The sequence below is a fragment of the Theobroma cacao genome, chromosome 9 (assembly GCF_000208745.1).
Source record: "Theobroma cacao cultivar B97-61/B2 chromosome 9, Criollo_cocoa_genome_V2, whole genome shotgun sequence".
NCBI classification, from domain to species: Eukaryota; Viridiplantae; Streptophyta; class Magnoliopsida; order Malvales; family Malvaceae; genus Theobroma; species Theobroma cacao.
In genome coordinates this window covers 29977234-30032508 of record NC_030858.1, presented here as the reverse complement: position 1 = coordinate 30032508, position 55275 = coordinate 29977234, and the positions used below count along the sequence as shown (strand labels likewise).

The 55275-nt window shown below is 33.4% G+C and overlaps 6 protein-coding genes across 7 annotated transcripts; 4 read left to right on the top strand and 2 right to left on the bottom strand.

Moving 5' to 3' along the window:
* Positions 11116–13350, top strand: LOC108663180. The gene is made up of 2 exons (XM_018126671.1): positions 11116–11122; positions 11836–13350. The coding sequence occupies exon 2, from the start codon at positions 11842–11844 to the stop codon at positions 13243–13245; it is 1404 nt and encodes a 467-aa protein (XP_017982160.1). The 5' UTR covers positions 11116–11122; positions 11836–11841; the 3' UTR covers positions 13246–13350.
* On the top strand, positions 16244–18478 carry LOC108663181. The gene is made up of 2 exons (XM_018126674.1): positions 16244–16250; positions 16964–18478. Exon 2 carries the CDS (start codon positions 16970–16972, stop codon positions 18371–18373), a length of 1404 nt encoding a protein of 467 aa, XP_017982163.1. The 5' UTR covers positions 16244–16250; positions 16964–16969; the 3' UTR covers positions 18374–18478.
* Positions 21372–23606, top strand: LOC108663182. Its single transcript, XM_018126681.1, has 2 exons — positions 21372–21378; positions 22092–23606. Exon 2 carries the CDS (start codon positions 22098–22100, stop codon positions 23499–23501), a length of 1404 nt encoding a protein of 467 aa, XP_017982170.1. The 5' UTR covers positions 21372–21378; positions 22092–22097; the 3' UTR covers positions 23502–23606.
* Positions 28617–33878, top strand: LOC18589888 (exosome complex component RRP45B). 2 transcript variants are annotated; one of them, XM_018126501.1, is made up of 8 exons: positions 28617–28818; positions 28947–29098; positions 29929–30138; positions 30519–30614; positions 30737–30851; positions 32252–32332; positions 32432–32620; positions 33389–33878. In XM_018126501.1, exons 2-8 carry the CDS (start codon positions 28962–28964, stop codon positions 33491–33493), a joined length of 933 nt encoding a protein of 310 aa, XP_017981990.1. In that variant the 5' UTR covers positions 28617–28818; positions 28947–28961; the 3' UTR covers positions 33494–33878. The 2 variants fall into 2 exon arrangements, with proteins under 2 accessions (XP_017981990.1, XP_017981991.1); XM_018126502.1 differs by lacking the exon at positions 28617–28818 and having other exon boundaries at positions 29036–29119.
* LOC18589886 (transcription initiation factor IIB) lies at positions 35766–39921 on the bottom strand. Its single transcript, XM_007015058.2, has 7 exons — positions 39466–39921; positions 38672–38696; positions 37250–37379; positions 37040–37170; positions 36812–36900; positions 36408–36484; positions 35766–36331 (listed from the first exon to the last, which is right to left on the bottom strand). The coding sequence occupies exons 1-7, from the start codon at positions 39816–39818 to the stop codon at positions 36198–36200; spliced, it is 939 nt and encodes a 312-aa protein (XP_007015120.2). The 5' UTR covers positions 39819–39921; the 3' UTR covers positions 35766–36197.
* On the bottom strand, positions 44973–46417 carry LOC18589885 (glucan endo-1,3-beta-glucosidase). The gene is made up of 2 exons (XM_007015057.2): positions 46334–46417; positions 44973–46080 (listed from the first exon to the last, which is right to left on the bottom strand). The coding sequence occupies exons 1-2, from the start codon at positions 46386–46388 to the stop codon at positions 45116–45118; spliced, it is 1020 nt and encodes a 339-aa protein (XP_007015119.2). The 5' UTR covers positions 46389–46417; the 3' UTR covers positions 44973–45115.

Genomic DNA, 55275 nt, shown 5'->3' with positions numbered 1-55275 from the left:
ATTATAACGTGTAATTTCATTATGGGTAATTTTATCCAACTTGATTAAAAATAGTTAAAATTATAAAGGGTTATTTTTGAAAACATCTTATCTTTAAGGGCTATTTTTAAAAATGCCCCTTTAAAAAGGTATTTTTTATGGGTTGAAAACTCAATTGGATACTAAAAACCAAATTTGAATTTTTTTTTTCGGTGATGTGTCACAGAAATAAGCATAAGTAGACCAACATGAAAACCAATTGGGTCCTAATAAATTAAAGGATGTGATATAAATTTTAAAAAAATAACTAAGGTTAAATTAAAATCAATTAAGTCGACAAAGAAGAAATAAAATTAAAAATGTAATAAATTTACCTTAAAAAATTAAATAGGATATCTAAGACAAATAAACTATCAATATAACATTTATATTTATATAAATTTTATTATATTTGATATTATTATTATTTTCGTTTGGTTATAATTATTTTTATAATTATAGATTTAAATTTAAATAATAAAACTATATTTAATTGTAAATATTTTATTTAATCATGTTAAACGTGTTAATCTTGTTAAATGTGTTATTAATCATGTCGTGTCGTATATTGACATGTTAGTAAACGTGCTAATCGTGTCGTGTCGTATATTAACACGTTTAATAAACGTGTTAATCGTGTCGTGTCGTGTTACATATTTATTAACTGTATATGTGTACATATTTTAAATTTAAGATATGAATATTAAACCTGTCGTGTTCATATTTAACCTTAACGTGTTTCGTGTCTAATCGTGTCTGACACGTTTACGACACGAAAACACGATTGTCAAGTCTATCTTTGACAGATATTGTTTTTAAAAGATTTTTGAATTATTAAAAAAGTTTTAATAATTTTTTATTTATATTTAATTAAATTGTTATATTTTTATTTTGAGTCAAATATAACTATATAATTAACATGTGATTTATTATTATTGGTTAAAACATCATTTGTCATTTTATACTCATTTGATGCTAACATGGAAGATGAAAAATATCGCGTGATCATGTTATCTTGTCCATCATCGTTTATTATGACATCATGTGATGCTAACATGAAGGGTGAAAAATATCATGTAGTCATGTTATCTTGTCCATCATCATTTATTATAATATGTTAGTACCATGTGGTATAAAAATAATAAGTGATAAGTAACGTTTTTGATTAACGACAATCAATCAAATAATTAGTTAAAAGAGCCAATTTAATCCAAATAAAAATACAAAAGTTTGATTGAATGTAACAAAATAATAAAAATTTATTTGAATTTTGACTCAATAATCAATGTATATATATTTCTGTTTAAAAACTTAAATTCGACTCTTAATTTTTTGTCTTGCAAAATTAAAAAAAATTAAAATTATTACTTTTTAATGTTTTTATTGAGGAGGGTTTTGTATTGTGGGTGGAGATATGGAGTTTGACAGGAAATTAAATTGTAAAGAAAAGAGCCCAAAAGAAAATGGCCTTGTAGAGGATCAACGTAGTAGAAAGAAATTGAATGGGAAAGAGACATCACATACCCCCCACTTACTTTATTGACCTTACTTTAATTAAAAAAACAAAACTACTTTTTGCTAGTCTTGACTTTATCGTGGCACATGACTTTTTAGCCGCACTAATTGTGGCACCATCTCAAATTTGAGTCCGACTCTTTGAGATGCTTACATTTCTCATTAAATTAAATATTTATACTTTTTTAAAAATGTTTTTAGTTTCATTTTTGAATTGTTGATGTGGAATTTGAGAGTGAAATTTACTTAACATTGTTGTTTTGCGTTTTGATAAAGTCAAATATATGTGTATGGTATGAAAGATCATATTCTTTATTAATATAACATGAATAGAAAATTGACTTAGACTTAAAGATTAATGTCTTTCTAAACCTAAGGTTTATAAGAGCCTACGTCTTGTTTTAGGGTAAAATAAGGGTGGCTATTAAATTTGATTTTTGGGTTTTGGCTGGTGTGGATTAGGGTTAGAGATTAGTTTACTAAAGGCTGACATAACAAGATGGAAGATATCAACAAAAAGTGGAAAAATTTTAAGTTATCTAAGGATGAAGCATGTTAATTTCGTATTAATAGAGAATCAAGTTCTAATCCATTGATAAAATGTAAGTGCCATTACCTGCTTGGTTCGGTATGGAAAAGACGAAAAATAAATAAGAATGTAATGATCAAAACCCTAAAAGGGTTATGGAAGACGAAAGGGAGATTAGAGACAATAATTTTTTGTTTAATTTTGATGATAAGGGAGATTATGAAAAAGTAAGAGATTGAAGGATGTGGTCGTTTGACAAAAATCTTATGGTTTTGAAAGAGTTTGATGCGGAGTTTATGGAGCTTGAAGAGGTTGATTTCGGAAAAGAGGAGATTTGGCTTCATGTGACGAGACTACCACTAAGGTTCATGGATAAAGAAATGGCTACCACAATTGGGTTATAAGGTTGATGGTGAAAATGGTGATCTAAGAGATAGTTTCATGAGAATTTGGGTACTACTAGACTTAAATTAACCCCTGCGGAGAGGAATGTTTCTTTCATTGGATGAAAACGAAGTTAAATGGATTACCTTTTAATATGAAAGACTTCCTAGATTTTGCTATAGATGTGGAGTTATGAGCCATAATGAAACTGAATGCATGAATCCCTGCAAAGCTGAAAATGGGGAAGAAGTTGCAAAGCAGTATGGGAATTTCTTAGTTACGCTGATGAGCAAAAAAGCAATAGAGATTGTGTTTAAGGGAGTATGCAGTGGAAAGATACAGGTAAAACTCGTACGGTTAACGATGGGAAAAATAAAAATGATAATAGTTGTGGTCTCAAGTTCACATAAAAAACTTGAGACGTGCAAGCATTTTGATAACATAATCAGTGCCTTGTATGCTTACTTGTTGTCAATACCTCTGATGTTAGGATAGTATAATGTTGCGTTGTTTTCATCTTAGTTGAACACCTGTTAAGCAGTTGTTACAGGTGTTATACACTTTAACATCTTGTAATATATATGATCATTGTGTGATCATCATGTACTGATATAAATACCATGTTTTGCTTATCAGTTCACTAGTTCTCTTCAAGCTTCTCTCTGTTTTAAGTTATAGTAATATATCATGACATCAACATCGTATCAAAGCAATTCCTGACTCTTGTAGGACTTTAGACAACCTTCTTTTAATACTCTTGAGTTCTTAGTGGTCTTCTTTTAACCTCTTGTTTCTAGACTAGTCCATTGTTATAATGACAACACTTAATATAACTCAACAACCTCCATCGGTCTTTGATGGCTTCAATTATGGTGTATGGGCTGTGAGAATGAAGACTTATTTGAAAGGTTATAATCTATGGAATGCTGTTGAACAAGATGTTGAGCTGCAAGTACCAAGGGATAATGCTCTGTTGCACAAGTCAAGCAATATGAAAAAGAGATTGCAAAGAAGTTCAGGGCTCTTTCATTCATTCAGTCTGCTATATCAAAGGACATTTTCAGCAAAATTATGGAGTGTGAAACAGCTAAAGCAGCTTGGATTAAGTTATAAGAAGAATATGTTAAGACATCTAGAACAAGACACATGCAGGCACAGAAGTTGAGAAGGCACTTTGATATGAAGCGAATGAAGGAGAGTTAGTCAGTGAAAGGATATATTGATCGGTTACTTAAGCTTGCTAACCAGATAAAATTGTTTGGTGAAGAGTTTAAAGAAGTTCGAGTAGCTGAAAGGATTCTCAATAGCGTACCAAGGAAGTTTGAAGCTACAATAGCATCCCTGTTACAATCAAAGGATCTGCCAAACATTTCAATTATAGAAATTGTTAGTGCTCTGCAAGCTGCTGAACTGAGAATATTAGCCAGAGATAAAGCTACAAAAGCTGAGGCATTTACCAAGAAGAATTATAGAGACAAAGATAAGAAGACTACTCAGATTGGTCAATATTCAAACAAGAAAAGTAAGTTCAAGTTGTGTTCCTATTGCAAGAAAAGAAATCATACAGATGACTTTTGCTGGTTTAAGCTAAATGCAAAATGCAAAATATGCAGTCAACTAGGACATACTGATAAAGTTTGTAAGAATAGAATAATTGAAGATAAACTTGCACAGTCTAATGAAAACTCAGAATTAGCAGAAAAAGTGTTGTTCATGGTTCACTCAGATTCATAAAGTCACATTAATAATAGTGAATGGCTTCTTGGTAGTGGCAGTTCTCGACATATTGCACCTTGTGAAACCGTGTTTATTGATCTTGATAAGAACCATCAATCAAGAGTGAAAATAGGTAATGGTGTCAACTAATAAAGTTAAGGAGATATGGGACCCATTTGATAAGACTTATAATAACTAGAACATGGCATGTAAATGTAAAAGGAAAAATTCATATTCTAAATCCAAGAAGATGGAGGTATTGAAGAAAATAAGGACTAGAGATGTTAGTTTGTTTGAAACGGTAGTGTAAAATAGTCTAAACGATCGACACTGCCTGAATAAATGAGAATCTTGTGTTGGAATTGCTGAGAGCTCAAGAACCCTTGGACAGTTCAATTGTTCCTCAAATATTTGAGAAGTCATAATCTCGATATTGTGTTCTTAATGGAAACTAAGAAGAACAAGAGTAAAATGGAAATGTTGAAATTGTTGTTTGGTATGGATTATTGTCTGACAAAAAATGTTGTGGGTAAATCAGGTGGTTTGGCGTTGCTTTTGTTGAGGGACATAGAATTGATTGTTAAGTCGTATTCAATTAACCATATTGATACGGAGATTGCTACTAGAAATTGTAGATGGAAGATTGCTAGTTTTTATGGCAGCTCGTGTGCTAAAGGCAAAAAGTTGAGTTGGAATCGTTTGAGTTCGTAATCACAACTCCCTTGGCTTTGCATGAGAGATATTAATGAGGTTTTTTATGCAGATGAGCAAGTTGGTGGTATTGGGTAGACCTAACAATTTTAAACACAACACGTTAACACGACACGGGGTTAAATATGTTTAAGTTTAGCTTTAACATACTTCGTGTCTAATCATGTCTGACATGAGTAACACATTTAAAATACGTTTAATTAATGATGTTAATCGTGTTATTGTATTTAAACGTATAAACGTGTTTAATCATGTTATCATATTTAAACGTGTATACATGACACGTTTATCAACTTGTTAAAAATTAATAGTCAAAGATTGTTTTAGCCTTACTTAAATAATTTTAAACAATTATTTTAATAAGATTTTTAAATTTTATAAAGATAATAATGTAATTATGTCATACCCAAACCCTAATTTTGAATTTTGTTTTGTTATATTTGATGTTATTGTTATTTTGTTTTGTTATAATTATTTTTATAATTATTGATTTTAAATTTAACTAATAAAATTATATTTAATTATAAATATTTTTATTTAATTGTGTTAAACATGTTATTAATCGTGCTGTGTCATATATTGACACGTTTAACAAATGTGTTAATCGTGTCATGTCGTGTCGTGTCATGTTACACGATTATTAAACGTATACGTGTACGTGTTTCAAATTCAAGACACGAATAGTATTCGTGTCGTGTTTGTGTTTAACCTTAATATGTTTTGTGTCTAATCATATTTGACACATTTAAGACATGAAAACATGAATTGCCAAGTCTAGTATTGGGCGGAATGAAACACATATGAGAGATTTTCGTGAGACTTGTATTAATTGTGGTTTGAAAGATTTGGAGTTTATAGGCCTTAAATATACATGGTGGAATTACAAAGACAAGGATGCTTTTATAGATGTAGGCTTGATAGGGTATTGCGTATGTTTAAATGGCGTGATATGTTTCCAAGAGCAATAGTTTTCAATGAGGTAATGGGAGTTTTAGATCACATCTTGCAACATCTTGAATTATATCATTATTGAAGTGTTAAATGGAGGAGGAGATTTCATTTTGAATGGGCATGGCTTGAAGACAAAGGATGTGAACAAATTATTGATAAGGATCGGGTGATCATAATGGCAGTTCTATCAACTTCATTAACAAGTTAGGTTCGGTTAGAGACAAGCTTAAGGCTACAAGACCGAATCCACTTATAATTCTTCAATCGAATATTATAAGAAAAAGGGATGAGCTGCAAATGGTGCATGAATGTGATACTCACTGTTGTATGGTGAAAAATATCCAAAGTGACTTACAGGAGCTGTTGGAAAAAGAAAAGTAGATGTAAAAACAACGTTTGAAAGTAGAATGGTTGAAGGTAGTTTTTTCATGGACAAGCTAAGGAATAAAGGTGGAAAAATACAATTTGGGCATTTAAAAAAAGTAATGGAGAGTGGACAGAATCATAGGATGATTTGTTGAATGAAGTCAACAATTTCTTCTTTCAGTTATTTACCTCATCAAGGCCAACAATGATTTGGGAGGTTTTTTCAAGCATACAAACACAAGTTACGGACGAGACGAATAATGGGCTATGTGATGCAATTTCTATTAATGAGGTTAGGATGGCTCTCTTTCAAATACACCTTACAAAAGCCTTGGGATCTGATGGGCTACCTACTGCTTTCGTTTAGAAATACTGGCATAAATTAGGTAAGAGTGTTCACCATTTTTTTACTTATTACTTGGAAGGTAATGTTGATTTCCTAGATATTAATAATACTCTTATTGTGCTTATTCTAAAGATTGAAAGGCCAGAACTGATAAGTCAATACAGACCTATAAGTTTATGTAATGTTCTTTATAAGATTGCATCAAAAGTACTGACAAATAGATTGAAAGTTATTTTACTTGATGTTATTTCTAAAAACCAAAGTGCTTCTGTTCCAAGCAGACTGATATATGACAATGTCATCATCGCCCTAGAAGTGCTTCACTATTTGTATAATAAAAAGTAGGGAATTAGTGGTAATTTCATAATTAATTAAACATGAGTAAAGCCTATAATAGAGTCGAATGGGTGTTTGTGTAGGCTATTATGGTTAAAATGGGTTTTTGTGATAGATTTTTGAATATGGTGATAAGGTGTTCAATATCAGTAACGAATTCTGTACTAGTAAATGGGAGTCTTGCTAAGAAGATTATTCCCACCAAAGGACTTCGTCAAGGTGATCCTTTTTCCTCATACTTATTTGTAATTATTTTTGAGGCTTTGTCTAGTTTACTGAACAAGGCTAAGGAACACAAAACAATTACCGAGAAATCAGTTTGTAGAGGAACACCAAATACATCTCATTTACTATTTACAGATGATAGCATGTTGTTCGAAAAGGCGAAAATGTTAGAGGCACAAGCTTTGAAAGATACATTGGTGTAGTATGAACAAGCGTTGGGGCAAAAAATTAACTGTGAGAAATCTTCTATTCTTTTTAGTCGAAACACTACAACTAAAGATAAAGAGGGGGTGTGTAGAATATTGAAAATCGAGGATGAACATTAAGGGGGATCATATCTTGGAATGCCTTTGATAATCGGGGGATCTAAGAAACAATTATTTAGGTATGTGAAAGAGAGAGTAACGAAAAGAACTTAAATTGGAAAAATACATTTTTATCCGATGTAGATAGAAAAATTCTCATAAAGGTAATGGCTTAAGCAGTATCTAATTATGTAATGAGTTGCTTTAAACTCCTAAAGTCAATTTGTAGCGAGATTGACGCGATTATAGCATGGTTTTGGTAAGGAGGTAATGACTTGGTAAAGAAAATTCATTGGCAGAACTAGGGATCAATGTGTGTGTCTAAATTTGATCGGGGTATGGGCTTTAGGGATACTAGATGTTTCAATCTTGTTAAATTTAACATTTCATTTAATTTTGAGTTTTGATTTGACAAATAAGTGATCAAAATTGTTTTTCAAATGTTCAAACAAGTCCAAATGGTTTTTAAAAAAGGTTTAATGAAAAAGTTAAGTACTTTAAATAGAAAATAAGCAAAAAGTCTCTTAAAATTTAAAAACTACTTTCAATTTATTGATAGATGACTCATCTATCGATAGATGAAAAAAATCTATTAATAGTTGGTTACTTTAGCACCAGGACATCAAAGATTATGAACAACTATTGATAGATACACAACAACTATTGATTGATAGTCAATCATGAATAATATAAAAAGACCCTGACTTGAATCTACTGATAGATATAGATAGATAGCCACTTGAGGATGCTTCAAAATGATCTTGAGTTGAGTCTATTGATAGATACTTACATCTATCGATAGATGGGCACGAATTTGAAAATTATTGAAGGTAATCTATTGATAGATCGGGAAAACTATCGATAGATGATGATCGTTGGAGCTTGAAATAGTGTGTTAAATGATTATTTTCGCATTTAATACACCCTTAACCACCTCTGAAACTTCAGCAACTATAAATTTAAGCTCCCATAACATTTATGAAGGTTGAAAGACTCTGAAACACAACATTAAAAAGAAGAATTCAGCTACAATCATTTAATGCTCTTGGTATTCTTCTTTTAGCATTTAAATCTTTTATTGTACCACTTATTGAGCTTTCATTGCTTTTTTTCTTCTTTACCAAACATTATACTTAACTTGTTATTTAACATTTAAGAGGAATTTTAGTTACACTTATATTTCTCTTATTATTTCCCTTTAGTGGTAATACCTTAACCAATTGAAAAGGTAGGTTTTGATTAGTTATACCTTAACTGTCAAACCCTGCTTTGTAAAATAATTATAATATCATTCACATGCTCGATAGAATGTTTGTATATTTAGGAAGTTCGAGAAATCGTTAAAAGACGATATTACCCCTAATGGTATCATTAAGTCGATTAAGCCTTGAACTAGTTCAAATAGGAATTTTAAGGTGAAATTAAGAGTTTCACAGTTCAGGGATGACTCAAAATGGTAATTAGGAGTTCGAGGATCAATTCGGAGTCAAATTGAAATTTTCACTATATAGGGGTAAAATTGTAATTTTTCCATCTGCGGACAAAATTTGAGATTTTGAGAGAATTTAGATCACATTTGACAAATTGGGGAATGATATGAGTATAAGGGATAAAAAATATGTCTATGGGCAATTTTTCAGTTTTTGGGGCAAAAATGTAATTTTTGATTTTTACGGGGGCAAAAGTGTAAATATCAAAAATTACTTCACCAAGACTTTGGATAAGTTTGAGAATTTTATCTAAGTTATGGATATTTTAAGGAATAATGTGTGGTGGAGATTTAAAGCTTAAAAGATAAGAATTTAAAAAATGGACCAATAATGTAGTGACATGTGGCAAGTTTAGATTATTATATTATTTAACTATAAAAATCAGCCCACACCACCATTTTCTCTTCATTATGGCCGGCCATAGCAAGAAAACAAAGGGGAAAAGAAAAACAAAAACCTAGGGGGAGAAATTCAAGGAAAAATTGGTGAAAATTCAAGGAAACAAGTGACCAAAGGTAAAATTTCTTGATTTTGACTTGTGCTTTACCTTTCCCATGCATTTCCCATCATTTTCCATGGTTGAATCATGTGATTTGAGGATGAATTCAATTCTGGAAAAATGGGTTAGGAGAGAGAAACTTGTTAGATTAATTTGATTTTAAGTTATGTTAGTGTTTTAAGTTAGTTTAGCATATTTAGGAACAAAACAACAAGAAAAGAATTTATTTTCCTCCATTACCATTATTGGCCGAATTTTCTAGGGGAATATTGGCTGATGATCTTGATGTTTATTTGAGGAATTATGATGAATAATGATGAATTATGAGTCTAGAAAAATAATGGAAATTTTCGGAGCAAAAATACGAATTTTTACCCATTAGGGGTATTTTCGTAATTTGCTATCGGGACTGATAATTTGCACCACACTGAGGGACATTAAGTCAATTTGGGTGCAATTGAGGTATAGAAACTGAAAAAAATTAATTTGAGATTAAATTGGACGCGTTAGTAATTTAATCGGGTAATAGGCCGAATTAGGTCAGCACCGCATTTAAGCGGTAGTCGGATAAGTTGCATGTCATATCATGCATATATACCGAGCCTGAATTGATTTTATAATGGTCAAGCATTGATGTGGTGAATTATGTATTGTACATTGTGGATAGGTGGTGAGCAAATTACACTGGTAAAAGTACAAAAATTGTGCTTGAAGACTGGGATTAGGAGTACATCGACTCCTAGAACTGTGAGTGGACAATTTATCGTCTTAAATATCTAGAGTAATTATACTTGTTTGATGCTTTTATTGAATGGTGAATTTAAATTATAAAATATTATGTTTTCCAATTAAAATGTTTTTTAATAAAAATGAGATTTATACTGGTTTTGAAATCAAATATTGTTTTGGGAAAATTGAGTATATGGAGACTGTGTTGAAATTTATGATTTTATATGTTATTGAAATTGGGGCTTATGACACTATGGTAGCATGATGGCTAAATTTTTGGGGTTGGCATGAAATATATGAACAATTTTGGATTGGTCTCGGTAGACTGGATTACATTTTATTCGCCATATTATGCTACTGGAATTTTTATGGGTCTGGTGGTATATTAAACGGTCACTGCAGTGGTGGGGGTTTCCGTGGACTGCCTATGAGAGGGGCACGGTAACTCAATTATATACTTACCTCCGGGGGGAGATGTTGGGTGAAGTATCTCCTGAGGTATGATTTGAGTGCACCTCACGTTCGGGCCACCACGTGAGAGTGAGACTCAGCCAACGCCAAGGAACGGCTGTGTGTCAGATGTGAAAACATGTTTATGGGTATGGGTCATTGAACAGCCTTGGCGGTCTCAGTGGGATACCTTGACGAAGGTACCCGCGAGAATGATATTGGCAGGGGCCAAGTTTAAAAAAATTCATAAGTCGGGGAAATTTTGATGAAAAGAAATTATTTGGTATAGATTGAAACGAATTTTGTGTTATGAACATTATTGAGATATAACGTTTTTATATTGTCTCCATCTACTCGGCTTTAGATGCTTTTGATGGTAATTGTTTACTCACTGGGATTATTTAATCTCACCCCTCTTCCTATCCATTTTTCAGGCTCAGGACAGTTTGTTGATAGTTGATTAAGACGAGAATTAATCTCGGAGTTGCATCATAGGAAGTAAGGGTTCGTAGCTCTACACCTTCTTGGTTAGTTGGGGGCCCACGTGTCACTGTAAACGAAATTTCATACTTTAATTATCTTTATTACTATATGAATAAATTTATTTTACTCTTACGCTACAAAAGTTATTTTAGGAAGACTTTGAAAATATTGTGTTTTAAGAAAATAGAATATTTTATTTAATGTTTTTATTATATTCAAATAGCTATAATTTTACTTTAAACGAATGTTTTAGACTTCAAAATTTAATTTAAATCATGAAATATGTGTTTCCACTTACATATTACATTTTTTCGGATTTCGAAATTTCAAAAAAAAAATGACGAAAATGCCCCAGTGAGCTAGAAAATAATATTTTTATTGTTTTGAGTTGGAAACAACTTATGATTTCTTGAAATGCGAGATTTAATAACTGTCGCTCACCGGGGAGATGCGGAAGTTGATGCTAAGCCTTGCGGGGTTTCGATCGGCATTCGGGGTAATGAGTGCTTATCGGGACGTCGCGGCGGTTGTCACGGGCCCGATGGGAGTTCCGGGTCGTGACAATTAGATTGGTATCAGAGCATGGTTTAAAGATCAAAGATTTTGATTTTAAAGCTTTGGATTTCAAAGTTTTTGATTTTAAAGTTGTTTTAAGAAATCCACACTGACACTGCGTGGCCCAAGTTAAGTTAAGTTAAGTAAGTCAAGTTAAGTTAGGTTATATCGAGTTAGTTGCATATAGAATTTAAAGTCATCTAAGTCTATTCCATTTCTTATTGTAGAGTACCATGCCTCCTCGACGTGGGCGTCCACCTCTCTATAGGTCAGTAGGGAGGGGAAGAGGCCGTGCTAGACTTAGTCAGCCAGATCCCGTGGAAAGGGAGTCTGCTGCACCTACTTTTCGAGCAGCACCTGCTGTTGAGCCTACTGAGATTCCTCCACCTCCTCCACCACCTACTGCTACTCCTGGTGTTCATGCCATGTCTCTTGAGGCAGTCCAGGCATTAGCAGCTTTTCTTAATGTCATTATGGGCCAAGCTCAAGCTGGTCGAGTCCCTCATACTGTTCCCCCAGCAGTATCTCCAGTGCCACCACCACCACCTCTTGTTCCACCACCAGTGCCAGATGTCTCCATTTCCAAAAAGCTTAAGGAAGCTAGGCAGCTGGGTTGCACTTCTTTTGTTGGTGATTTGGATGCAACCGCAGCTAAAGATTGGATTACTCAGGTAACGGAGACATTTGTGGATATGAAATTGGATGATGATATGAAGTTAATGGTGGCCACAAGATTACTAGAGAAGAGGGCTCGTACATGGTGGAGCTCGGTAAAATCACGTTCCATTACTTCGTTGACTTGGATAGACTTCCTACAAGAATTCGACGGTCAATACTACACCTACTTTCATCAAAAAGAGAAGAAGAGAGAATTCCTAAGTTTACAACAAGGGAATTTAACCATAGAAGAGTACGAGGCTCGTTTTAACGAGCTGATGTCATATGTGCCAGACCTGGTGAAGTCTGAGCAAGATCAAGCTAGTTATTTTGAAGAAGGGCTCCGTAACGAGATCAGAGAGAGGATGACTGTGACAGGCCGGGAGCCTCATAAAGAAGTTGTACAGATGGCTTTAAGGGCCGAAAAACTCACGAATGAAAATCGGAGAATGCGAGCTGAGTTTGCAAAGAGGAGAAACCCGAATGTATCCTCTAGTCAACTGCCCAAAAGAGGTAAGGACACATTTGCTTCTGAGAGTACTGTTTCTGTTCCGGTGATATCTCCTCGACCCCCACTTTCACAGTTACAGCAGAGACCTCCGAGATTTAACAGGTCTGGGATGAGTAGTACTTCCGAGAAGAGTTTTGGAGGTTTAAATAAATGCGAAAAATGTGGGAGATATCATGTTGGGGAGTGTTGGGGCATAAGATGCTTTCATTGTGACCAGCCGGGCCACATTAGGAGTGACTGCCCACAGTTAGGACGGGCTACAGTAGCTGCTCCATCCCCACTAACTCATACGGATATGCAGAGGAGAGATTCCTCTGGAGTACACCCGAGGCAGGGGGTAACTGTACGATCTGAAATGGGTAGCAACACCCCAGCACAACCACCTTTGAGGCCATTGACTCGTTCTTCAACAAGAGTTTTCGCTGTAACGGAAGATGAAGCACGAGTCCGATCTGGAGAAAGTGAGTGAAAAGTTAGACGAAGGTGTAAAATAGTGATAGGGGATGTAAATACCAAGTGATGGACGTGTAAATAAAGGTTTCAAGAATAATATAGTAAATGAGTTCATATGGAATATGGTTGTAAGAATTTCTTACTATATTGTGGAAATTAGAACTCAAAAATACTTGAGGTATACAAAGTTCAAATGAACTTAAATCTTAAGCAATAAATTGATGTCGAAATACAAGAAGGATACAAAGCAATATAGAGGCACGAAAGATGATTAAGGACAAAGGGATGACTCTGAGGAATTATGATACTGCATCGTATGCGATGATTAAATCAAGATAGATCTTGGATGCATAAATGGGATTATAAAGCATATACACATATGTGGGGTTGATATTGTGATTAACTAAAATAAAGAATGATTTTTAGTGAATTAAGATTCCCTATAAAGGAGATAACAGGAGAAGTTGAGCATCGAATAAAAGATAATACCCCGCCTTTTCTTTGAGTTGATAAGTGAAATTTTGAGGACAAAATTTTATTTTAAGGGGGGTAGTGTTGTCAAACCCTGCTTTGTAAAATAATTATAATGTCATTCACATGCTCGATAGAATGTTTGTATATTTAGGAAGTTCGAGAAATCGTTAAAAGACGATATTGCCCCTAATGGTATCATTAAGTCGATTAAGCCTCGAACTAGTTCAAATAGGAATTTTAAGGTGAAATTAAGAGTTTCACAGTTCAGGGATGACTCAAAATGGTAATTAGGAGTTCGAGGATCAATTCGGAGTCAAATTGAAATTTTCACTATATAGGGGTAAAATTGTAATTTTTCCATCTGCGGACAAAATTTGAGATTTTGAGAGAATTTAGATCACATTTGACAAATTGGGGAATGATATGAGTATAAGGGATAAAAAATATGTCTATGGGCAATTTTTCAGTTTTTGGGGCAAAAATGTAATTTTTGATTTTTACGGGGGCAAAAGTGTAAATATAAAAAATTACTTCACCAAGACTTTGGATAAGTTTGAGAATTTTATCTAAGTTATGGATATTTTAAGGAATAATGTGTGGTGGAGATTTAAAGCTTAAAAGATAAGAATTTAAAAAATGGACCAATAATGTAGTGACATGTGGCAAGTTTAGATTATTATATTATTTAACTATAAAAATCAGCCCACACCACCATTTTCTCTTCATTATGGCCGGCCATAGCAAGAAAACAAAGGGGAAAAGAAAAACAAAAACCTAGGGGGAGAAATTCAAGGAAAAATTGGTGAAAATTCAAGGAAACAAGTGACCAAAGGTAAAATTTCTTGATTTTGACTTGTGCTTTACCTTTCCCATGCATTTCCCATCATTTTCCATGGTTGAATCATGTGATTTGAGGATGAATTCAATTCTGGAAAAATGGGTTAGGAGAGAGAAACTTGTTAGATTAATTTGATTTTAAGTTATGTTAGTGTTTTAAGTTAGTTTAGCATATTTAGGAACAAAACAACAAGAAAAGAATTTATTTTCCTCCATTACCATTATTGGCTGAATTTTCTAGGGGAATATTGGCTGATGATCTTGATGTTTATTTGAGGAATTATGATGAATAATGATGAATTATGAGTCTAGAAAAATAATGGAAATTTTTGGAGCAAAAATATGAATTTTTACCCATTAGGGGTATTTTCGTAATTTGCTATCGGGACTGATAATTTGCACCACACTGAGGGACATTAAGTCAATTTGGGTGCAATTGAGGTATAGAAACTGAAAAAAATTAATTTGAGATTAAATTGGACGCGTTAGTAATTTAATCGGGTAATAGGCCGAATTAGGTCAGCACCGCATTTAAGCGGTAGTCGGATAAGTTGCATGTCATATCATGCATATATACCGAGCCTGAATTGATTTTATAATGGTCAAGCATTGATGTGGTGAATTATGTATTGTACATTGTGGATAGGTGGTGAGCAAATTACACTGGTAAAAGTACCAAAATTGTGCTTGAAGACTGGGATTAGGAGTACATCGACTCCTAGAACTGTGAGTGGACAATTTATCGTCTTAAATATCTAGAGTAATTATACTTGTTTGATGCTTTTATTGAATGGTGAATTTAAATTATAAAATATTATGTTTTCCAATTAAAATGTTTTTTAATAAAAATGAGATTTATACTGGTTTTGAAATCAAATATTGTTTTGGGAAAATTGAGTATATGGAGACTGTGTTGAAATTTATGATTTTATATGTTATTGAAATTGGGGCTTATGACACTATGGTAGCATGATGGCTAAATTTTTGGGGTTGGCATGAAATATATGAACAATTTTGGATTGGTCTCGGTAGACTGGATTACATTTTATTCGCCATATTATGCTACTGGAATTTTTATGGGTCTGGTGGTATATTAAACGGTCACTGCAGTGGTGGGGGTTTCCGTGGACTGCCTATGAGAGGGGCACGGTAACTCAATTATATACTTACCTCCGGGGGGAGATGTTGGGTGAAGTATCTCCTGAGGTATGATTTGAGTGCACCTCACGTTCGGGCCACCACGTGAGAGTGAGACTCAGCCAACGCCAAGGAACGGCTGTGTGTCAGATGTGAAAACATGTTTATGGGTATGGGTCATTGAACAGCCTTGGCGGTCTCAGTGGGATACCTTGACGAAGGTACCCGCGAGAATGATATTGGCAGGGGCCAAGTTTAAAAAAATTCATAAGTCGGGGAAATTTTGATGAAAAGAAATTATTTGGTATAGATTGAAACGAATTTTGTGTTATGAACATTATTGAGATATAACGTTTTTATATTGTCTCCATCTACTCGGCTTTAGATGCTTTTGATGGTAATTGTTTACTCACTGGGATTATTTAATCTCACCCCTCTTCCTATCCATTTTTCAGGCTCAGGACAGTTTGTTGATAGTTGATTAAGACGAGAATTAATCTCGGAGTTGCATCATAGGAAGTAAGGGTTCGTAGCTCTACACCTTCTTGGTTAGTTGGGGGCCCACGTGTCACTGTAAACGAAATTTCATACTTTAATTATCTTTATTACTATATGAATAAATTTATTTTACTCTTACGCTACAAAAGTTATTTTAGGAAGACTTTGAAAATATTGTGTTTTAAGAAAATAGAATATTTTATTTAATGTTTTTATTATATTCAAATAGCTATAATTTTACTTTAAACGAATGTTTTAGACTTCAAAATTTAATTTAAATCATGAAATATGTGTTTCCACTTACATATTACATTTTTTCGGATTTCGAAATTTCAAAAAAAAAATGACGAAAATGCCCCAGTGAGCTAGAAAATAATATTTTTATTGTTTTGAGTTGGAAACAACTTATGATTTCTTGAAATGCGAGATTTAATAACTGTCGCTCACCGGGGAGATGCGGAAGTTGATGCTAAGCCTTGCGGGGTTTCGATCGGCATTCGGGGTAATGAGTGCTTATCGGGACGTCGCGGCGGTTGTCACGGGCCCGATGGGAGTTCCGGGTCGTGACAATTAGATTGGTATCAGAGCATGGTTTAAAGATCAAAGATTTTGATTTTAAAGCTTTGGATTTCAAAGTTTTTGATTTTAAAGTTGTTTTAAGAAATCCACACTGACACTGCGTGGCCCAAGTTAAGTTAAGTTAAGTAAGTCAAGTTAAGTTAGGTTATATCGAGTTAGTTGCATATAGAATTTAAAGTCATCTAAGTCTATTCCATTTCTTATTGTAGAGTACCATGCCTCCTCGACGTGGGCGTCCACCTCTCTATAGGTCAGTAGGGAGGGGAAGAGGCCGTGCTAGACTTAGTCAGCCAGATCCCGTGGAAAGGGAGTCTGCTGCACCTACTTTTCGAGCAGCACCTGCTGTTGAGCCTACTGAGATTCCTCCACCTCCTCCACCACCTACTGCTACTCCTGGTGTTCATGCCATGTCTCTTGAGGCAGTCCAGGCATTAGCAGCTTTTCTTAATGTCATTATGGGCCAAGCTCAAGCTGGTCGAGTCCCTCATACTGTTCCCCCAGCAGTATCTCCAGTGCCACCACCACCACCTCTTGTTCCACCACCAGTGCCAGATGTCTCCATTTCCAAAAAGCTTAAGGAAGCTAGGCAGCTGGGTTGCACTTCTTTTGTTGGTGATTTGGATGCAACCGCAGCTAAAGATTGGATTACTCAGGTAACGGAGACATTTGTGGATATGAAATTGGATGATGATATGAAGTTAATGGTGGCCACAAGATTACTAGAGAAGAGGGCTCGTACATGGTGGAGCTCGGTAAAATCACGTTCCATTACTTCGTTGACTTGGATAGACTTCCTACAAGAATTCGACGGTCAATACTACACCTACTTTCATCAAAAAGAGAAGAAGAGAGAATTCCTAAGTTTACAACAAGGGAATTTAACCATAGAAGAGTACGAGGCTCGTTTTAACGAGCTGATGTCATATGTGCCAGACCTGGTGAAGTCTGAGCAAGATCAAGCTAGTTATTTTGAAGAAGGGCTCCGTAACGAGATCAGAGAGAGGATGACTGTGACAGGCCGGGAGCCTCATAAAGAAGTTGTACAGATGGCTTTAAGGGCCGAAAAACTCACGAATGAAAATCGGAGAATGCGAGCTGAGTTTGCAAAGAGGAGAAACCCGAATGTATCCTCTAGTCAACTGCCCAAAAGAGGTAAGGACACATTTGCTTCTGAGAGTACTGTTTCTGTTCCGGTGATATCTCCTCGACCCCCACTTTCACAGTTACAGCAGAGACCTCCGAGATTTAACAGGTCTGGGATGAGTAGTACTTCCGAGAAGAGTTTTGGAGGTTTAAATAAATGCGAAAAATGTGGGAGATATCATGTTGGGGAGTGTTGGGGCATAAGATGCTTTCATTGTGACCAGCCGGGCCACATTAGGAGTGACTGCCCACAGTTAGGACGGGCTACAGTAGCTGCTCCATCCCCACTAACTCATACGGATATGCAGAGGAGAGATTCCTCTGGAGTACACCCGAGGCAGGGGGTAACTGTACGATCTGAAATGGGTAGCAACACCCCAGCACAACCACCTTTGAGGCCATTGACTCGTTCTTCAACAAGAGTTTTCGCTGTAACGGAAGATGAAGCACGAGTCCGATCTGGAGAAAGTGAGTGAAAAGTTAGACGAAGGTGTAAAATAGTGATAGGGGATGTAAATACCAAGTGATGGACGTGTAAATAAAGGTTTCAAGAATAATATAGTAAATGAGTTCATATGGAATATGGTTGTAAGAATTTCTTACTATATTGTGGAAATTAGAACTCAAAAATACTTGAGGTATACAAAGTTCAAATGAACTTAAATCTTAAGCAATAAATTGATGTCGAAATACAAGAAGGATACAAAGCAATATAGAGGCACGAAAGATGATTAAGGACAAAGGGATGACTCTGAGGAATTATGATACTGCATCGTATGCGATGATTAAATCAAGATAGATCTTGGATGCATAAATGGGATTATAAAGCATATACACATATGTGGGGTTGATATTGTGATTAACTAAAATAAAGAATGATTTTTAGTGAATTAAGATTCCCTATAAAGGAGATAACAGGAGAAGTTGAGCATCGAATAAAAGATAATACCCCGCCTTTTCTTTGAGTTGATAAGTGAAATTTTGAGGACAAAATTTTATTTTAAGGGGGGTAGTGTTGTCAAACCCTGCTTTGTAAAATAATTATAATATCATTCACATGCTCGATAGAATGTTTGTATATTTAGGAAGTTCGAGAAATCGTTAAAAGACGATATTGCCCCTAATGGTATCATTAAGTCGATTAAGCCTCGAACTAGTTCAAATAGGAATTTTAAGGTGAAATTAAGAGTTTCACAGTTCAGGGATGACTCAAAATGGTAATTAGGAGTTCGAGGATCAATTCGGAGTCAAATTGAAATTTTCACTATATAGGGGTAAAATTGTAATTTTTCCATCTGCGGACAAAATTTGAGATTTTGAGAGAATTTAGATCACATTTGACAAATTGGGGAATGATATGAGTATAAGGGATAAAAAATATGTCTATGGGCAATTTTTCAGTTTTTGGGGCAAAAATGTAATTTTTGATTTTTACGGGGGCAAAAGTGTAAATATCAAAAATTACTTCACCAAGACTTTGGATAAGTTTGAGAATTTTATCTAAGTTATGGATATTTTAAGGAATAATGTGTGGTGGAGATTTAAAGCTTAAAAGATAAGAATTTAAAAAATGGACCAATAATGTAGTGACATGTGGCAAGTTTAGATTATTATATTATTTAACTATAAAAATCAGCCCACACCACCATTTTCTCTTCATTATGGCCGGCCATAGCAAGAAAACAAAGGGGAAAAGAAAAACAAAAACCTAGGGGGAGAAATTCAAGGAAAAATTGGTGAAAATTCAAGGAAACAAGTGACCAAAGGTAAAATTTCTTGATTTTGACTTGTGCTTTACCTTTCCCATGCATTTCCCATCATTTTCCATGGTTGAATCATGTGATTTGAGGATGAATTCAATTCTGGAAAAATGGGTTAGGAGAGAGAAACTTGTTAGATTAATTTGATTTTAAGTTATGTTAGTGTTTTAAGTTAGTTTAGCATATTTAGGAACAAAACAACAAGAAAAGAATTTATTTTCCTCCATTACCATTATTGGCTGAATTTTCTAGGGGAATATTGGCTGATGATCTTGATGTTTATTTGAGGAATTATGATGAATAATGATGAATTATGAGTCTAGAAAAATAATGGAAATTTTCGGAGCAAAAATATGAATTTTTACCCATTAGGGGTATTTTCGTAATTTGCTATCAGGACTGATAATTTGCACCACACCGAGGGACATTAAGTCAATTTGGGTGCAATTGAGGTATAGAAACTGAAAAAAATTAATTTGAGATTAAATTGGACGCGTTAGTAATTTAATCGGGTAATAGGCCGAATTAGGTCAGCACCGCATTTAAGCGGTAGTCGGATAAGTTGCATGTCATATCATGCATATATACCGAGCCTGAATTGATTTTATAATGGTCAAGCATTGATGTGGTGAATTATGTATTGTACATTGTGGATAGGTGGTGAGCAAATTACACTGGTAAAAGTACCAAAATTGTGCTTGAAGACTGGGATTAGGAGTACATCGACTCCTAGAACTGTGAGTGGACAATTTATCGTCTTAAATATCTAGAGTAATTATACTTGTTTGATGCTTTTATTGAATGGTGAATTTAAATTATAAAATATTATGTTTTCCAATTAAAATGTTTTTTAATAAAAATGAGATTTATACTGGTTTTGAAATCAAATATTGTTTTGGGAAAATTGAGTATATGGAGACTGTGTTGAAATTTATGATTTTATATGTTATTGAAATTGGGGCTTATGACACTATGGTAGCATGATGGCTAAATTTTTGGGGTTGGCATGAAATATATGAACAATTTTGGATTGGTCTCGGTAGACTGGATTACATTTTATTCGCCATATTATGCTACTGGAATTTTTATGGGTCTGGTGGTATATTAAACGGTCACTGCAGTGGTGGGGGTTTCCGTGGACTGCCTATGAGAGGGGCACGGTAACTCAATTATATACTTACCTCCGGGGGGAGATGTTGGGTGAAGTATCTCCTGAGGTATGATTTGAGTGCACCTCACGTTCGGGCCACCACGTGAGAGTGAGACTCAGCCAACGCCAAGGAACGGCTGTGTGTCAGATGTGAAAACATGTTTATGGGTATGGGTCATTGAACAGCCTTGGCGGTCTCAGTGGGATACCTTGACGAAGGTACCCGCGAGAATGATATTGGCAGGGGCCAAGTTTAAAAAAATTCATAAGTCGGGGAAATTTTGATGAAAAGAAATTATTTGGTATAGATTGAAACGAATTTTGTGTTATGAACATTATTGAGATATAACGTTTTTATATTGTCTCCATCTACTCGGCTTTAGATGCTTTTGATGGTAATTGTTTACTCACTGGGATTATTTAATCTCACCCCTCTTCCTATCCATTTTTCAGGCTCAGGACAGTTTGTTGATAGTTGATTAAGACGAGAATTAATCTCGGAGTTGCATCATAGGAAGTAAGGGTTCGTAGCTCTACACCTTCTTGGTTAGTTGGGGGCCCACGTGTCACTGTAAACGAAATTTCATACTTTAATTATCTTTATTACTATATGAATAAATTTATTTTACTCTTACGCTACAAAAGTTATTTTAGGAAGACTTTGAAAATATTGTGTTTTAAGAAAATAGAATATTTTATTTAATGTTTTTATTATATTCAAATAGCTATAATTTTACTTTAAACGAATGTTTTAGACTTCAAAATTTAATTTAAATCATGAAATATGTGTTTCCACTTACATATTACATTTTTTCGGATTTCGAAATTTCAAAAAAAAAATGACGAAAATGCCCCAGTGAGCTAGAAAATAATATTTTTATTGTTTTGAGTTGGAAACAACTTATGATTTCTTGAAATGCGAGATTTAATAACTGTCGCTCACCGGGGAGATGCGGAAGTTGATGCTAAGCCTTGCGGGGTTTCGATCGGCATTCGGGGTAATGAGTGCTTATCGGGACGTCGCGGCGGTTGTCACGGGCCCGATGGGAGTTCCGGGTCGTGACAATTAGATTGGTATCAGAGCATGGTTTAAAGATCAAAGATTTTGATTTTAAAGCTTTGGATTTCAAAGTTTTTGATTTTAAAGTTGTTTTAAGAAATCCACACTGACACTGCGTGGCCCAAGTTAAGTTAAGTTAAGTAAGTCAAGTTAAGTTAGGTTATATCGAGTTAGTTGCATATAGAATTTAAAGTCATCTAAGTCTATTCCATTTCTTATTGTAGAGTACCATGCCTCCTCGACGTGGGCGTCCACCTCTCTATAGGTCAGTAGGGAGGGGAAGAGGCCGTGCTAGACTTAGTCAGCCAGATCCCGTGGAAAGGGAGTCTGCTGCACCTACTTTTCGAGCAGCACCTGCTGTTGAGCCTACTGAGATTCCTCCACCTCCTCCACCACCTACTGCTACTCCTGGTGTTCATGCCATGTCTCTTGAGGCAGTCCAGGCATTAGCAGCTTTTCTTAATGTCATTATGGGCCAAGCTCAAGCTGGTCGAGTCCCTCATACTGTTCCCCCAGCAGTATCTCCAGTGCCACCACCACCACCTCTTGTTCCACCACCAGTGCCAGATGTCTCCATTTCCAAAAAGCTTAAGGAAGCTAGGCAGCTGGGTTGCACTTCTTTTGTTGGTGATTTGGATGCAACCGCAGCTAAAGATTGGATTACTCAGGTAACGGAGACATTTGTGGATATGAAATTGGATGATGATATGAAGTTAATGGTGGCCACAAGATTACTAGAGAAGAGGGCTCGTACATGGTGGAGCTCGGTAAAATCACGTTCCATTACTTCGTTGACTTGGATAGACTTCCTACAAGAATTCGACGGTCAATACTACACCTACTTTCATCAAAAAGAGAAGAAGAGAGAATTCCTAAGTTTACAACAAGGGAATTTAACCATAGAAGAGTACGAGGCTCGTTTTAACGAGCTGATGTCATATGTGCCAGACCTGGTGAAGTCTGAGCAAGATCAAGCTAGTTATTTTGAAGAAGGGCTCCGTAACGAGATCAGAGAGAGGATGACTGTGACAGGCCGGGAGCCTCATAAAGAAGTTGTACAGATGGCTTTAAGGGCCGAAAAACTCACGAATGAAAATCGGAGAATGCGAGCTGAGTTTGCAAAGAGGAGAAACCCGAATGTATCCTCTAGTCAACTGCCCAAAAGAGGTAAGGACACATTTGCTTCTGAGAGTACTGTTTCTGTTCCGGTGATATCTCCTCGACCCCCACTTTCACAGTTACAGCAGAGACCTCCGAGATTTAACAGGTCTGGGATGAGTAGTACTTCCGAGAAGAGTTTTGGAGGTTTAAATAAATGCGAAAAATGTGGGAGATATCATGTTGGGGAGTGTTGGGGCATAAGATGCTTTCATTGTGACCAGCCGGGCCACATTAGGAGTGACTGCCCACAGTTAGGACGGGCTACAGTAGCTGCTCCATCCCCACTAACTCATACGGATATGCAGAGGAGAGATTCCTCTGGAGTACACCCGAGGCAGGGGGTAACTGTACGATCTGAAATGGGTAGCAACACCCCAGCACAACCACCTTTGAGGCCATTGACTCGTTCTTCAACAAGAGTTTTCGCTGTAACGGAAGATGAAGCACGAGTCCGATCTGGAGAAAGTGAGTGAAAAGTTAGACGAAGGTGTAACATAGTGACAGGGGATGTAAATACCAAGTGATGGACGTGTAAATAAAGGTTTCAAGAATAATATAGTAAATGAGTTCATATGGAATATGGTTGTAAGAATTTCTTACTATATTGTGGAAATTAGAACTCAAAAATACTTGAGGTATACAAAGTTCAAATGAACTTAAATCTTAAGCAATAAATTGATGTCGAAATACAAGAAGGATACAAAGCAATATAGAGGCACGAAAGATGATTAAGGACAAAGGGATGACTCTGAGGAATTATGATACTGCATCGTATGCGATGATTAAATCAAGATAGATCTTGGATGCATAAATGGGATTATAAAGCATATACACATATGTGGGGTTGATATTGTGATTAACTAAAATAAAGAATGATTTTTAGTGAATTAAGATTCCCTATAAAGGAGATAACAGGAGAAGTTGAGCATCGAATAAAAGATAATACCCCGCCTTTTCTTTGAGTTGATAAGTGAAATTTTGAGGACAAAATTTTATTTTAAGGGGGGTAGTGTTGTCAAACCCTGCTTTGTAAAATAATTATAATATCATTCACATGCTCGATAGAATGTTTGTATATTTAGGAAGTTCGAGAAATCGTTAAAAGACGATATTGCCCCTAATGGTATCATTAAGTCGATTAAGCCTCGAACTAGTTCAAATAGGAATTTTAAGGTGAAATTAAGAGTTTCACAGTTCAGGGATGACTCAAAATGGTAATTAGGAGTTCGAGGATCAATTCGGAGTCAAATTGAAATTTTCACTATATAGGGGTAAAATTGTAATTTTTCCATCTGCGGACAAAATTTGAGATTTTGAGAGAATTTAGATCACATTTGACAAATTGGGGAATGATATGAGTATAAGGGATAAAAAATATGTCTATGGGCAATTTTTCAGTTTTTGGGGCAAAAATGTAATTTTTGATTTTTACGGGGGCAAAAGTGTAAATATCAAAAATTACTTCACCAAGACTTTGGATAAGTTTGAGAATTTTATCTAAGTTATGGATATTTTAAGGAATAATGTGTGGTGGAGATTTAAAGCTTAAAAGATAAGAATTTAAAAAATGGACCAATAATGTAGTGACATGTGGCAAGTTTAGATTATTATATTATTTAACTATAAAAATCAGCCCACACCACCATTTTCTCTTCATTATGGCCGGCCATAGCAAGAAAACAAAGGGGAAAAGAAAAACAAAAACCTAGGGGGAGAAATTCAAGGAAAAATTGGTGAAAATTCAAGGAAACAAGTGACCAAAGGTAAAATTTCTTGATTTTGACTTGTGCTTTACCTTTCCCATGCATTTCCCATCATTTTCCATGGTTGAATCATGTGATTTGAGGATGAATTCAATTCTGGAAAAATGGGTTAGGAGAGAGAAACTTGTTAGATTAATTTGATTTTAAGTTATGTTAGTGTTTTAAGTTAGTTTAGCATATTTAGGAACAAAACAACAAGAAAAGAATTTATTTTCCTCCATTACCATTATTGGCTGAATTTTCTAGGGGAATATTGGCTGATGATCTTGATGTTTATTTGAGGAATTATGATGAATAATGATGAATTATGAGTCTAGAAAAATAATGGAAATTTTCGGAGCAAAAATATGAATTTTTACCCATTAGGGGTATTTTCGTAATTTGCTATCAGGACTGATAATTTGCACCACACCGAGGGACATTAAGTCAATTTGGGTGCAATTGAGGTATAGAAACTGAAAAAAATTAATTTGAGATTAAATTGGACGCGTTAGTAATTTAATCGGGTAATAGGCCGAATTAGGTCAGCACCGCATTTAAGCGGTAGTCGGATAAGTTGCATGTCATATCATGCATATATACCGAGCCTGAATTGATTTTATAATGGTCAAGCATTGATGTGGTGAATTATGTATTGTACATTGTGGATAGGTGGTGAGCAAATTACACTGGTAAAAGTACCAAAATTGTGCTTGAAGACTGGGATTAGGAGTACATCGACTCCTAGAACTGTGAGTGGACAATTTATCGTCTTAAATATCTAGAGTAATTATACTTGTTTGATGCTTTTATTGAATGGTGAATTTAAATTATAAAATATTATGTTTTCCAATTAAAATGTTTTTTAATAAAAATGAGATTTATACTGGTTTTGAAATCAAATATTGTTTTGGGAAAATTGAGTATATGGAGACTGTGTTGAAATTTATGATTTTATATGTTATTGAAATTGGGGCTTATGACACTATGGTAGCATGATGGCTAAATTTTTGGGGTTGGCATGAAATATATGAACAATTTTGGATTGGTCTCGGTAGACTGGATTACATTTTATTCGCCATATTATGCTACTGGAATTTTTATGGGTCTGGTGGTATATTAAACGGTCACTGCAGTGGTGGGGGTTTCCGTGGACTGCCTATGAGAGGGGCACGGTAACTCAATTATATACTTACCTCCGGGGGGAGATGTTGGGTGAAGTATCTCCTGAGGTATGATTTGAGTGCACCTCACGTTCGGGCCACCACGTGAGAGTGAGACTCAGCCAACGCCAAGGAACGGCTGTGTGTCAGATGTGAAAACATGTTTATGGGTATGGGTCATTGAACAGCCTTGGCGGTCTCAGTGGGATACCTTGACGAAGGTACCCGCGAGAATGATATTGGCAGGGGCCAAGTTTAAAAAAATTCATAAGTCGGGGAAATTTTGATGAAAAGAAATTATTTGGTATAGATTGAAACGAATTTTGTGTTATGAACATTATTGAGATATAACGTTTTTATATTGTCTCCATCTACTCGGCTTTAGATGCTTTTGATGGTAATTGTTTACTCACTGGGATTATTTAATCTCACCCCTCTTCCTATCCATTTTTCAGGCTCAGGACAGTTTGTTGATAGTTGATTAAGACGAGAATTAATCTCGGAGTTGCATCATAGGAAGTAAGGGTTCGTAGCTCTACACCTTCTTGGTTAGTTGGGGGCCCACGTGTCACTGTAAACGAAATTTCATACTTTAATTATCTTTATTACTATATGAATAAATTTATTTTACTCTTACGCTACAAAAGTTATTTTAGGAAGACTTTGAAAATATTGTGTTTTAAGAAAATAGAATATTTTATTTAATGTTTTTATTATATTCAAATAGCTATAATTTTACTTTAAACGAATGTTTTAGACTTCAAAATTTAATTTAAATCATGAATTACGTGTTTCCACTTACATATTACATTTTTTCGGATTTCGAAATTTAAAAAAAAAAAATTGACGAAAATGCCCCAGTGAGCTAGAAAATAATATTTTATTGTTTTGAGTTGGAACCAACTTATGATTTCTTGAAATGCGAGATTTAATAACTGTCACTCACCGGGGAGATGCGAAAGTTGATGCTAAGCCTTGCGGGGTTTCGATTGGCATTCGGGGTAATGAGTGCTTATCGGGACGTCGCGACGGTTGTCACGGGCTCGATGGGAGTTCCGGGTCGTGACATTAACCAAGATAAAAGGTAGAGTGGTTGTGCTTTAACCATAAAAGGGTATTATATTATAAGATTGTACTTTATCCACAAACGGCATTGTATTGAATCTTTTTCTAAATAGTGAATTTAAACTCCTTAATTGATCTAAGGAAGAGGACGTAGGCAAAAAGGCTAAACCTTTATAAAACTCATTGTGTTGATTTTTCTCTCTCACTCATTTAATCTTATTTGTGTTTCTAACTTCTTTTATTATATAAGAAATCAATTATCTTATTTATTCACAAGAAGGAGATTTGATTTGAAGAAACCTCATTTTCTTGAAATTAAAAAGAAAATTTTAAAAATATTTAAAATATTCTAATTCACCATCTTTTGGAACTATATACATTGAGCTCTGCTTTCAGGATTTTTTATCAACTTTAAATGTTTTACCATATCATGTAGAATTAAAATTTTTAAAAGTAAGATTTGGAAAATTTTGAAGTTAAATTTTTTTTAAAACTTAATTTTTGAAAATTTAATCACAAAATAAAATCATAAAAATAAATCCTATTTTCTCAAGAAAATATAAAATTTGAAAGCGATTTTTTTTTTATAAAAAAATCAATTTTCTTTTATGGACGATGATGTAAGTGTGGTTGGTGTATTCAAAAGAGGAATTAATTTAGAGTTGAAAAAATAAAAAAAAAAGTAAGGTAAGGTAATGCCACGTATAGCGTATTTAAATGGGGTGTTAATGAGAGCAGGTTTCGTTTGTTTGTACATGAATTTAGTTGTGGGGGTTGGTGAGCCCAATTACCACTGCTGCTTATCAGAAAAACCAAACCTGTATCTATGTTATTCTTTTTGGTTTTTTAATATATGAATATGAAAGTGATTTTTAATAAATTAATAAATAGAAATATTGTCAATCATAAGCCAAAAAAAAAGGGGTGGGGGTGTTCATTTCCATCTTATGTCTAGTTACGGGGTTGCATGAAGCTTAAAACTTTGGCAGGAAGAGTTACTGGAGCTGAAATTCAAACGATCAGAAATATATTGTAATTCAGAATGACAAATACACGTCGCGTTGGATTGGTTGGTCACCACCTCCACCAAACTGCTTTAATCTAAAAACTACTGAAATAACTATGGAAGAAGACAAAGACCGTGCTAGACCCAATGTGTTACTAGTCTAAGTTTTTAAATTTATAAATTATATGTTCACGTTTTTAATTCAAAAGATATGTTTGATAAGTGATGAACGATTAATATTTATATATACAAATCTATCTCATCTCTTATTAATATGAAATTTATGATATAGTATTTGTAACTATTTGATAATAACAAGGTCGAGCTTCAAATTTGTAATATGGACATCTTATACAGATTTCATGGATCGCCCATAGTTGCAAACAAGGTCACAAGTGTGTTGGTTTTCTTGCCAATCTTGGTCACTCCTCCTACCTTACTGAATTTTCTGCATTATCTTAACTTGGGCTTGGCCCAATGTTGAGTTTAATTAGGCACCACACTTTTAATTTTGTATTTTAAAAAAATTATAATTTCGTAATTTAAAAACAAAAAGTTTTGAACAAATAATAAAGCAGCAGAAAAAGATATAAAACTTGAAATGAAAAAAAAAAAAAAAAGAGTTTTGAGTAATTAATATTAAACGCCAGGGAAGGAAATAAAGCAAAACCCTAGGGTTTTAGTCACTTACACTGTTCTTCTTCGTTCACTGTAAGCATTTCTCTCTGGATGCTGTCACTTTTTTATGGAAAATCCAACCCTTCAACACTAATAAATAGAAAAAAAAGAAAGAAAATAGGATACGATAAAAGCGGTAAGTTTCAAGCTTTGTTGTTTTTTTTTTTTTTAAATCCTTTTAATAATTAATTAGTTTAGCTTAAGTAGAAGGTAAAAACTGTTTGATAAAACGGCTAAGAGAATGCATCGGAGCAATTGTTGCAGTGGAACTGAGAAAGAATGGAAGGTAGATTGGCGAATGCGTGGCGGTTGACAGCGAACGACAAGAGTTTCATCAGAACTGCTTTGCTTTCTGAAATTCGAATCGATGGACGAAAGCCCTATGAATACCGTAAGATTGTTGTCAAGTTTGGCAGGCAAGTTTAGCATTATTCAATGTACGTATATAAAAACCAACTTATATGCATTTGGCTATTTGCAGTAATGGGTTTCTTTCTTTTTCAGCTTATAATTACTCTGTCTAACGCTGTTGTATTAAAATTGCTTAATTCGAAGCTTGGGTTGTTTGCACTTGCAGTCTATGACTTTTGTATTGTGTAATCAACCTAAAATCTATTTCCGTGGAGATTGCTCAACCCGAACATAAGACCACAACTAACTCTAAACTTAATTACCATTGGATAACACCACTCCCCTCACGTGTAGGCTAATACTTAAAATTGAAGTAGACGAGCCTAAGATGTGGACAATGCGTGCAACAAATAACATAATAGAGTATGAAACAGGGTGACAAATAACCTAGCCTCTAATACCATGTTAAGCTAAAACTAATGGGCAAATTGGTGGAGAAGCTGTGCCTGAACATGAGGCCACAACAAATTCTAAACTTAATGGATGTGGGTTAACATCCCTTAATAGTATTTGTATGTGTATGCATGCTTGCATGAATGTAAGAAAATGTATGTGTATGTGAATAATTGGATGTCTTGGTTCGAACCAATGTTTGTACCTATTTAGGTGAGATGTCTTTATATCCCTGTTCTTTGTGCAATTTCTGGTTTAGGAATTGGAGGATCACGTTTGATGCTGTTCTTCTAGTTGAAACAAAAATTGTTTTGCATTGTCTGATGATATTAAATTATAAATTAATATATTTTTTAATTCCCTCTTTTAGGTTACTATAAGTAGCTTGCTTGGTGGATATGTTGGTAAAATCGACTGTTTAATTGCTATGGTGAATTTGCAGAGAGGATGGCTCATCAGAGGTGCAGCTAGGCCAGACTCGTGTTATGGGCATTGTTACTGCTCAACTGGTTCAGCCTTATAGAGACCGACCTAAGGAAGGGATACTTTCGATCTTCACCGAGGTTTCTCCAATGGCTGATCCTTCATTTGAGCCAGGCCATCCTGGAGAATTGGCTGTGGAGTTGGGACGTATAATTGATCGTGGTCTAAGGTACTTTTGTTATCTTTTGAAAGATTTGATTGAAGCTGAAGTTTGTCAGCTTTACTCCTCCAACCCGCTGTCTTTCCTTTTTCCTCGAATGTATAGGGCTTATAGTGTGTGAGTTTTTCTTTTGTTGTTATAAGCTTGATTCTTCAGTAATATGTTACTGTTCTATTAAATTAGATGTCACCTAATGAACATGTATTTTCTTTCTTTGCTCTCAAGTGCATTTTCTTTCATGATTGCTATTTTGCTAATGATTGAGATTTTTCTTGGTTAAAGTGAGCTTTAATAAGCTTTTGGGAATGTGGTGGAACTTACTTTCTGGTTTGTCACTGTGCTGTTCTTATTGAAATAAAGGTAATTGAAGGTTTAGAGTGATCTTACAGGGAAAGCAAGGCTGTGGATACTGAATCACTGTGTGTTCTAGCTGGCAAGTTTGTGTGGGCTATTCGTATTGATCTCCACATTCTAGATAATGGAGGGTACTACTGCAATCTTTCTATGCTTTTATTTTCCTATACTTTATATCATTCCATAACTTTTTTCACTGCTAATGTTAGACGTTCATTTTCAGTTGGAACTAATATATTTTTTGTGGAAACAGAAACCTTGTTGATGCTGCTAATATTGCTGCTTTGGCTGCTCTACTGACATTCCGGAGGCCTGAATGCTCATTAGGAGGAGAAGATGGTCAGGAAGTAATAGTACATCCACCTGAGGTCAGATTCCTAACTGTTTTGGCTTTTAATATTACCTTTTAAAAGCACTACTGTTAAGATGGGAATCATCTAGTGAGTTTTGACACTTACATTCAATGCTCTTACAACTAGGTGAATATTGTGCTTAAGAATATGAATCCTGAGCATCATCAAGAAGAAACTTTATTTTACTTTCTTTACATTTTGCTACTTAACAACAAGAAGTATGTTCATCAAATCTGAATAAACTGGCAAGGATCAATTCAATCATGTTTTGGAGTCAATTGATTAGTGGGTTGTTGACCTAGGCTTCATGACTGATGCTGTTTAGGTCTTTAAGTTCCTTATCTAACTAATAAAAAAAGTTTCTCATCCAACTCAAGGTTCAACTTGTGACTACAATTTTCTATGATTACCGCGCAACATTAAACTGTATGCCTAATGCAATGAGTCAAACAGCCATGATTACATGTAAAGTAAATAGATATGAATGATATGCTTTCCTTTTTGTTTTTGTTTTGTATTTTTATTCTTCTTCTTTTTGTTTTAACAGAGGTACCAGAAATTGATAATTTTGAACAATTGGTGATGTTTGATGTTCGTTCTACTTAGAATTCACTTGACTTGTTTTTACCTCGTGGGGGAAATTGGCTTGTGGAGTCTCTTGCTTATCCTAATTTTAAATAGCGGCTATAATGTTGTGTAAAAGCTGAGTGATAATAGATTTTGGTCTTTCTGTTACTTCTGTGTCTCTTTCAGGGTTGTTGCTGTAGTTCAGGCTTGTAATGCAATCAACCTACTTAATTGGATGGCCCTTTAAAAGCCAATTGACATATCTACTGTCTTTGCTACTGGGGTTTCTTCCCTCCCTGTGTTTTGCACTTCCTTTCCCTTAGAAGAGTATGGATGCCGAGAGGGGGAGGGGGGGGGGGGGGGGGTAGTTGGGTGTGATGTGGCGGTGTGAATTACAACTGTTACATTGTGATTGGCTGGAGAGAATATTAAAGTTTCTCTTGTTTAGTTACTTAAATCAGGAGAGAAAAAAAAAGAAGAGAATTATTGTCTTTTAACATTTTCTTCCAATCTGTTTTCAAGTATCTACAAAAGTGGAGGGAAAAAGAAATAAAATCAAAGAGAGAGAATATAACTAATGCAAAGAAATACTCATAATATTGTGAATTTTCCTTAAACTTATGATTTTTAATAAGAATCATGGTTCTGTTATGGTACAATCATCTTATTTTTTCTCCTTAACCTTGTTATGGAACTATTGAAAACTTGAATACCACTTTTAATCACTTTTTCCACTTCTTTCTTACCATTCCTATTCCTCTTGTCTCCCATCATATTGAACACACTTCTCATTTTGACTCCATCGAATGTGTAATTATGGTAGTTGAAAATATCTTCTCTTTTGACAGATAAGGGAGCCTCTTCCTTTGATTGTGCATCATCTTCCAATTGCGATAACCTTTGGGTTTTTTAGTAATGATAGCATTCTGGTAAGTTAATTTTTGACATCAGGATATTCTAACTACATTTGATTAACACATCTTGTTCACAGCCAAAGTTGTGGTCTCTTTAAATGTGATGAAATTCAGGTAATAGATCCAACCCACAATGAGGAAGCTGTTATGGGTGGACGAATGACTACAACAGTTAACGCAAATGGTGATATTTGTGCAATTCAAAAGGCTGGTGGAGAAGGTGTCCCTCAAAGAGTTATCATGCAATGTTTGCAGCTTGCTACGGCAAAGGCTGCGGGAATAACAAAGCAAATTAAAGAAGCCGTAAGAATATTATCTTCAAAATAGTTTTCTTAAACTTGAAGGACCTGACTTCTTCTTAGCTACTTAATTTATTTTCTTGTCATGGTATAAAGATTTCTTTACAAATCTATAGTTGGGTGTCTGAAATATAATTGGTTGTACTAAAGTGCTAAATGTGAAGGGAGAAAGAAAACTTTGAAATTTTGATAACATGCAGTGATGTAATATGAAACTAAATGACAAAGGATAACCTTTGAAAGTGGAGAACTTTGTATAAATTATAAGCTCTTTGATTTTGAAATTCTTGGTAGATTTGGTTGTTAAAACAGATAACTGAAGCACAAAAAAATCCAGTATACTAGTTCTCTCAGACTCATGACACTGACTACTTTGCTGCTTGTCTCCAACTACTAAACAGAAAAAAAAATTGTGTTGTAACCTAACTAATTCAGAAACAGGAAAAGAAAAGCAGTCCTATATTATATGGTTAGCCAAATTCTACTTCTTCCCTAGAATGAAGCTTTGTATTGATATTCAACCTAGAACAAAGTTCTTCCACTTCTTCCCTAAAATTCTAGTTGTTATCATGCAGCTATATGACATTTTATGGTATCATTTGCTTAGGGAAACAACTTTAGAAACTGGCGAGTATGTCTTATTTCATTTCTTTATGTAAAATTTCCATTATCCTTCATTTCATCTGTCAAATTGCTTGTTACAAATAGTACTTTACCTATTAAAGCTTGTATTATTTGCTCCGCAATTGAGTTTCATCATAAATCAATGTAGGTTGAAGTGTACAACACAGAAAGAGCTTTGCGAAAGATCAAGCGCCACCCTACCTCTACTGGTGTTAATGTTAAAGAGAGACAAGACCAGTCTGTTGGTAAGTAAATCGGTCACCAGAAAAGTATATGGAGAGTTTAAAAGTGGAACCGTGGGAAACCTATGGATGCAGTATGGAGAGTTTAAAGTGGAACCATGGGAAAACTGTTGATGCAGTCATCAAGGATCCTCATTCATTACTTGTTCTTGTGTAATTTAGTTTTGCATTGTTTATTTTATTTTATTTTAACATTATTCAAGGAATTTAGGTTTTCTCATTCTGGGGTCCAAGTTGGTTGCTTACTAGGGGTTTCAAGTTAGTTTCTTATTGTTGACCCTGGTTGTAGTTGGTTTAGAAGTATCTAGCAATCTTTATAAATATTTATGTAATCTTCATTTTTAGTAAATACTTGATGAATGAAATTATAAGTGTTTTGCTGTATTATGGCATAAATGCCTAAATCCAAACCTATTTTGAGATCTAACCTGATTGTTAATTCAGTTGAACCCCGATTGCTAACTTAAACCTTATCCCTTATTCCCAGTCCACCATAATACAAGGTAGGAACACTTCTACAAGTAAAAGCAACGATGTTGGAACTTGGAAGTTGAAAGTTGAAATCAATATACCTGAAGTTGGGGAACGAGACAGACCTGATGCTCTCCTCAATTGGTAAGCCTATGTAATTTTGTATAAGCCATATAAGAAAGTGCTTGTAACCATGAGCTTTTTGCATAAGCCTATGTATTTAGGTTGCGTAGCTTATAGTCAAGAGAATTGCCAGCATAAAACTTCATTACTATGACTCGCTCAACACCTTACCAAGTACCATTGAAGCCATTACAATGGTTGGCTGGATGAGATGGGATAGGGTGCTCACCGTGGAAATTACAAAGCTCTTGGATGATTATGTTTCAAGCACACGCTCAGTCGTGAACATGCCAAACCACATGTTTTACATGTGTCGAGATCCTATCACAGGCCACGTGGCAAGATCTCGCTATGGATAGGGAGTGACCCTAGACGCTACCAGGATCTTTAACGTTAGTTTGCTTCTCATAATTCAACCACCCAGATCTCGCGGACTAAGGAGGCATGCTCTTACACTATCATTGGCTACTGTCTCTTGGTTATGATTTTATTCCTGAAGCCCATAATTCCTATTTCAATCTGTTCGGATGACAATGACTAAAAGATTTTCCGCTTTAAAAACATGTATAATTAAGTGTGTTAGTGTGTTTTAGAAGTATGTCCCGTTTAATCCACCTCAAAAAAAAATATATATATATATATATATATATCTATTTGTTAAGAACGTGTATTAAAGAATATACTCTTTTATATTTTTCAAGCTTAATCATTGTCAAGTTACTATTGCCCATGTGAAGACATATTGAGCTACTAGTGTCTTTGGTTTGCGTATAAATTGGAACTCCTTCCTTACGAAGGACGCATCACTTAACTTCAAAAAATATCTTTTTAGTATAAACATTGTTCACATTTTATAAGTAATGACATGACTCATATGTTTTGTAGTTGTTATTCCGGTGGATCCTTTATCTCATGAAATTGTTTATAAATCATTATATCATTGCAGAAGAAGTGTTGTAACAAAGTTCGCTGTAACAGGTTATTGTAACATGACAACATAAAATCATAAAAGCCAAGCTTTGATAAATCATGATACCAAGAGGACGTTCGCGGGTCGAAAAGCCGATTAGAATACTTTAATTTATATTTAGTGCTATGGACTACTTGTCCATGATGCACTTTTATGCCAACACCAATAGCACAAATTCTCCGTGATTGGTTGAGTTTCCCTATGCATGTTATTGCTAATGGATCAGTTACAAGTTGTTACATCCTATAGACAAATATTGTCGAGGTGAAAGAGTTTGTACATCAATTAATGGCTGCCTGTCATGCTTGTCCACTAGTCAAAGGGATTACAGTTCAAGCTTGTTCTCTCCCTCATTTTGATTCCTCAGTACAAACCACTGCGGACAAGTATCTTCTGAACGAATTCAGAACCTCGACTTATACTTGCTGGACTTCTCAACCCACCTTCTCTTCCTAAATCCGATCAAATACCTACCACTCTAATATCTTGCACAGAATGAAAAGATACAAATCAAAGGTCATTTGATTCAAACCTTTTTGCTCCCAACCAAACCTCTTCGTTCGTTCTTTCATCATGTCCTCTAAATCCCTTTTTCAGAAGATAACAGCATTTATTTGAGTATTAAATGGAGTTGCATCCAAGGAAAAAAAAAAAAAAAAAAAAAAATATATATATATATATATATATATTTAAAATTAAAAATAACAAACAAAATTAAAAACTGGGCTTGACACTTTGGTTTGCACTTGGCATTGATGTATGAATGCATAATTCTGCCCTACAAACAAGCTATCAGTTCACAATGTCACCTGACTACATTTCAATTACAAGGAATGGAAAAAGGTTCTCTTAACTGAGTAAGAGTTTAGACCTACTTGACTCACTCGCATACCTGAAAGAAACAATTATCCTATCTGCCAGTTGCATCATGATGTGTTAAAAGACCTGACTACTTTAAACTACACTGCGGCAGTATATCTCTTGCTGCTGAAAGTAAGGGATATTGTTTTCACTAAGAAAAGTAGGATCAAACAACTTACTGATACAAGTTAGAGGTGAAATAAATTACTCAGAGTGGGAATTGTGACTTTGCCTGTCCAAACAAACAAAAGCAGCTACCAAAAAGGTGGTGCATGGGTTCCTGTCGTTATTTAAGGACTGCAGAGATTCTTAAGGTCTTCCTTTTTGGCATACCAGCTTGGTACAAGCTTCGAAGCATGGGGATGGAGGTCCTTGTAGGAATTTCTAATGGTCCCTTCAGCCACTCCTGTTGCTAGAGATATATCTGCATCCAAATGGCTTTGTTACCTTAATGAAGACAAGAACTGGGATGAGAAATTATTGTATGTCAACTTTCTAACCTTTGAGAAGCTTCTTATCGTCTGACAGTTGGGTTATTATGTAAATGACAGCAGCTGCAATTGATATTGGGCTTCTCCTGCGGCAGTAGACAAAAATTAGAAGTTATAAAATAACAACTTGTGACAGAAAATTCAAAAATCATTGGGGATAGGTTTAAAATCGAAATTCCTTGACAGAATGAAAACAACATCTATAGAATCACATGGCTAATAATTCTCCAATGACTCTCATTGAGAAACATAGAGGGCATGCCATATAGACAGAAAGCTTTCAAGCATCACTCGAGAGAAGACAGGTTAAAATTACTGGCACATAGTGCAACCGTTCTTGGTGGTTAGAGAATGAACTCCTACAGGCAATAACCACAGATAGAAGCAAAAATTCTGCTTGAAACTAAAAGGACCTTATATCCAGCTCTTCAGATTTTTGTACAGCTTCTTGAGCAGCCTTAACTGTTTGATTACTCATACCAAGATGGGAGCAGAAACGTCTCTGTAAATTTGTGGATGTCAGTGGTTGGAATGACAAATTCGAAAAACAGAACAGTTACGAGATACAGAAAGGAACAGTGTATAGGGAAAAGAAAGAACTACAGCAATTAAATGGTGGGTTATTTCAGCACCAAACTCACCAGAAAGTCCCCAGCATGTATTGTTCCCATTTCCATGGATTGACCCATCTCCACCTCCAATTGCTTCACGATATACTCTTTTGCACGACCAATTTCTTTCTTTGTGGCTCCATTGGCAACAGAGCATATTTCTGATTGAAATTCACATGTCAGGAATTTTAATACATGCTAAGAAAAGATGTTTCTTAAGCATTGTATTGGAAATCATACCTTTTACGGTGCGGGGTTTGTCTTCTTGCCTACAGGCAATATAGAGGCAAGCAGCCAAAATTGCATCCTGGTTTCGGCCTCTAAGAGGTTTCTGATCTTCAACTTTCTTATATATTTCGTTGGCTCGATCCTCAAATCAAATTCCCAAACCCACTAGCCAGATTAGTTTCTATATTACAATGCCTCTTGACATTATATCAGCAGGAAACAAGGAAAACACAATATAAATTTTGTGCAATAGAAGCAAAAGATATAGGATCAAAAAGTTGAAACTAAGCATAATCAACCATGAAGTATTGGAGAAGCACTTACATTTAAGAGAGAAAGATAACAAACAATCAAAAATAAAAAGTAAGAACTTTGACTTGAGTCTTTCTAAGTGACAGAACTTTTCTTTGAGATTCAAGAATTGTATAAATATAGTCTCCTACTGACTAGGAATGCTTGGCAGTGCTATTTGGATGTCACCTGCATTGACTACTTAAAAGGAACTATGATCAGGAATATTTTGGTAAATATGTGCTTTGAATTTGTGTAAAACAATCACCAATAGGAGTGATGCCTAAGGAACCTAGAATTGATCATTTTCCTATTTTCTTCAATTTTCAGCACTTCAAAAACTTATAAAAAAAATCATAATTCATTCCTTTTAAACTCTAAAACAAGCCTCCATCAAACCAGGGTCAAATCCATAGCAATTGCGACCAAATTTCCATCCTAATAGGCAATTGCTGTTCATATCTCATAGAATAACATCTAAAACTGATTCTTTATTCATCCTCAAGATATGAATTTCCCACATTGATCATACAAACCGTTCCTCAAATTTTACATTTTCCAATAGTGATATCGGCAAACAACTATTTGACACTCTTCTTTCACCTCTCTATCTATTTGATACTTAGTAATTTGCGTTGTCACTTGAAAACAATCTATGCTTTCCTCTCCAAGATCCAACCTGCAATTGTGATGTCTGAAAAGCAATGATGCAGGTTGGCCACTCACATATCTAAAACCAAGCATTAATATGTGGTGTCCTTTTTTTCCTTTTTCTGGAGAGATTGTTGCATAACACAATACTTCACTATAATCCTTGGAAACAATTTCCATTATACGTTTGTGATAAAATTGAATACAAACATAAATTCACAGCTTGGTATTATTTATAAGTATCAATTAAAATAAACAAGAGCAATGAGCAAGATACTAAGTTCTATTAAAATAAGAAAAAAAAGTTCCTATTAAGTAATAATAATCTAATAATATGTATATATACAGTTATTAAGTTCCAATATAACAAACCTGTTAAACATCTATGCATGAATTTCAGTAAATTTATTTAAAGGAATTGCGAAAAAAAGGAGCTATGAAAATATGTGTGAAAAAAAAAAAACCCAACAAAAGCAGAGTTCAGCTTCGTACCTTAATGGTTGCAACAAGGCCCAACCTGAAACATCCAATATAGGATCAGTTATATTTGCTACAATTTTTAGAGGTGTATAAACAAATCTTGTCTTGAAAATGTTTAACCAAAATAGATGTTTCTGAGTAATTGTTTAAGTATATCTCAAACACAAATCATTCCTTCCTTTCTCTTTTCTTTGATTAAATTCATGGTTAATTGAACACTGATACCATAATCTCTATACCTAATCTTAGCCTAGTAATGAACCATAACCTGAGTTCAACTTTCATGAATGAGTAACAACTGTCACAATATCTCCCTTCCCCAAAATTTTCAACATCCAGGGCCTTAGCTGCTCAGACAAGCTTTCTTTCTTTATGTAATATAATTTGCCCATGAAGGAACAAACCAACAGTTAGAAGTTGAAATTTCTAAGTTGAAGATATTAGATTTGAACTTAAGGAAATGGGACAATGTGATTTATACCTCCAGTTAAATAATTGAAGATATACAACAACATCCAACAGGTTTCAATATGTACCAAAAAGACAAAAATGAATCTGATGGTCTTGTAATTCTTGTCACTACCATCTAATGAAGTCTTTGAGTCTGTAAGAGAAAACCAAAAAAAAAAAAAAAAAGAATAAGAAAATCTATTCTATCCTACTTTTTTCTCATTAACCAAACACAAAACTATCTCGCCATACATACAAAAAAAAAGCACTATAATACAAATGAAAAAAATAAACACACAATTAACATAAAACAATGCATTCATGTTAAAAAGAAAAAGAAGAAAAAACCAACGAACCTGTCAGACATGGTGGCAATGGTCTTAAAGGCCTGGATAAGGGAACGATCCGGGTTTGCCCCGCGGTTCTGCCAGCGTCCCAAAGAGGATGTCAAGAAATCACCAGAGGAGCCATTAGGTTTGGAAATGACGGTAGAGAGGCCACCATCGGCCAAAAGAGGATTAGAAGGACCGCCGACACGAACTGGGTCATTGTCCCCAGACTCATTGGCAAAGGTTCGCCACTCAGAGGTCTCGTCTATGGAATGAGCCTCAAGAACAAGACCGCACTCGGAGCAGACAGTGTCTCCGGCTGAGTGGTCGAAGACAACTTCGGTTGGACGCTTGCAATCTGGGCAGAAAGAGTCAGCCATGTCAGCATTTCGGTAGTAGGGAGAGGTTGGTTTCGGTTTTTTCTTCACCCGGGGTGTTTGCTTAGATATGTGTGAAGAGAATGATGATCTTATCCAGTTCTCTGCCAAGGGGGGTTGGGATGGTTGTCATTTTTTCGTCTTTTTTTTTTTGGTTTCAACGTGGGGTTTGCTTACCTTTTTTGTCGCCTCTGCCATTCTACTGCGATTGTGAGGGCAGAAAATGTGATTTTTTAGTATAATTTTACGACATTTGATACAACATGAAATAAGGGTGAATAAAATAAAATTAGATTAATTATTTATCCAAATTAAATACAATTTAGGTAAAACGATTCGGTTAAATTAATCTAATGGGTTAATTGATCTAAAATATTTAGTTTAATTCATTTTTATCAATTCAGAATTTAAAAATTTTTAAACCAATTCATCCAAAAAATCATAATAATTATATATATATTATATATAATATGTTTTATATATATTAAGAAGAATTGATCATAAACTGAATTAATAATATACTTAAAAGATATTAGTTTATTATATATACATATATAAATCATATTCATAACAATTAATATTAACTATATATATATATTTATTTAATTTATAAATCTGTAATAATATGAATTATNTATAATAATAAATATCTTACATATTAATATGTTATAATTATTACACCTTAGTAATGTTTCGTAATATAAAATTTTATGAATATATATATAATTGTATAAATATATATATACTTATATTTAATTTATATATAAGTAATACTATAACTTATAATAAATTTTATTTATATAATTACACTTAATAACTTTATTAGTTATCAGTTTAGTTTTTATAACCTATTGTTTATGATTAGTTATTATTTATATAAATTTTGATACAAAATATTATAACATATAAATTGTATCATTAATTTTCTCTATATATAATAAAGTAATATTATATATACATATATTTAATTTATATATAACCATTACTATTACTTATAATAGATTTTATTTATATAATTATATTTAATAACTTTATTAGTTATCACCTTAGATTTTATAACATATTATTTATAATTAATTATTATTTATATAAACTTTGATATAAAACATTATAACATTATAGTTTTATTTTGTAGATGTTAATTTTATTTTCCTTGACCTTTTGTTATATTGAATCTTGAATGTTAATTTAATGGTTTATATAAAAAGACATAATTATGTGAGTGAAGGAATAAATATTTGTTTTTTTTGTTTAGATTATTTGTATATTTTTTAATTATGGATGAAGTTTATAAGTTTTAACATTGTAATTTGTAAAAAAAAAAAAGTGATAAAATTTTGATCAATTGGTCCAAAACTGAACAGATCAAACCAATTCTATATTTGATCAATTTGTTCTTCTTTTATGTTGGGTCAACTTTGGTTGTTTTTTAAAAATATTTAATCCATTTAGTTTTTAGGTATAACGGACTAAATTTTTCAATCCACCCATTTACTCACCTCTAATATGAAAGAGTAATGATTGTAAAGCATATGATTATTGAGAAAATTAAATTGTAGTGTTTGGCTTGAAAGCATTTTACTAGGAATGTAATGCAAATTTATAAAATTACATTTATGTTAGAAAATATAAAGTTGAATAAAATTATATTCTTTTAATGTAAATATTTAACTTTTCAAACTTTATCTCTTTAAATGTAATATATATTCATTTTAAATGCAAAATTACTAAATATTTATTTTTATAATAATAACTATAAATATAAAAAATAATACCTAGAATTATCACATGAATAATAAAAAATATTATTCAAAAAGTTTTTTTAATTTTTTTTGTCTTGAGCTTCTTTGACTAATGATTTCTCTTTGTATTTTTTAAAAAATAAATAACAAACGTTTTTAATAACATTAATAGTAGTATTATTTATAAGTATACATAAATAGTAAAAGCAAGTTTATATTTAAAACAATTAAATTAAAAAATCTAAAAAATAAAGATAAATTAAACAAACGGAAAGCACCTTTTTTATATATTTAAATTAAACCTTAATCTATCCTTATTTTTAATCTATCTTTATTTTTTCCAAAGACCAACGTCCCTTCTCTTAATAATTTTATTTTATCTCCACTCCACCTTAGTTCACATGACAGCTTCTTCCTCCAACTTCTTTAATCCTTCCTTCATCGCAAGACTGAAATGAAAAGTGATTCCTCTCTTCAAGACTCCAAAAACCCAAGCAACCAAGCAAGGCAAACATAGATAAAAACCTTCAAAAGCACTCAACAGATTAGATTCAAATCTCGATCTCTACCTTTGACCGAACTGTGAAGGTGAGCGGTTAGGGTTTTTACAGGCAGCTAGAGGAAGAAGAAGGAGAAAAGAAAGACTAGTCGGCTAGAGGAAAAAGATGAAGGAGAAGACGAAAGATGAAAGAAAAAAGAGATGAGAAAATAGAAGAGAGGGTCGAGTGATGGATAGGATAATTTGGGAATAATCAAAGTTGTAATATTTTTTTGGCAAAGGGAAAATAACTTTGCATCATGAGAAGAGGTTCCCTTTACGCTTTGTAATCACTTGTCATGTTTTTTTGGCAAAGAAAACGTTGTAAACACATTACATCCAAATAAAATCACTATAAATAAAGTGATCTACTCTCCATGTACAAAAAGCCTCCTTTGTGTTGGTTTTTGAAACCCCAAGTTACCTAACTACTTACCTTCGGCTTTTATATTACTTGTTTTTATTTTGTTTTTAAAATTGAAAACAATATTTTCTTTTTAAATTTAAATAAAATCTCAAATACAATATTAAAAAAATTAAAAATCTTTAAATACTAAAAACTGAAAATTTGAATCATGAGAATGAGAATTTGGTATTGGTTCAATTTCTATTTTTAAAATAATTCATGTGTTGAAAACTTTGAATCCTTCAATTTAATAGAAAATTTTTTCCACAATTGAACTACATGCGAAGATAACAACGAAATGGCAAAATTGGCAAAATTTCTCAGGTTTCAACGGTGGATTTGGTCCAATTTATGTTGATTTATTAGTTTGTTTGATTTTTTTATACATATAATGAGTTTTTTTATACATTTTAAAAATTATTTGATTACGATGATTAATGTAATTTACACTTTTATATATTAAAAAAATATATAAATAACTGTAAAAGAAATTGAAAAAAAAAACAAAAGATTATTATTTTATAAAGTTTAAAATGAAGGCGGCTTGTTCCTGTGCAACAATTTTCTCCAGCATCAACAGAAAGTCCGGAGGATATTGGACACCAACTTTGGCCAGTTGGTCTGCCATTTCAGTTGCTTCACGGCAGAATTCTGGATTTGCCGTACGCTAATATGTAACTTATACAATTCAATGTGCTTCTTAATCTCCATGGAGCAGTGTTGGGGTTAATTAAGCGCCCAATTTACCACATTTGTAGATTCACTTTCCATTAACAATTGGTGAAATCAAGTTCGCCCATTTTAAGACATTTAAACACTTGTTTAATAACTCAAAGTTGAGCTAGTTTGATTCCATTACTTCTATCATTCTAGAAAACATAAGTTTAACTATACCAACCTCATCACGAATCATATCACCAATGCCAGTTTCCCCAGTATTTCCCTTGATGTCTCATCAACATTGAAATTTAGTGCTCCATGATTAGGTGGGCACACCTAATTAGTAGATTTCCTTGGTCGTTTTATCCTCCAAGGAACCACTACCCTATTAGGTTAGCGTGGGATATCCCGGATTGTGCTTTTGTTATTCGATAGTCTGGCTTTATGTCACCAAGCCATCCTTAATTTTACGATATCAAACACTTGCTTAATATCCCAAACTTTTTCCTTTGAATATTATTTTATTTTGTTACCATATGATATCTTAACATTTGACTAATTGATTATAATTACAAAAAATATTATGTTTATTATTTTAAATATTTTTGCTTTAATATTTATCGCATTTCAAATTGTGTCAAAGGATGCATCTCAAACTCGGTAATATTTGCTCATTAATACTATATGGTTTTATGATTATTGAGTAATTATGACAAATCTTTTACCTGCAAAGCAAGTTAATAATTATAGAAAACTGTTAAAAAAGTAGTATAAGAAAAGGGATAAAAAGGCTTGAGGCATGCTTTTTTTTTAAGTTAAATGTGGAATAGATTCATATCAAAAGGGAAGATCCCATATACACAAAAAAGGAGGGAACCTGGCAGGAGAATCAGCCCGGGATCCTACCTTGAGGCTGGCTTACAAAAAATTAGCCAGCGACAACATATAACCTGTACAATAATTTTAACGTACGAAAATACAAGGCAAGAGACCACAATTACAAACAGGATTTTCTAGAATCAACAAGTTTATTTTAGAATTTTATTAAAAATTGAAATCTGTTTTGAAAGTATGTTCTCTTCCTACTGTACTACTATGTTAACAGTTATGTCTATTGAAAACATTGAATAATTAATCAATTGTGTTTGTTGAAAACATTTCTATTTATTTAAAAATTATATATTAAATTGACCAGTCAAATTTAAATAATTAATTAATTTCTAATAAACTCCAATATTAACTAGTATTCTTGGTCAATGTGAGAAAACATAGTAACTCTTGTTCCATGACTTAACAAATATGGTTTGTTCCAACCTCTAAATATATTTACTATAATTTTTTTTGTCAATATATTTATATATACGTACTCCAATAGGAATTACTGGAAACTCATACGTAAATAAAAGTGTTTGTAACCAATATTGGAAGGCTTCAACTATTCATCCAAAAAATAAGAAAAAAAAGAGGATGAATTAGAATTGATTTCTTTCACTAGATATAGATAAGATTATTTAATTATAATTTACTTGTGACACATCAAATGTAATTTCATCGTATAATTACAAGAAACAATATAGTCGATGATTTCACAAATATATGACTTGTTCCAGTCTCTAAACATGTTTAGAGTAATTTTTTTTTTAATTTGTTAATGTACTTATATAGTTATATAATCCAACAGCAATTACTAGAATCTCATCCAAGCATAAGAAAGTATAGGTGCACCTTCTTTCCAATATGTTTTGATAATAAACGAAATTCATATAACCAAAGAATAATAATAATAATAATAAAGGTAAGGCTTGGAATTATTCATCTAAAAAATAAGAAGTTAGATGGCTGAATTAATTAGGAGGAAAATATATATGGCTCAAGTCACAATTGAGCTTGTAAAAGACCAATCCTAAGGAACTATATATCCAAAAAATAATAAAAAAGGAACATAACAATTAATTCATAAGAAGCTTATCGGATACTTGGGCTGCTTATCAGGGGAGAAGAGGCCAAAATGGCGCTCAGTTTCAGCAGGACCCTTTTGATTTTCATCAAACATTGCAAACAGGTAAGTTTGCGTGGGTTGTCCAGGCCTCTTTGGGGTTCCATTCTGAATATGATTGATCAAATTCTGGTAGTAAGTGCTTGCGTTTTCAATAGTTGCGGCGGTGCCTCCATCCGACGGCCAGCCAGTCTCGGATACAACCACTTCCATATTAGAGAAACCAGCTTTCTCAATAGCAGAATAAAAGGCATCCAATATTGCATCAAACAGGTTTTGGTACCCGAATGCGCCGTCCTGAACCACAACTCCCGGTGATGTAAATAAGGCGTAGTTAAGATCGATGCTTGTAGGGTCACCAATGTAGCTAAAATAAGGGTAGATGTTGGCGAGTAAAGGTGCCCCTTTGTCTGCTAGGAATTGAACGATGGGAATTATGTATGAGCTTGCACTGTCACTGAATGCGCCAGCTGAAGGAGGATACGAACTGCCTAACAAAGTTGCATCCACCGAAGTAGAAACCTTAATTTGGAGTACTTCCATTGCGTTGTTTGCTGACTCCAAAGCATTGTAAATGTTTTGCATTGCAGGGAGAACGAATTGTGCAGCCGGATCCATCGGTCTCACTTCGTTTCCAACAGAGATGTAACGAATATTGGCCGCCGGTGCGTAGGGCAGTATGTTACGTTGGACCCAATCGGTTGCAGATGAGGCATCTGTAGCAAGGGCCTCAAGGTCACCGTTAGGGACACCAAGGATGAGTTCTATGTCTGGAAACATTCCGAGGGCTCGCAGAGTTGCTTGATTTGGATCATAGATTCTCATCTTTTCGATGCCACTAGCTTTATAAAGTTCCAAAACTTCCTGTTCACTTGGCAAATTGTCGCCGATTCTTCCATAGCAAACGCCTACGGATTTTGCCCCTATTTCAAACATATTCAAACATGCATGGTAACTTCTATACCTTACTAAACCTTTCAATATTCCAACAATAATTGTAAAGTTTTCTAAAGGGTGTCACATTTTTCTTTTAATTAGTAAAAAAAGTTAAATTTAATTTTTTGAAACGCATATACATAATTATTATAATCAACTACTTAAGTACAAAAAAGTGTTACAAACTAAATACAGATAGAAAACGTAATTAAAATTGTGAGATTATAGATAAAATCGAACCTGTGAACTCCAAACTAGACATGAAAATTCCAAGAAGTAGAAACATGACTGCCATGGAAAAGCTTTTGTTATTTCTTGCACTGAAGAAAGCCATGAAGAAGAAAGCCATGAAGAAGAAGAAGCAGAGGACTAAAATTTTTGGAGTATGATTATGTAGATTATTGTTCTTGCATATATATATATATATATATATATATATATATCTGATAGTAATATATTTCTGAAGAAGAGGAGCACGCACTAGCCTTCAATGGAGTAAATCTTTGATTCCTACATCTATGCTGTATCTCTGATGCTGTATCTCTGATAGTAATATATAGTAATATATTTCTGAAAGATTTCAACGACAGAAAATCTCATCACGCAAAAAATGTAATATTAAATCAATCATTACAGATTTATAGCCATAAATGTATTGTGTGATAATATCGGAATTAATGATGAAAATATTGTTAGCATGCTTATCAAAATCCTTTTATTATCCTTTTATTTTGTTCTTTTAAAAAAGCTGGAATACATTATCTGTAAGTTCTGCAAATTCTTCCAAGAAGGACTTCAAAACAAAACAAAAAACCGAGTCACCCCTCAAACAACCTAAAATATACTCTCTATAAAAAAAATCATAACCGGTCTTTTACAAAAAAAGAAAACCTAACAGTTCTCCTAGGTAATGTAACCATAGCAATTCTCCCAGATCATATAACCGCACAAAGCATGCACAAGATTTACAAAATTCAATTAATGAGAAGCTGCACAAAGCATGTTCATGATTTACAAAATCCAATTAGAAGCTGTACATTGTAACACTAAGTTTTTATTTTACTTAATAAAATAAATAAAAATAAGTAAACAATTGAAAATATTTATTTTTATTTAATTTTAATTCTAAAATATTAAAATATTTAGTATAAAAATTATTTTTAATTTTAATATTTTAATAATAAATGTAATTTAAATGGATAAAATTTGGTTTTGCAAGTGTCATTTTGGTTAGGTTGGGTAAACAATGTACACTTTTATTTTTTTTTTCGTGTTGGTGTAACATATGAATTGAGAATTTTATTGTGAAATTAAGAGTCGTCATCAATTTTTTTTTTGTTTAAATGTGATAGGTCACCTACTTTTTAACGAGATGCTTAACATGATTTAAGTTTATTAAAAAGAATAAGTTTCGATCTATATATGAAACTGATTTAGAATTCAAAATCGAAAATACAATTATATACGAGAAGGTATATTATCACATTACAATGCTTGTTCAAAGAATAGTATCAATTAATTATGTATTTTCCTATCTTAGTCTTAATTAATAATCCTTAACTTCATATTTACTTATATTTTATTTACTTATTTATATTATCATTTTATTTCATTTTTTATCCAACATTAAATATTTGTGAGACTTAAGAAAATTTTGTTCATATCAAGAGCATTCAAAAAACACAATTATTTTCAGAAAATTTGTACTATTTTCTTTAAGGAAAATTTGTCTTCAGATTTCATTTGGTATTTTATGGAAGGAATTGATTATAAATTTTAATTTATATAATTATTTTACCATTTTTATTGTCATTATTTTTGAAATAATTATCTATTTTATAAAATAAATTATTTTTATTCTTATTTATTATCATTCAAAATTATCTCAAATTGAGATAATTATTATTTAAAATTTTTCCAACAATTTAATGAAGCCCATTTAACTATTCCCCTCGTATAAATTTCTTAAAAAATGTCACAAAAATTTCTTTTAAATCCATTATTGGAGAAATTTCAAGCAATTATTAAGCAATGTTATTTATTATTAATTAATTAATTCATCTAAAAAATTAAAATTTTTATTTTAATTAGCAAAATGAATATATAAAAAAAATTAAACAATTGAAAATTGTACTTGACAATAAAAAAACACCTCGACTTTTGAATTGGTGAAATGGATTAGGAAAATTCATTCGGGCCGAATTTATTGGGCCCACAGAATACCACCAGCCCATTCTCCTTGCTACTCCTCTTTTATTTTATACGTTTTATATTTTTGCTTTTCCTCTATAATACAACGTCGTTTTAGCCCAATCATTTCTCTCCCGATCTGCTCCTCCTTCCTCGTTCCATTTTTAGTTTTAAAGCGCATGATTGATTTCGATGCTTTTTCAAGGATTATTTTTAGTTTAATTATACTTGAACTTTGATAATTAATTTGGTGCTACGCCTAATAAAACTTCGTATTTCTAATTAACTCTTATTATAATAGAGAGTAATCCACTTAACCCAAAAGAATCTATTCAATCATCCAAATTCGATAGAATGATTAATTTCCTCACGAGTACAAGACATTTTGTCAGCCTTCTTGAATTCCCTCACCGATGGATTGCTCGAAGATTTATTTGTCGTATCTTTTGAGCCATCAAGTTTATGTCACCGGTCATTATTCTTTGGGCGAGTGATTTTTAAAAAAAAAATTTAATTTAATGAGATAAGTTGAGCTCATATTTATATGTACATGGTCTCTATTACTTAATATGAGATTTTATTCTCTCTCACTTGATTTTATAATATTCTCATTTCACTTATTAAACATCATAGTCAAGTTGGAGTTAATTTTGATATTATTTTGTCACTAAATTATTATTCTTTTCAAAAAATTAATTTAATGAGATATACAATGCTCACACTTATAAATTTAAGAATTTTATTTTACTTATTTGATGTGGAATTTCGTAATATTCTCTCTTATTTGTATTTATGACCCTATTATCATAGATCAAGTAGATCGAATCACTTTACATACTTCACTCATTAGACTACTTATATGATATCAAAGTTGAATTCAAAATTTTTTATATTAATTTGTCATGAAATCATTACTCTCTTCTCAAAAAACTAAATTAATACAATCCGATATCTGTTTCTTACCTATTGGATATAAAATTCTGCAACAACTGCATTTACCTTTGATGACACAAAAAGGTGTGTTCCTATATCCTCTCAAGGATAGCCATGACGCGAGACTCAAAGAATACAAGCATGGCTGCACGAGCATAGTGTAAACTTCTATTCGCTTCTTGGATTTTAAAGTGGCTCTTTAGGATCCAAAGCCTTTGTCAACCTTAAAAGTCCAAATCCAAATTGATGGTGCTAAAATGATAGACAAACACTCATCAAGTCACACTTCATTACCAGATGGGCTCATCGAATCCAAGATCATTCCTTGGATCTTGGTGAAACTATCCTCGTCCAACTTCCCACAGATCATACCCAACCGCGTTCGTATCCCAAGGCATTTTTCTAAAGAAGAAGTTATCTCTTTCATTTCGTGGATAACCATATATAGAACAGATTTGAAGAGAAAAACTTATCCATCTCATTCTTTTAAAACATGGGTAATCCCAAAACAAATCTCAAGAGAAAAAAATTACTTCTCTCGTTCTTGAAACATGGGTAACGATTTATAGATGCATGTTTAATTTGACCATCCTTATCTTTAAGCTTTCGTCGGGCACTTGATGTAAGATGATATATTATTGGTGGTGTTATTTTTTTTTTTTGTGAAGTTGAATTTCATTGATATAGGGGTGTAATTTTCCTTGTATATACAATAAAGAGGATTTGATGGTTTTATGTTCCTACATGTAAAGCCTATCGACATAAAAACCTCAACGCTCTACGTATACAAAAATCTAACACAACAATGGGTGTGCTCTTTACTAGTTTACTTTACCATGAATCTGTTTTTTTGTGATGCTCTTATTTAAGCCTACTTAATTTCTTCAATGAATTTGCTATATGCTATTTTGCAATAGGAAAGCTTAAACATATGTGTACAGAGGACATAATAGAGAGTAGATGCTGCCAACTACTTAATTGAGCAACAATCGGCTTTTGTAATTGTAGAGGACTCTCTTATTCCAAAGTTAATCTTCTTATGCCACTAGAAGTCTTTTATCATCATGATTCAAGATTTATGATATCATACTAGCTTGTGAGATCTCAATAAAATACTATTTTTTGAAAAAAAATATGACACTACCGTCTAACACAATCAACAAAATTCCAGATCCATAGATATTTAAAATTTAGCCAAACAACACATTGGAATACAGTATACAATCTAAACACAACTTACAAAATTGACATGTACCCATACACTCAAACTTTACACATTAATAGATAATCAAACAGTAAACTTTAAACATTAACAGATAACCAAACAGCTTTACATCGCTCAACAAAGTAATTATCATGAACTAAGAACCAGATCCTCAATTCAATACATAACCTTGCACTAGTCAAATACAAATAGCTCCCAATAAACGGCATTACTCTGTTTCGTGATCTGAACTCTGGAAACAGGGCGCCCAATACCAAGGTCACCATTGCATCGAATCATTCCTGCCCTCCACCACGTCCAACCTGTCATTCTCATGAACCTGTCCACCCACAAGTCACCCGTTTTTTAGTATAAATTAGTCTACTATGTCACACACAACCAGTTCTCAAGACCTGTAGGGGAACACCGGTGTTGCTCTCTTTTCTTTCTTCGATAAGCCATTAGAAAATTTCATTAAATCGTGGGAATGACTCAATTTCGTAATCCATCTAAATAACAAAAGTTTGACATTTTACCTATACCCTATACAACATTCTGCACTACCAACAGCCCCTGTACAGACACCCCTTGTCCTCCCTAAACACGACCATCATGCATAACCCCTCCAACTTATTGGCAAATCATCCCAGCCGCCATTTGATACATTACATAAACTCCCTCGAAGCAAACACTTTTGTAAGGGCCTCATAATTAAAAACAACATTTAAAGACTCACAGAGACTAAAGCATTTTGTGGTCCCATCTTGTGCCCCCACACTGGTGTTGCTATTGTTAAAACAACAAACTGAAAAATTTAGAAATTGGCTTCAAGGCATGTATTAATGTCATTATCTTTTAAGGTTTTATTCGTCCTCACTTGTAGTGTACAAAAGAGTTATCGGTGTATAAACCTCGAAGATATAATGAAACCTAGTAATGGCGTTTTGCACTGATAAAATCAATCCTGTGATACCTCATATCCCACATCAGATATGAATGTGATTGTTAAGACTTATATAATAATCCAAGTCCATAACTATTAGCATTTTGAGCTTAAGCTTTTGAGGATCACGTGGTTTAGACTCAAAAAGCTACTGAGCTAGTGATTGGACTTGGGTCGTTACAAATGGCATCAGAGCCTGTGCTAGTCCGATGTAAGCTTTCACATTGCTCTGGTGAGATTTTGGTTCTGTGGATATGATGTGTAGCCTTGATGAGCACATCAAGGATTTGAGTGGGTGTGTGGATATGATGTTGGTTCTGTGGATATGATGTGTAGCCTTGATGAGGACATCAAGGATTTGAGCGGGTGGGAATGCGATACCTCACATCCCACATCAGATATGAATGTGATTATTAAGACCTATATAACAATCCAAATCCATAACTACTAGTAACTTGATGACCACGTGGTTTAGGCTCAAAAAATTGCTTGACCAATGATTGGACTTAGGTCGTTACATCTTCACTGGAGTATAATAAGATTATCAAACTTTTATAATATTAATATAAAAGAAAACTTGGAGAATGTTTAAGAAAGGAAGGAAAGATTTTCCTGTTTTCTGATCTACGTTCTGTTGATAAAAAAGGTCCTTTTTATAGGTTTAGTTGCCTAATCTTAACAGACACTATTTGTGTCTGTTTTAAACAGTCGCTCCTCTTGGTCATTTTCAACAGACGTGATTTTTATTTTATTTATTTTTAACAGACATAACCCTTCTCTTAATTTTTAATTTCCAATCGTCATAATTTTATTCTGATATCTTTTATTTGAAAATATCTAACAATCCCCCACCGTTTTCAAATTAATCTAAATTTTTGATAATCTTGGAAATCAATTGTATAAATGAAGGTGTCTTCCGATTGAACCTTCATTTAGTGAAAACGTATTAAAGTTAATCGGAATTGCATGGTAAACTATGATTTGAACCAGCTATTCCATTTTGTTAATCAAACACATCTACACAACGATTTCAACACTAATGAATGCATAGTATCCGACGACGTTTTAATAGCCATGCATCTGTATCATCATTTCATGAGTGCTGTTAGAGCTAAGCTCTTGAACTCCTAGAAACGGCTACAGTTCAGACTCACATAGGTAGATCCCATGAATGCTCCCCGTAACTAAAGCATTCTAACAAATTTATGTTATGAGTCTATTAAGATATATAACTCATCCTTTCCTTACCATTACGAGTACCTAGCACTTCACTGGGGATGGAATATAATATGTTATATTATAGTGCTAGTAGCCACATACATATGATGTACTTTGTCTCATTGAACTCAAGACTTGACTTTATACCAAGCGTTGAATCGAGTTTTCACCATGGGTGACTTTCAATTTATTAGCTCCATTCCTTTTGAGGTCTTATTTACAAGATTTCTAGCAAGACTTTTTGTTGAGGATTTGTCAAGTTTTCACTAGACCTTACAAACGTTATAGTAATCACTCTGTCAAAAATTAATTGTCGAACATAGCTATGTCTTAATCTAATATGTCTAGACTTTTCATTATACACTTGGCTATATGCTTTTGCTAGAGTTGTTTCACTATCAAATAGAAATTGGAGAAATTGGTTTAGGCCATAAAGGCACACCATAGAGTAAATTTCTTAACCATTCAACTTTCTTAGTGGCAGCAGCCAATGCAATAAATTTAGCTGCCATGGTAGAATCCATTATACACATTTGTTTCTTGAACCCCCAAGAAATGGCACCCCCACCAAGCATGAAGATCCATCAGCTTGTGAGAGCATGATCTTCTAAACTTGTAATCCAATAGCAAATGCTATGTCTAGCCTTGTACATGTCATTGCAACATATTAAGCAACCAATTACTCTTGTATATTTGTAATTGGTCAACAACCTTGCCAAAATTAGGTACTAATTTAATTTGAGGATTCATGGGTGTAAATGTTGATATACAATTATTGAGATCAAACTTTTAAAGCACTTTTTCAATTTAGAACGATTGTGATAGAACTATGTTATTTTCATTTTGAAATATTTTAAGTTCTAAAATAACATCTGATACACTCATACCTTTCATTGTTTGATGATATCCAGGAAATATCCTATCAAATCCATATTTCCTTTAGAAATCTTTTACAAGAGAATTCTCAAGTTGCTGAACCAATTTAGCATTTCCTTTTTTCTAAGGAAAGTTGTATTGAAGAAAATGTTGCTGTTGGCTTTGAGTTTAGATGCCCAACAAAATTTCCATCTAAATCACTTAAAAGAATATGATAATAGAGATCATCAAATTATTATCTCCCATTTTTCTTTCGATTCTAGAACACCCCAATGCTCTATTTCTTTCGATTTTTAATTCAATCTCAAAATTCTCATTTTCTAGAATTTTAGTATTTTTTTCATAAAATAACCATATATATGTATATATATAAAATTTTGACCAACCAACTTGTTCATGTCGGCTTGTCTTTCTCTTCTTTATCACAACTCCAAAAAATAAAAAAATAGGCATCACGTATCTGCTTTCTTATTCTATGAATGAAACAATGAACCTTTGTTCTAACTTATAATAATTGACATGTTTTAATTAATGAACTTAAGTTTATGGCATCGATTAAAGTGCGAGACTCGAAAGGCAAGCCTACTAACATCTTTATGAAAATTTTGAAACATAAACAAGCCTTCAACACGTTAAGTGTCTATAGTGTCATTTTTATTTCAAAAAATCACATCAAATAAATAATGACTTGTTTAAGTCAACTTTAGAACAGATTAATCAATTATCCTTCCACCTCTGAATTTTTATTTCTGATCTGAGAAGAAAAGTTCAAGATATTTTTCAAAAAAGAAGAAGAAAAGTTCAAGATAAATGGAAATACATCAACAACAAATAATTCTTATTTTTATAGTTTCTCTCCTAATACAACTATGTTTTTTGATTCTTATTTTGTGGTCTTTGAGGTCATATTTATCGACTACCAATTAAAATTAATCATTAAGAAATAAAATTGCTATGCAATTTCGATCTTCCCCTTTTGACTTGATAATGAGGGATAACGAAATGTTATTGAATGGCAACAGGCTTTGTTAGAACAATTCATGTAAAACAAATTAATTAAAGAAAGAAATCTTATCTGTTAATCTTGTGAAAAATCATTTTTCTTTTGTCTTTGTCAACATCAGCTCAGTCCAATTTCACGAAAACAGAAGCCAATTCTCTTAGTGTTCCACTTGCGGTTGCCATTGTTGAAATGAAATAAAACTTTAAGATTGTTAGAACACCAAACCGAAAAACTTAAAAATTGGCTTCAAGGCATGTATCAATGCCACTGTCTTTAAGGTTTTATTTGCCTTCATTTGTAGTGTGCAAAAGAGTTACCAGTGTATAAATATTGAAAATACAATGAAGCCTAGTGATTGACGGTGTTTTCCATTGACGAAATCATTCCATTGAGCACTTACTAGAGTATAACAAGATTATCAAACTTCTATAATAATTTTCTGTAGGAAAATAATATAAACGAAAAATTGGAGAATGTTTGAGAAATGAAGGAAAGATTTTCTTATTTTTTGATGTACCTTCTGTTGGCAAAGAAAGTCCTTTTTTTATAAGCTTAGATGCTTGTTCCCAACAGACATTGTTTGTGTTTGTTTCAAACAGCTACTCTTGTTGATCTTTTTCAACAAACGTGACTTTCTTTTATTTTATTTATTTTCAATGGACATAATCTTTCTTTTAATTTTTAATTTTTAACAGTCATAATTTTTTTATTCTAATATATTTTATTTGAAAATATCCAACAACTATCTTGCCAGGCCCATATATATATATATATATATATATATATATATATATATATATATATATATATATATA

Bases quoted from the DNA above. Each gene is read 5' to 3' on its own strand.
- LOC18589886 (XM_007015058.2), bottom strand. From the start codon at position 39,818: ATGGCTGACTCTTTCTGCCCAGATTGCAAGCGTCCAACCGAAGTTGTC. The intron at 38,697-39,465 runs GTTCGTTGGTTT...TGGATGTTTCAG, and splicing joins ATTGCCACCATGTCTGACAG to GTTGGGCCTTGTTGCAACCA. The intron at 37,171-37,249 runs GTATGATTTCCA...AATTTCAATCAG, and splicing joins CAAACCCCGCACCGTAAAAG to AAATATGCTCTGTTGCCAAT.
- LOC18589885 (XM_007015057.2), bottom strand. From the start codon at position 46,388: ATGGCAGTCATGTTTCTACTTCTTGGAATTTTCATGTCTAGTTTGGAG. The intron at 46,081-46,333 runs GTTCGATTTTAT...TGTTTGAAATAG, and splicing joins GTCTAGTTTGGAGTTCACAG to GGGCAAAATCCGTAGGCGTT.
- LOC108663180 (XM_018126671.1), top strand. From the start codon at position 11,842: ATGCCTCCTCGACGTGGGCGTCCACCTCTCTATAGGTCAGTAGGGAGG.
- LOC18589888 (XM_018126501.1), top strand. From the start codon at position 28,962: ATGGAAGGTAGATTGGCGAATGCGTGGCGGTTGACAGCGAACGACAAG. The intron at 30,615-30,736 runs GTACTACTGCAA...TTGTGGAAACAG, and splicing joins CACATTCTAGATAATGGAGG to AAACCTTGTTGATGCTGCTA. The intron at 32,621-33,388 runs GTAAGAATATTA...AAATCAATGTAG, and splicing joins CAAAGCAAATTAAAGAAGCC to GTTGAAGTGTACAACACAGA.
- LOC108663182 (XM_018126681.1), top strand. From the start codon at position 22,098: ATGCCTCCTCGACGTGGGCGTCCACCTCTCTATAGGTCAGTAGGGAGG.
- LOC108663181 (XM_018126674.1), top strand. From the start codon at position 16,970: ATGCCTCCTCGACGTGGGCGTCCACCTCTCTATAGGTCAGTAGGGAGG.